Consider the following 72,089-nt stretch of genomic DNA (forward strand, 5'->3'; position numbering starts at 1 on the left):
AAATGTAACCAAGACTCCATCAGAACATATACCAGAGAGTGACCAGCAGAAAATGGAACCCAGATAGAACATTTGAGAACATGAGAATACAGAGAAATGAACCAATTAACTGATATGAGCGTTCATGAGAATACAGAAAGCCAGTTAGTAGAAGTAACATCAATCCAGAGTATCTAAGAATTGTAGAAAACAGGTGAATGAAGAACCAGAAATTGGTAGTATACCAGTCGTACATGAGATTCAGAAAATGGCGTCTCCCAGAAACATTAAAATGTCCTGATGATTAGTAGAACATGAGAAAATTAAAAAAGATATATACCATTACATGAATTAAATACAAACCCAGATAAAGTCATATAGGTCCATGCATGACTGTGACTTTGAAAGCAGACAAAGTTCATTCAAGTCAACAAACTTACGGGTTGATCCAGCGTGTTACAGACTCAATGTATAGCAAAGTACTACTTCAGGCAATTCAATTTTTCATAAGATTTCCACATATTTGACCTTGAAAACAAGATATCCGTCATCTTAGCATACTACAGGTCCGAAATCAGTTCTTTATGGCTACCAATTATTGACAAGAACTTGTTAAAAGATTTTTGCCTATTTGACCCAAGTATGGCCTTGACTGAAGGTCAATCTCATTCGTTTGAACAAACAAGTTAGTAACAAGCCCTTCATTCCAAGCTGCAGACATAATATCATGTCACTAAGCCTCTTAGTTATTGACAAGAACCCATTTAAGGATTTGAGCCAACTTAACCCATGTGGCCTTAAATGAAGGCCAAAGTAATTCATTTTAAAAACCTTGGTAACTCAACAATTTGCAACAGGCCCAATATCAGGTCTCTGGGCCTCTTAGTTACTGACAAGAAGCCATTTAATTTATTAACAAGAAGTTGTTTAAGGCTTTAAGTCTATTATTGACCCCTGTGACATTGAATGATGTTCAAGGCCATTTGTTTGATCAAAACTAGTAAGCCATTTATCCCATCATTCTACAGACCCAATATCACATCACTAGGCCTCAATCATTTTGATATTTTTTCTAGATAGCTCAAATGAAAAGTTTATGCACGATAGACAATGGACGGCCGGTATAGACAGCACATGGTGGTCGGCGTGTGATGACGGATGGAGCAATGATAATCCTTTGGTTCAGATGACCTTACAAATCACTAAGGCAACAGATTCTAAAAAGTAAAAACTATATTTTATTATTGAACACCAGAATGTATATACCCACGATAACAAAATGTAACCCAAGATAATATGTACCAGGTACATGAGAATACAGAAAATGTAACCCAAGATAACATATACCAGGTACATGAGAATACAGAAAATGTAACCTAAGATAACATATACCAGGTACATGAGAATACAGAAAATGTAACCCAAGATAACATATACCAGGTACATGAGAATACAGAAAATGTAACCCAAGATAACATATACCAGGTACATGAGAATACAGAAAATGTAACCCAAGATAACATATACCAGGTACATGAGAATACAGAAAATGTAACCCTTAGTACAGAGATATACCAGGTACACGAGAATACAGAAAATGTAACCTAAGATACATATACCAGGTACATGAGAATACAGAAAATGTAACCAAGATAGTATACCAGGTACAGAGAATACAGAAAATGTAACCAAGATACATATACCAGGTACATGAGAATACAGAAAATGTAACCTAAGATAACATATACCAGGTACAGAGAATACAGAAAATGTAACCCAAGATAACATATACCAGGTACATGAGAATACAGAAAATGTAACCCAAGATAACATATACCAGGTACATGAGAATACAGAAAATGTAACCCAAGATAACATATACCAGGTACATGAGAATACAGAAAATGTAACCCAAGATAACATATACCAGGTACATGAGAATACAGAAAATGTAACCCAAGATAACATATACCAGGTACATGAGAATACAGAGAATACAGAAAATGTAACCCAAGATAAATACATATACCAGGTACATGAGAATACAGAAAATGGAACCCAAGATAACATATACCAGGTACAGAAAATGGAACCCAAAATACATGATAATACAGATCTAAGTAAAATAGTACATTTATATAATACAATTTCCTTCGTAATAAACAGGACTTTAGACATTAACAATGTAATTTACAGTCAAACCTGTAGTAAGGCAAACAAAGTGTTTAATACTAAAATTTGTTTCCTTTTTATCACTTCCCTATATCATCTGGTGACTGACTAAGTGACTATATAACAAAGGGAGGTAACCCTCATAGACCAGATTTTGTGTACTTTGTTTTCATACATGATGGTTCTGTAAACAGAACATCAATTTATGATTTATCTTCACTTGGTTCACAGTTTCACAAAAATGCATCTTTATAAAAAAAATATATAATATTATACCTCATAAATGTGTTTGGCTAGAAATATCCTATGTGTATGGACATTCCTGGATGATGTAGATCTGACCTACAGGGAAATTCAGAACATATTCACACTTATTTGATGTTTTACAATTTTCATTATGATAAAACAGGATTTACTTTTTAAGACAAAAATTTACCATGTTAGCAGAATTATGTACTCCATTATGACAATTAGTTTCAAAATAGCAAAGAATCAAGTACTGTATAGAATATCCCTCAGATGCCTCTGACAGGTTAATATTACTAATTTATATGCATTACAATGTTTGATCTTAGCTACACTATGACAAAATCAACGTCATGATGACATTTTAAAGATGCACTTTATATAGATTGGTGATAATTAGGAAAGGAAACAGAAAATGGATGAAACAGAACAAAAAGACAGATAAGTAGAGCATTATTCAAACAGGATAAGGGGCCCATGGGGGTTTAACAGTCACCTGATATTTGATCCATATTTGTTATGCCATTTACTAGCCAACTGATGTCTTTTGTTCCTTTTCACAAAAAATTCACGAAATAGGAAAAAAAATTTTTGTGAACATAAAAATATTTACATAACATAGTAATCAACTCCATAAGTTACAGTCGAATCAAGCTGATTTTCAAACTTGTCAGAGATCTTTCCAATGTTAGTCTAAATCCAAAGTTTCATAACCCTGGTAATCTCTGTAAGTATTTACTTAAGTTATCGTTTTCACAAGGTCTAATAATAATTAATATTAATGCAAAGGGCAATAACTCTGTAAGTTACAGTAAAATCAAACTGATTTTTGACTCTAGTCCGAAATCTTTCCAATGTTATTCTACATAAAAAGTTTCATTAAAGATGCCCCACCGCTGACAAATGACATTTTTCTTTATAAAAAACAGGAGCAGACGATTTATTATTTTTCTTCAGTTACAATAGTTACTTACTTTATACCATTACCACCATTGAAAAGTTTGAGCTTCTAATTTTACTCCAAGATATAAATATTGAAAATATTTAATTGCATCCTGAAAAATTTCGCACATGCACCAACAGCAAAATAAATTACCTTATATTCTTTTTGTGTTAATAAGACATATATACGCGATTAAACACCAATTATTGTTCAGATGATGAGTATTGTTTATGCTCTGTCGGCAGTGGAGCATCTTTCAGCTCGGTGCATATTTACTCAAGTTATTGTGTTCACAAGGTCCAATAATAATTATTAGTGCAAAGAGCAATAACTCCGTAAATTACAGTCGTTCAAACTTGTCGTAGATATTTTTCAATGTTAGTCTACATACAAAGTTTCATTAAGATCATTTCATATTTACTCAAGTTATCATGTTCACAAGGAAATATCAACGGACAATGCAAAACGGATGACGCACGATGACAGACAATAGACTACCGCAAAAAAAATTTAAAATGATGAAGCTTATTGAAGCTGTGAGCAAATGACAAACATGTAGAAGTGGACATTTTGAGTGGATTATGGACAGTATCACTAGCAAAACGGTCAAACATCCCCTCACAACTCTTTATCAGATAAATACAGTCATTGGTAATAATATAAAATGTTATACATTCTGTGTAATATCTCTCAGATCAGTTGATATGGAATGACATTAAATGAACAAAATGATGAATTACCAAAATGGCTACATTTTGAAGGATACTATTATTGACACCTGTCTTAAATTTAATACATATCTACACATCATGGGAATAACAGATAATATCTGGTTAACATATTTCCATAGCAACACATTTCTATAATAATATCTATATTAGCATGTTTCCAAAGTAACAAAATAACACAGTAACAAATGCCCATACTAACATATTCCTCACCCACAATACTCCAAGGTTCATCGCAAAATGGAAGGCTATGTGTGCAAATATAGACAAGACAGATAGTTTGGTTCTATGATGTACATGAAAAACATAAAAATCTCTCTAGGCCTGTGATTGGTTAGGAGAGAAAAAACTGACCAATCACAGATCTAGAGAGACTTTAATGATCTAATGTACATCATAGGACCAACATACATACTTGTCTCATCTGTTCAATCTTCAATCTTCATCAAGAAGGTAAGGAAAAACAAAAACATATTACAACTGTAGAACTAACAGGTATATCATTCATACATCTTTCTTCTTATCTCTTTAACTGACTTTGTCAGAACATCACAGTTACAAAATAGGATAACATACTATTCTAGAGCACCTGGTCCAAGAGCTGGACAAGGTTAACCACAGTCAGTATCAGTAATTTAATAGTAAAACATATCGAAAAAGAGTCATTAACAGATCATTCAAAGTAATATGGCACTTATGTTAGCTTAGAGTCAAACTTCGACATATTTAACTCATTCATCCCTCAAAATTCATAATGGACTGTTCCAACCTTTGAATCAGAACAGCTCAAATGTGTCTTCAGGGGTGAATATGTTCAGGCACTTATGTTTTAGCACACGTTTTCCAGTCAAACTGCTCACATTTAAGGCATAATATAGGCACATGTTAAAAATGTCTCAAATCAGATCCTTTTCATCTGGGACTTTATACATATCACACAGTGGAAAGGTTTGTTTATAATAAAGTTACATGTCAACATAAGTACAGCTCTGCTGTTGATAGTATAAATTAAATAGGTTATGTCAAACACATACAGACTGGAACATATATCCCACTTCTACAGGAAAGTGAGAGAAAAAAACCATCTAATCATGCTTATAATATCTTGGTAAAAATTGAAATTGTTCATAAAAGATTTAAGTTCAAGTGTTTCAAGTGTCTCTCTTACAACTATTGAATGTGTTAATATTTTTTTTCTTATCTTTTTGTAAGTAGGAGAATTCAGCTTTTCAAAATTGTATTCTAATTAGAAATGTCTGTAAAATGTTAAAGCCCCCACTTCTATATGAAATCGTGAAAGGGACATGATGGAACACACATGGACACATCTAAATGTCTTAATGCACCCCCCCCCCCTTACATGCACACATTTCATGGCAGAATTGGTATTCCCTCAATATATTTCATTTATATAGAAAGTTGCAAGTTACACTTATTATCAAAGTTCATCCTTTTTATCCTTTTTGTCTTCAGTCTTTTCCTTTTCCTCTTTTCTCTTCTGTTGTCGTTTGAGCTCCCTTTCACATCGGCCATTAAGTATCTGTTCCGCGGCTCTGATCCCGGTATTGTACGATCCATGGGCCCCAACCATTCCGTCTAGACTGGTGTAATCTCCGGCGAAGTAAATGTACGGACACACAGGAGAGCTGAGTGTTTCCCATAGGTCCTCACCATTACCTTCAATAGTTACAGAGTATAAATTATTATACCCATAGGTCCTCATCATTACCTTCAATAGTTACAGAGTATAAATTATTATACCCATAGGCCCTCATCATTACCTTCAATAGTTACAGAGTATAAATTATTATACCCATAAGGTCCTCACCATTACCTTCAATAGTTACAGAGTATAAATTATTATGCTCATAGGTCCTCACCATTACCTTCAATAGTTAGAGTATAAATTATTATACCCATAGGCCCTCATCATTACCTTCAATAGTTACAGAGTATAAATTATTATACCCATAGGCCCTCATCATTACCTTCAATAGTTACAGAGTATAAATTATTATTATACCCATAGGCCCTCATCATTACCTTCAATAGTTACAGAGTATAAATTATTATACCCATAGGCCCTCATCATTACCTTCAATAGTTACAAAGTATAAATTATTATGCTCATAGGCCCTCATCATTACCTTCAATAGTTACAAAGTATAAATTAATATGTATGTATTAAGCATAACATAGAGGATCTTACATGCTTGGCAATGTGATACGAAATTTTCTATCACGAATTCATGAGTGTAAGATTTCTATTTATCATATAACTTTAAAATAGAAATATAAGTAAAGAAAGTAGAGAAGGGGTCACTTGTCCACTGGGATCTCACCATGTGACCTGTCCTGGGTACGCCCCAGACCCCATAGAGAAGGGGTCACTGGTCCACTGGGATCTCACCATGTGACCTACCTGTCCTAGGGTACGCCCCAGACCCCATAGAGAAGGGGTCACTGGTCCACTGGGATCTCACCATGTGACCTACCTGTCCTAGGGTACGCCCCAGACCCCATAGAGAAGGGGTCACTGGTCCACTGGGATCTCACCATGTGACCTACCTGTCCTAGGGTACGCCCCAGACCCCATAGAGAAGGGGTCACTGGTCCACTGGGATCTCACCATGTGACCTACCTGTCCTAGGGTACGCCCCAGACCCCATAGAGAAGGGGTCACTGGTCCACTGGGATCTCACCATGTGACCTACCTGTCCTAGGGTACGCCCCAGACCCCATAGAGAAGGGGTCACTGGTCCACTGGGATCTCACCATGTGACCTACCTGTCCTAGGGTACGCCCCAGACCCCATAGAGAAGGGGTCACTGTCTACTGTGATCTCACCATGTGACCTACCTGTCCTAGGGTACGCCCCAGACCCCATAGAGAAGGGGTCACTGGTCCACTGGGATCTCACCATGTGACCTACCTGTCCTAGGGTACGCCCCAGACCCCATAGAGAAGGGGTCACTGGTCCACTGGGATCTCACCATGTGACCTACCTGTCCTAGGGTACGCCCCAGACCCCATAGAGAAGGGGTCACTGGTCCACTGGGATCTCACCATGTGACCTACCTGTCCTAGGGTACGCCCCAGACCCCATAGAGAAGGGGTCACTGGTCCACTGGGATCTCACCATGTGACCTACCTGTCCTAGGGTACGCCCCAGACCCCATAGAGAAGGGGTCACTGGTCCACTGGGATCTCACCATGTGACCTACCTGTCCTAGGGTACGCCCCAGACCCCATAGAGAAGGGGTCACTGGTCCACTGGGATCTCACCATGTGACTTACCTGTCCTAGGGTACGCCCCAGACCCCATAGAGAAGGGGTCACTGGTCCACTGGGATCTCACCATGTGACCTGTCCTAGGGTACGCCCCAGACCCCATAGAGAAGGGGTCACTGGTCCACTGGGATCTCACCATGTGACCTACCTGTCCTAGGGTACGCCCCAGACCCCATAGAGAAGGGGTCACTGGTCCACTGGGATCTCACCATGTGACCTACCTGTCCTAGGGTACGCCCCAGACCCCATAGAGAAGGGGTCACTGGTCCACTGGGATCTCACCATGTGACCTACCTGTCCTAGGGTACGCCCCAGACCCCATAGAGAAGGGGTCACTGGTCCACTGGGATCTCACCATGTGACCTGTCCTAGGGTACGCCCCAGACCCCATAGAGAAGGGGTCACTGGTCCACTGGGATCTCACCATGTGACCTACCTGTCCTAGGGTACGCCCCAGACCCCATAGAGAAGGGGTCACTGGTCCACTGGGATCTCACCATGTGACCTACCTGTCCTAGGGTACGCCCCAGACCCCATAGAGAAGGGGTCACTGGTCCACTGGGATCTCACCATGTGACCTACCTGTCCTAGGGTACGCCCCAGACCCCATAGAGAAGGGGTCACTGGTCCACTGGGATCTCACCATGTGACCTACCTGTCCTAGGGTACGCCCCAGACCCCATAGAGAAGGGGTCACTGGTCCACTGGGATCTCACCATGTGACCTACCTGTCCTAGGGTACGCCCCAGACCCTATAGAGAAGGGGTCACTGGTCCACTGGGATCTCACCATGTGACCTACCTGTCCTAGGGTACGCCCCAGACCCTATAGAGAAGGGGTCACTGGTCCACTGGGATCTCACCATGTGACCTACCTGTCCTAGGGTACGCCCCAGACCCCATAGAGAAGGGGTCACTGGTCCACTGGGATCTCACCATGTGACTTACCTGCCCTAGGGTATGCCCCAGACCCCATAGAGAAGGGGTCACTGGTCCACTGGGATCTCACCTGACTATCTCACCATGTGACCTAGGGTACGCCCCAGACCCCATAGAGAAGGGGTCACTGGTCCACTGGGATCTCACCATGTGACTTACCTGACCTAGGGTACGCCCCAGACCCCATAGAGAAGGGGTCACTGGTCCACTGGGATCTCACCATGTGACCTACCTGTCCTAGGGTACGCCCCAGACCCCATAGAGAAGGGGTCACTGGTCCACTGGGATCTCACCATGTGACCTACCTGTCCTAGGGTACGCCCCAGACCCCATAGAGAAGGGGTCACTGGTCCACTGGGATCTCACCATGTGACTTACCTGTCCTAGGGTACGCCCCAGACCCCATAGAGAAGGGGTCACTGGTCCACTGGGATCTCACCATGTGACCTGTCCTAGGGTACGCCCCAGACCCTATAGAGAAGGGGTCACTGATCCACTGGGATCTCACCATGTGACTTACCTGCCCTAGGGTACGCCCCAGACCCCATAGAGAAGGGGTCACTGATCCACTGGGATCTCACCATGTGACTTACCTGCCCTAGGGTACGCCCCAGACCCCATAGAGAAGGGGTCACTGATCCACTGGGATCTCACCATGTGACCTACCTGTCCTAGGGTACGCCCCAGACCCCATAGAGAAGGGGTCACCAGTCCACTGAGATCTCACTATAGTTGTCAGATTATACTGCCTCACCAAATCTTCTCCACCAAACAACTTCCCCAAAGTTTTTATCACTGAAAATAATAGTAAGTAGAGTTAAAAAATATAAGAAAGAAGACAATAACTAATTATGTCCCATGGACATAAAATTATAAAGGGCAACAACTCTGTCAACAACATTTTAAATTTAATTGTTTAAAGACTTAATTTTAAATGTCCTGTATGTCTGATACAAAATATCAAACCATTTGAGTTTCTTTCTCTACTGTCCTCGTCATGTTCACAATATTCAACAGACATTATAGGTCACGGAATCAACCTCAATTTTGAACTGATCTATTATTGAACAGATAATCATTTTTTATGTATATATATATGTTTTGTTAAGTTATGAATCATGTTAGTACTGAAGAATACCGTTGAATCATTAGACATGAATTTGAAGTGTTTTTTGGTCCCAATAAAACGTCTTTGCATATTACAGAGTTATCTACCCTTGCAGGTAGGTATATCGATTGCGAATTCATTATTTCATGAGGAAAACTTGTGCCATTTGCTCTGAAAATAAAATATGATGTGTTCATAGACACATTGTATCACAATCAAAACCTACTTGCAAGGGTAGATAACTCTGTAATATGAAAATACCAAATACAGTAATCTTTACGGCCTACCTAGCTCTTTGAGTTCCTCTATCGGAGTCTGTTCCAGATCGATAGCTGCTCCATCGTATAACGAACCAACCAAAAATGGCCTATCAACCAGATTCTGCATGTTAAACCACGTCTGGATGAATGGCTCCTCCCCCTCTGGTGTTGTCATGGTAAACACGCCAATGTCACTCGGCCAGAACGCCTCAGAGAACCCGACGATTACTTTCTGTAAATCGTAGACACCTGTACGATACATTTGATCACATTACTGGTCAGTTAAAGATGCTCCACCACTGACAAATGGTATTTTTTTTACCACCATTGAAAAGTGTGGGCTTCTAATTTTACTTCAAGTTAAAAACATGAAAAATAATTAATTGCATCCCGAAAAAATTCAGTGGAACTATATCCTATATGGAATGAAGTACTGATTTTGCATGCACCAAAGGCGTAATAAATTATTTTATATCATTTTTTGTGTTACCAGGTAATTGGGCATATATATACACAATTAAACACAAATTATTGGTTAAATGATGAATATAATTTATGCTCTGTCGGCGGTGGAGCATCTTTAAGCAATGTCATAAATATTTTTTTTAAAAGACACTTTTATTTTGAGTCATAATATTCAGAAAAGTTAAATACTATGTAACCCATTTGTCTTCATAATGATGAAAACGCAATTAAGAAACCACATTTTGCCTGCCTCATAATGAAACAAATTTGAGTCTTTGTTTGTCAACAATCTCGTGAATACTTTAGCACAAAGAAATGTTTGATAAACTAAGTAGATGTATGCCATTTTGTCGTATGTTGAGAAAATCCAGCAGAGGCAGCCATTTTGTTTCAAATCCTGACAACACGTCATAGTGACATCATGGTTTATATAATGCTGTAAAAATTTATTTGTTGTTTAGATCCGCCCATAAAAATCGCTTACATACAATGAATGCAGTCACTAGATATCAGAAGAATTACGTGATAAAATCTATATAGTAGATGGTTACCTAGCTCCTTTACGGCCTTGTACCACTCTTTAGGAAGTACGGGTTCAAACAGTACAGCCTCACTCCTCAGTACTCCTACGGGGACGGCCACGATAACTAGGTCAGCACTGACCTGATTTAGGTCCTTCGTACGTACAATCACTTTCTTCTCCTTCAAGTCGATTTTGATCTGTCTGACAATTTGATTCAGACTGATAGACAGAGGTAGCTCACTCCCTAGTCCAGATACAATACTGGAAATAAAACAATCAACAAATCACTCCCTAGTCCAGATACAATACTGGAAATAAAACAATACACAATTTTGTTGTTGTAACTGAATAGTTTTCTGATGTCTTCTGAATAATGTGATGCATAGTACTAGTATTAGTTTACATACCTAATTCCAGCTGACTCTGTCTCCCCCCCCCCTCTCTTCCTCCCTAGTACATGTATCTAATAGAACATGATATTGTAATACGTGTTATTGTTAGCAAATAACTGAAAATTGATACTGCAAATTAACACAAATGCATGTTTGCACACAATAATTTATGTCTTACAACAAAGTATGTGGTTGTATGAAACAAAGACTCCACAAACATAAGAAAGAAAATCTCCTTTAACGAGTGAAAATCATCAAGATAGAAAGTATTAGAGGAGAAGATCTTAATGAAGATCTTACGCGTCTAGAACTTGGTCATATCCATCCACCACGATTGTATTCCAGCCGAACTGTTTTGCTGGATCAAAGTGCACAGTGGAGTAGTCCGGCTTGGAGACAGCGTTATGGTTACGTAGAATACTGGTGATGATGGCGCGGTCACCCTGGAATGTGTGACCTGAGATCTCGTCCTCGACGGCTTTCTGTAGTGGAATGTCGACACCAGTGGCCTTTACCTTGTCTACTGCTGACTGCATTATCTGGGCAATAAATTAAAAAATGTAAGACATCAAAACTCTGAGGTCATTGTACTACAACAGAGTAAATGTCATCACCATAGAAACAGGGGTTAAATGTGAGAAATGTTCATATTGCAACTCGATCTTTAACAATTAATTTTGGTAATCTCTATAGAAACAGAGGGGTGTTAGATGATGCTTTTCAGACCAAAACTCTGCTGGTCATTCTAGGTCATCACTATGGAAACGGATTATAAGCAAAGACAATTCTGATCAAAACTCTGTGGTCGATCAATCTATGTCATCACTATGGAAACACATGGGTTATAGGTGAGAACAACTCTGATTGGGTCACTATTACTAATCTCCATAGAAACAGAGGGGTTAGATGATGCTTTAAAAACTCTGGGGGTCATTCTAGGTCACCATGGAAACAGAGGATGCAGACAAGACATTCCAGACTTTCCCCGAAGGAAACTGTGGTGAAATGTCCATCAACAGTATATGAATGACTTTAGTTGGTTGAAATCAATCATAAAAACCAAATCTTACCGAGAAAACTTCGGTGAATATTTTGTTAGCCTCATCTCCCTTGAAGATCTTGTCAGCCTCAGGAACATGGAGTTGTATAGGTCCGGACACTTTGGTTTCTAACTCGCCTTTCCTGGTAATGGCCAGGACCGGATTGTCCTTCACCTTGGAGTTAATCCAGACAGCCCCCAGGTCTGTCTCTGCACCTGGAATAAAAACAACACTGAACAATTTTACAATACCTTACCAGTATTTCTGTACATGACCATGTGTGTGTGTGTGTGGTCTCTAAGGCAACCTTTTTTCCTTTTCATTTTTGAGGCCCCCATTCATGTTAAATCAAGAAAAATTTCATTTCCTAATATCACATCAGCATTTCTTGCTTGAGTGTCTACACTTTACCTGGTAATAATATGTGATCTATTTCCTTCAATGTTTTATTAATTAATAATATGGGACAAAGAAGTAATTCCAACCGTGTGGACAAAAAAAATGTCAAATTTTCGAGGCGATCTCACGGCGATCTGCCCCTTTATCAAGACACACAAAACGAACACGATTACACAATAAATAATATATATATATAATATTTTCATTCTTGTTATATAGCCTAAATCTCTGAATGCTGCGGACATATTCTGGATCATGAGATATGAAGTTCCTGTGTTAATCAAACAATGTGATAATTTTCATTTGAGTTGAAACAAAAGTAACAAATATTTTTTTGGCCTTTAAAAATTTTTGCTTTCAAGCTAAAAACGATTAGCGATATACCAATTTCTTCAAAGTTACATCTCCAAATTGTTCTTGACCCCATGGTAATTAATGAGTCCTCCACAAATGCTTGAAAATATCATCCCCACAAAAAACGATCTGCCAATATTTACCGAGAGGTTTCTTGAAAAGTTTCCTGTTTGTCCAGACACGTCCCCCATATCTTTCTTTTCTAGCCTCCAGCACGGTAACATCAAACATCTGTGAGGGATGGTTGACCAGTTTCCTGGCAGCAGCTAAACCAGAGATCCCTCCACCTATCACAAGTACTTCCTTTGGTTTGTGTGCTGTGTCTGCTTTACACACATCAGTTCTATACACAAGTAGCAGCAGGCACGTCCAAAACAGTATGTTCTCCATTTCTGAAAGTTAAAAAATAATGATTAAAATGGTTCATAAATCTACATGAAGAACTTTGTGTGCACTGAATGTGTGCGATAAATCCATCCTTGATATTCCAGAGGTTACTTTAATCACTATCGTCATTGCATTCAGTCTGACTATACATTGTACAGGGGTGGATAATATGACAGTGATAGTAACCCCTAGAATACAAACAAGAGGCCCAGAGGGCCTGTATTGCTCACCTGGTTTGTAATGCCAAGTTATGTTTTGAATACAAGTTCATTGTTTCTTTTCTAAAGGAATTTAAATATTTACCTCTATTTCCCCTATTTGGCCCCGCCCCTCCTGCCCCCGGGGGGTCAGAGCCAAAATTTATGCAAGTTCTGTTTCCCTTTCCCAAACAATGTTTGTGGCCAAATTTGGTTACATTCCATGCAGAACTCTAGGACAGTAGCAATTTATAGGATTTACCTCTATTTCCCCTATTGGGCCCCGCCCCTCCTGCTCCCGGGGGTTCAGAGCCAAAATTTATACACGTTCTGTTCCCCTTCCCCCAACGATATTTATGGCCAAATTTGGTCACAATCCATTCAGAACTCTAGGACAAGTAGCGATTTATAGGATTTACCTTTATTTCCCCTATTGGGCCCCGCCCCTCCTGCCCCAGGGGGGTCAGGGCCAAAATTTATACAAGTTCTGTTCTTCTTCCCCCAAGTTCTGTTTCCCTTTCCCAAACAATGTTTGTGGCCAAATTTGGTTACAATCCATGCAGAAATATAGGACAAGTAGCGATTTAAAGGAAATGTTGACGGACGGACGACGGACGGACGGCGGACGGACGGACGGACGACGGACGCCGCGCCTTCGGGCCAGGTGAGCTAATAAAAATGAATACAAATGACTGTATCCCCTTCTATAACTCTTCACTGAAAAAATGTGTTCCTTAATTTCTGTAATGTTTCCCTATGGTGAATTTTAAGTTATTGAATTCATTAAAGTAAGCCAGGAAATGTTACAAAATACAGAAACAGATACAGCCAGATATACACTCTATGTCTTATATTCTGGTCCTATCTGTTGTCATTTACTTAACCACAACAGATAGAACCAGATATATATATACACCACACCTAAACCACAACAGATACAACCAGATATACACCCAACACCTTGTATTCTGGTCCTATCTGTTGTCATTTACTAAACCACAACAGATACAACCAGATATACACTCTATGTCTTATATTCTGGTCCTATCTGTTGTCATTTACTAAACCACAACAGATACAACCAGATATATATATACACCACACCTAAACCACAACAGATACAACCAGATATACACCCAACACCTTGTATTCTGGTCCTATCTGTTGTCATTTACTAAACCACAACAGATACAACCAGATATACACTCTACACCTTGTATTCTGGTCCTATCTGTTGTCATTCACTAAACCACAACATATAAAACCAGATATACACCCAACACCTTGTATTCTGGTCCTATCTGTTGTCATTTACTAAACCACAACAGATACAACCAGATATACACTCTACACCTTGTATTCTGGTCTTATCTGTTGTCATTTACTAAACCACAACAGATACAACCAGATATACACTCTACACCTTGTATTCTGGTCTTATCTGTTGTCATTTACTTAACCACAACAGATACAACCAGATATACACTCTACACCTTGTATTCTGGTCCTATCTGTTGTCATTTACTAAACCACAACAGATACAACCAGATATACTCTCTACACCTTGTATTCTGGTCTTATCTGTTGTCATTTACTAAACCACAACAGATACAACCAGATATACACTCTACACCTTGTATTCTGGTCCTATCTGTTGTCATTTACTAAACCACAACAGATACAACCAGATATACACTCTATGTCTTATATTCTGGTCCTATCTGTTGTCATTTACTAAACCACAACAGATACAACCAGATATACACTCTACACCTTGTATTCTGGTCCTATCTATTGTCATTTACTAAACCACAACAGATACAACCAGATATACTCTCCACACCTTGTATTCTGGTCCTATCTGTTGTCGTTTACTAAACCACAACAGATACAACCAGATATACACTCTACACCTTGTATTCTGGTCCTATCTGTTGTCGTTTACTAAACCACAACAGATACAACCAGATATACTCTCTACACCTTGTATTCTGGTCCTATCTGTTGTCATTTACTAAACCACAACAGATACAACCAGATATACACTCTACACCTTGTATTCTGGTCCTATCTGTTGTCATTTACTAAACCACAACAGATACAACCAGATATACACCCAACACCTTGTATTCTGGTCTTATCTGTTGTCATTTACTAAACCACAACAGATACAACCAGATATACACCCAACACCTTGTATTCTGGTCCTATCTGTTGTCATTTACTTAACCACAACAGATACAACCAGATATACACCCAACACCTTGTATTCTGGTCCTATCTGTTGTCATTTACTAAACCACAACAGATACAACCAGATATACACTCTACACCTTGTATTCTGGTCCTATCTGTTGTCATTTACTTAACCACAACAGATACAACCAGATATACACCCAACACCTTGTATTCTGGTCCTATCTGTTGTCATTTACTAATAAACCTCAACAGATACAACCAGATATACACTCTACACCTTGTATTCTGGTCCTATCTGTTGTCGTTTACTAATAAACCTCAACAGATACAACCAGATATACACCCAACACCTTGTATTCTGGTCCTATCTGTTGTCGTTTACTAATAAACCTCAACAGATACAACCAGATATACACTCTACACCTTGTATTCTGGTCCTATCTGTTGTCATTTACTAAACCACAACAGATACAACCAGATATACTCTCTACACCTTGTATTCTGGTCCTATCTGTTGTCAATCACTAAACCACTCTAGCTTTTTGGACATTGATAATTTTAGTTTCCCTATCTGTGGTTCGCATCCTGTTCTGTAAATCACGTTATGTCATCTACCCCTACCCCTCTTTCTCTTTATAATCCCATCCCTGGTTTCATTCTGTACAAAATCAACATACACATATGTACAATCAACACTAATTTAAAAGTAATTTTCATTTTTATGGAAATATCATTACTATTGATAAACAACTGATCAAACAATTATATTTAAATATGAATTTATTGGACTTAAAAAAAAACCCTTTCAGATAGTATGGCTGCATTTGCATCATTTCAGTATTCACACCAGGCAATTTGCTAATCTTATGACATTCAATTACTCACACGAAATATGAAATTCATAGTGATACAACGTGGTGGCCAATACGAAATAGACCATTTTGTGTGTCCACATAGTGGAATTTTGCGAGTTTCTGAAAAATGTCTCGCATTCCTGGGCCAATGAAACACTTGACTATTTTTGGTTGTAAATTAATATTTTGTAATCCAGTTACAAAATGATAAAAAAAAAAATCATTCAGTTTTATTTTCACATGCTTTGGATGCCATATACCCCACTTACTGTACCTATAGTAAAGATACCTTCGGTAGGTATATATTTGCTTAAATGATATTGTACTCCAAAATCACCGACAAAATATCTATAAAGATCACATATAGATGAGTTTGAAAGGCTTTGCCTTGCATGGTCAAAAATTTGTGCCTTTACCATACATTTGTATATTGTTTTTCATCAGGTTTATCCAGAGAAAACCTATACCAAGACTAAAAGGTTTCTATTTCAGAAAGGCATCCCAATTAGATGGGCTAGTTGCCTTCCTCAATCATTTGGCACAACATTTCATAAGCAGTTTGTATAATACAATTATTAGATTTTTATATTGTGAACCAATATTATAATATTTGAATTAAAAGAAAAAAATCTTAATAATAGGACTACCAAGTTCATTATAGTAAATACGCATTGCAAGTTGAGCCTTTTACTTCATCAATATCCTACAAAAGTCGAGAAGGGGTTTTCCTATATTGTTACAGTTCTTTATATATTTTTCTGAGGCATATCAAAGGATTACTACTGATACTCATATAAGTATTAAAATACATTTTGAATTTAAAGGAAATAAGGCTTTTCTATCTTGATGACATAAATGCTTTAGAGCAAAGGTCAAATTAACATTTCTAGAATAGAGTTCATCTACTACTTCACTTGGGACGCGGTCGATGATTCAATGCATGAATTTATTTCTACCATCTTCTTTCCACTTGTGATGATTTATTGGAGTCATAAGTGTCAAACAGCTGTTTCCTCATTCCACAATTTGTCACTGATCATTTAGATAATATGCCTGGGTTTACAATCTTTTTATTGTGACAATCTATTGAAGTATGTCATCACGTGAGAAGACATTGTATTTAGGATGTTTATGCCACTTGACGAACAGGTGTTGTGTAACCTCTATATCTGCAGTTAGTATTCATTGGTACTGAGCAACACAGATTGTGCATATGTAATCATTCTTTGGCGCCTTAACTAGTCCAACACATTGCAAATGTGACCATCTACCACAAACATTGCACATGACCCAGGACATCAAACCTGTGAACTTAGAAGTATTTTTTGAAATTTTAATCATTTTGACCCTGTTTGGTCCTGCCCCTCTGGTCCCCAGGGGGTCATCAAGAACTGATATGGATGTTAAAATGCTATATCTTAGGCTAATAATTCTAACCAAGTTTGACTCATTTCCTATGAAAATTGATCAAAAAATGCTCATTAATGTGTTTTTCTTATATAAACTATAGTAAACTTGACCCCCTCCCAAAGGGGAAACATGAGACCCCAGGGTCATATAATTCACAATTTTTATAAAACACACTTTAAGACCTTTTCATCTATAGAGTGTATTTGATTATACCATTTCAGAATTTTAGAAGAATATTTTTGAAGTTTTAGCCTATTTGACACATTTTGGTCCCACCCCTCTGCCCCAAGGGGGCCGGCCTGGACCAATATGGATATGATGTTAAAATGCTATCTCAGGCTAATAATTCTAACCAAGTTTGACTCGTTTCCAATGAAAATTGAGCAAAAAATGCTCATAAATGTGTTTTCCCTATATAAACTATAGTAAACTTGACCCCCTCCCCAGGGGGAAAACGTGAGACCCCAGGGTCATATAATTCGCTATTTTTGTAAAGGACCTTAAGACCTTTCTATCTATGAAAAGAATTTGATTCTACCATTTCCAGAATTTCAGAAGAAGATTTTTGAAGTTTTAGCCTTTTTAACCCCTTTTCACCCCGCCCCTAAGGCCCCTGGGGGTCAGTCATAGAAAATTTGTTAATAGGATTTAATGGCCATCTCATACTGACAATTCTGACAACATTTGACTCATTTTCAATTACAAATGATCAAATAATGCTCCAAAAATGTGTTTCCCTATATAAATTATAGTAAACTTAACCCCCTCCCCAGGGGGAAACGTGAGACCCTAGGGTCATATAATTCACAAATTTTGTAAAGAACCTTAAGACCTTTCTATCTATGAAAAGAATTCGATTCTACTATTTCCAGAATTTCAGAAGAAGATTTTTGAAGTTTTAGCCTTTTTAACCCCTTTTGACCCCTCCCCTAAGGCCCCTGGGGGTCAGTCATAGAAAATTTGTTAATAGGATTTAATGGCCATCTCATACTGATAATTCTGACAACATTTGACTCATTTCCTATTACAAATGACCAAATAATGCTCAAAAATGTGTTTTCCCTATATAAACTATAGTAAACTTAACCCCCTCCCCAGGGGGAAACTAGAGACCCCAGGGTCATATAATTCACAATTTTTGTAAAGGACCTTAATACCTTCCTATCTATGAAAAGTATTTGATTCTACCACATCTGTGAGTAGAGAAGAAGATTTTTGAAATTTTACTCAATTTTACCCCTTTTGGCCCCTCCAGCAGCTCCCTGGGGGGTGGAGACCATATAATTCACAATTTTGATTGGCCTTATGCCTGAGAAGGTTTGTGCAAAATTTCATTGAAATTGCTTCAGCAGTTTTGGAGAAGAAGTCGAAAATGTAAATTGTTTACGGACATACGACGGACGACGCACGACGCACGACGACGGACAAAAGGCGATTAGAATAGGTCACTTGAGACTTCGTCTCAGGTGACCTAAAAAACAACTACAGTAAAACCCCTATTACTCGAGCAGGTGGGACCAGGTCAATAGTTCGAGGAATACGGGGTATTCGACTCATCCGAGGTTGATCATGATCAACAGTCAAAATGTCCGGTCTCAAACTATGACAAACAATGCACGACAATGACATTTTTATTACCCTATCTTTCAACATTCTTTGCATATATCGTTTGATATCGTTTACATCTTTCGATAAATAACATTGTGTTAGCCTGTCGAATGAAACCAACAAAGAAATTTAAAAAAAAAAATTATAATTAGGCGGACGTCAGCAATATCTTCCGCCTCTTTTGTCATTTCACAATGCATACTTTCTATTAACACGGATCAACAACTTCCGTATTTTCGTATTTACAGCGAAGATTATTACGAGAGAAACATCAATAACTTAATGCCTTTTCTGAAATATTCAAATAAAGTTAGCATCAAACTACTACTTGCAATCGTGTAGGTAGGTACTAATGACACCGTTAATCCCTTAATTACCTAAAGGCTCGACACGCAAACTATATAAACACAAGATCGTGAGCAATTATCCATGTCGGTCGGTGCAGTCAGGTGTGACACAGGTAAAAAAAATCTCAAGGGCTGAACACCTGTTCGACGAATACATGGGTAAATACTATGTATTTGATGAAACAGGGACATAATTCTGTTCGGGGAATAAGGGGTATTCGACGAATAGCTGTTCGAGCTATACAGGGTTTTGTTACATAGATTATATAGGGAGACGGTCGGGACCGTACAACCAGTTCGACGAATAGGGGGTATTTGAGGAATCCGGGTTCGAGTTAGAGGGGTTTTACTGTAATTTATTGTAATATATACGCAAGTCATGTTTGACTTTCTCCATGTGTGTAATATACCAAGTAATATTGAAGAATTACAGAAAACTTGTATTAAAAGTACTAGCTGACAGCTTAAAATTACATTAATTTGTCACAGTCCAGGGGTTCTGATCACTTATGATCTCTACACCCCTGAACTATCTCATAGTAAAATTTCAGCTCATCAGAAAACATCTCCACCAATCACAGGCCTGAAATGTTTTCCTTTGAAGACTACAGAGAGAGCACGCCCAACATCAAAGCCACACAGTCAACCACAGAGTACTGTTATATGGCTCTTTTGATGTACATCAAACAACTAAATTACCTGTTCTGTTGCCTCCAATTTTACTACGAGATAGTCCAGGAGTGTAGAGATCGTAAGTGCATTCTAGACATGGAGTAACAGGACTATATTCCTTTTTTTAATCTTGCATTGATGTAAAATATAACAATTTCTTTAATATTTATTCTTACCAACAACACAAATGCACCACAAGCATTTCCATCTCTCTGGATAGATGAAACCAATTGGCCTGAAATCCATATTGCATTTGCCAACTCGTCTGTTTTCTGTGACCTGATGGCCATATATTTCCTGTGTTAATTTAAAAACGAGAAACTGTACCCCTAAAAGATATCAAATGTCTGCGAAATAACTGTAAAATTGTTTTTTTTATTCTTTTACCTTTCTGTAACATTGCTAATTACTTTCTAGAGAAAAAGAGTACAGTCATACATGTTGTTGATGGTAAATATAAAATGATGTTATTTTCTATTTTCTTGATAGATGTACAATGACGTTTTTTTTTTCAATCATTAAAGCTAGTGGTATTACATATGACACTTACTTCCAGTTGTTTATAAGTGTCTGATTAGTTCCGCCCATGGAGTCAAGGACAGATACAGTTTTGGTGGTCATATTGGCTGCAAGGAGTACCCAATGATTTCCAACATTTGCAGGCAAAAACACCCATTTGTACATTGCAAATTTAACCTGAAAAAAAACCTCATTCATCAGTAGTTTTTCATGCCTCTTGGTTTTGGATTTTATTATAATGATCATCTCATTATTATTTTGTATAGAGTATGTTATTGAAATACTTTTTAAAATTTTAATTTCATGTTAAAACACTTCAAAAGTTCAAGACATATAAATATTCTTAAAATTCATCTCATATTTGCTTTCCTAATTGTCCACATATTGATTTATCTTACATCTGAATAAAGCCACTCTCATTCGGTTTAGTGAATTAATTTATACCTCCGTATCAAAGAATGGTTGCAGGATAAACAGAATACACGGTTAGTATCTTGCAATACAAGTTTTATTTTGGTGCTCGATATAGAAAGCCAAGATGACTTAGCAAAGCCTGGTCATCTCAGCTTTCCTACTTAAGTCTTGCACCAAAATAAACCTTGTATTGTAAGATACTAACCATGTATTCTCTATATCAATAAAGTCAGGATAATGAAAGACTTGAAAGTTTATTCATTTGCATTTGATTATTAATATTTCTTTCAATATGAAAAAGGGATGAAATTGAAAGTCATTCTGAAATCAAATAGGCAATAGCTTTATTAGCTGTGTATCATCATTACCTTATCATTTAACCACTTTGGATTTTTCAGCGTACTAAAGTCTTTTGTGTCCAGTACCTTGCCACATACATAGTAACGACAGTTTTTCTTGAGGGTCACAGATGGTGTCTGGGAGTGTCTCACACTAATCAGGTTCTTCAAATGGTCATGTTGGTGATCTTGATCTAAATTCAAAACGCTTTTATTCATCTTCAATATATCTTTTGGAATTTATATGTAACTACAATGTAACTATTGTAAATAAATGAGAGATTGAACAGTGCTGTAAAGGTATGAACGCAATAGGATACAGATATTTTCAATAGAGCACTGTTGAATCTATATGTAATGGTCTACTTTTGCATGTTTGACGTCAAATTAAAAACGGTGTTGGTTGCTAAGTTGGGTAACTACAATAGTTAGAAGATATGGCTCTGGTTATTGAATGTTTGATTAAAATATAACTATGTCAAGGTACTCTATAACCATTGGTAGGCAGTTTTTCTTCAAGTTTTCCAAGTTTTTGCCAACTTCAAACCTGGCATGACCTTTCATGACCATGGTTGTTAATAGGATGCAATCAAAATCAAATAAACATCTTCACTGTCAATAATCAATGTTATTAATCTGGTGGCATTAAAACTTTCATACAAAAGTATCTCACCTTTCTTATCCCCATCACTTGGTAGATTGAACCTGATCCTTTTTTCCTTCTTCAATTTCAGTTCTTCATGACATGACATGTAAAAGAGAAATTGTCATGCTATACTCCCAGATATGAGAAAAACACATTCTAATCGTTCAAACAAATACACATAAATTTTAACCTTTAATTTGTAATATAGCAGTAATTAGAGAATTCTCTCTATCTTCTAAAAATATCATTATGATTACCTCAGCAATAATTACTATATTCACCATAACATCATACCGCTTCTTGTAATCCTATATAAGTATATAAGTATATCTCAAGTCCTCCACCTGTGGGTCATGTTTTCAACACCCATGTGGGGCAGTTGCCAGGAGGTTGGAGGATTTTCTTTGAGACTTAGGCTTCCCTCCATATCAACCTTCCAAAATCTTAAATGACTGTGAAATGGATGCTCAAAAAACCAAACTTAATCATAACATTCTGATCTATTTTACATCATTTTTTTCACAGACAAATAGAATTTTAACATTTGAGCTCTCCTACCAGCCAAATACTATCTTACAATGAATGCTTCCAATAATTTATAGATACCCACTTGATGTACTCTTAAGGCTTGGAGAAACTGACAGCAATGGCTCTGGTAATGTGACATCTGATGGACTTTGCTCAGGGTCTGGAAAATGTAAATTGATTAATGATTAATTGACTAATTAATTATAATGTGCTAAGGCATGTTATTCAATTTGTCTGCAATCCAGGGAGAATTATAGGACCATAAATCCCCCAAGAAGGTAATTTAATGCTTAAATAAATCATGTGAAGGATTTAGTTTTATCAAAACAAACAAGGTATTCATAGAATCAGACTTTAAAGGGACAATTCAATCTAAGAGAACATTAAAATTTGTACATATATTGGGAAAAACCAGTTCTAATTGAAATTAGATCAGTCGGTTTTACTGTGATATGCTAGAAAAGTCCATGGTGGTGAAATGCGTGTGAAACTTTCAAACTCGCTTGCTGTCCTCCATTATACATTGTGGTCGAACATCTTGTATGCCGAACCCTGTCCCTTGCTCGTAGAGTAATGCAACTTTTGTCTAGAACTGCTCAAATCGCTCTGACAGTAGTGGTTTACCTTATTAGGTGAATTGTCTTGCCTAAAAATCATTTTATTACCTCCTCAGTGGTTATGTAGTTCATTTGTTTAACGTGCGTGACTTTGGCTCGGGTATGGGTACAGAGTACATACTGTACCTGCTTAATCGTATTGATCAACGATTTGTAATTACAACGGTATCAATTAAAATACTTAACAATGACGTGGAATTTGTCAATATATTGTGTTAAATGTTTCATAAGAAATGTAGAACAATACATTTATGCCATATTTTGCTTCTTGGTTATGTAAAAGAATTAGCCTGAGTGAATTGTCCCTTTAAAGTTGTATTTCTTGTAATTTTCACTGAAACGATATGTCGTTTTAACATTTGATATTTGAACATTGACATGTAACTTGATGATTAAGCTCCCCAAAACCATATGTCAGCCTATAAGAGAGCCGTAATCTAGGGATAATATATTCCTGGTTTTGAATAAATCACCGCCATGTTCAGTACCTTCGGGTTCTGTCGGAATTCCGAATCGTATCACGTGACTGACGTCCACACGTCCTGCATGTTTACGTTTTCCTTCTGACTAATATGAGCAAATCGTACTGGTATATGTCCACAGAGCGAGTATTTGAAACATCTAATTCACAAATGCCGTAATTTAATATTGTGTGTATCAAATATTGTAATGTGCGAGCATTATTTTCTTTATAGATATAGTCTGCTGAGGTCAACCACATGTTTTGTTTACGAAAAATAGTTGACATTTCTCTTGGTTTCATAACTCTCGTGTTACTTCGAGATTGTCGCGACGATGTTCGGAAGAGTTCGGAATGATTCGGCCTCTGTCGAGCCTATTTTTCACGTGTACACGTTAAAAAGATTTTTTTACTTTTATAATTAAAAATACTTCCAGTGCTGCAACTTTATAAAAAGTGATAAAATCAGAAAGTTTAAAACTCATACAAACGTAGAAAAATATGTGTAACACTTAAACAGTTTTTACTATGACAAAAAGAGCGAAAGGGATAGACCATACAACTTTAAGAGAATAAGATTTTTGTGGAATATTAATTAAAAAAGAATTTGAAATACCAGAGTGTAATCTCCTCATATCTCTCAAAGACTACATGTTAGATCATTAATTGCTAAATTTGTGAAATGATGGTCAAGACTATTGGGCCACTTGTCTTAAATTTCCAAATTTTATATCAGATCTTAACTGAATAACTGTTTAGTTGAATGATGCTAAGATATTGATTATTGATAACACTTACCAAGTAGACAGAGGAGTAGAAAGGAAAGTCTCAACCTTTCATGAATGTTGAAGGTTTCTGGAGCCAGCTCCGAAATTTCCTTGATGAAGTCATGGTGATCATCTTCATCACAACACTCATCCAAGACAGCTTGAGCTTTTCTAGTTTCAATATCGTAAGAATAACTGGCAGTACTTCTGGCTGTCTGGAGCAATGCCATCCAGGTTTCCTCCAACATGATACCAATAAATAAATACATTTGTATGTGCTTGGGTTGAGGTGATAGAGTGTGAAACAAGAGGCCCAGAGGGCCTGTATCGCTCACCTGGTTTGTAATGCCAAGTAATGTTCTGAATACAGGTTCATTGTTTTTTTTCTGAAGGAATTTTAATATTAATCTCTAAATCCCCTATTGGGCCCCACCCCTCCTGCCCCTGGGGGGTCAGGGCCAAAATTCATACAAGTTCTGTTCCCCTTCCCCAAGGATGTTTGTGGCCAAATTTGGTTACAATCCATGTAAAACTCTATGACTAGTAGCGATTTAAAGGATTTACCTCTATTTCCTCTATTGGGCCCTGCCCCTCCTGCCCCCGGGGGACCAGAGCCAAAATTTATACAAGTTCTGTTCCCCTTCCCCCAAGGATGTTTGTGGCCTAATTTGGTTTCATTCCGTTCAGAACTCTATGACTAGTAGCCATTTAAAGGATTTACCTCTATTTCCCCTATTGGGCCCCGCCCCTCATGCCCCCCGGGGACCAGAGCCAAAATTTATACAAGTTCTGTTCCCCTTCCAAAAAGGATGTTTGTGGCTAATTTTGGTTACAATCCATGCAGAACTCTAGGACAAGTAGCGATTTAAAGGATTTACCTCTATTTCCCCTATTGGGCCCCGCCCCTCCTGCCCCCGGGGGGGTCAGAGCCAAAATTTATACAAGTTCTGTTCCCCCTCCCCAAAGGATGTTTGTGGCCATATTTGGTTACAATCCATGCAGAACTCTAGGACAAGTAGCGATTTATAGGATTTACCTCTATTTCCCCTATTGGGCCCCGCCCCTCCTGCCCCCGGGGGGTCAGAGCCAAAATTTATACAAGTTCTGTTCCCCCTCCCCCAAGGATGTTTGTGGCCAAATTTGGTTACAATCCATGCAGAACTCTATGACTAGTAGCGATTTAAAGGAAATGTTGACGGACAGACGGACGACGGACGGACGGACGGACGGACGACGGACGACGGACGCCGCGCCATGACATAAGCTCACTGGCCCTTCGGGCCAGGTGAGCTAAAAACAGGAGTGCCCGGAAAAAAACCACATAATCGGGCAAATTAACGCCTGTCTGTCTGCCCATGACCGGCAACTTTACAGTAGGGTAGACATTTTTTGCCATGCAACTGGTCCTTTTAACGGTAACGTTTTTGGTCCAGTTCTGATAGACTACTAAAGATATACAAAACAAAAATAGCAGTAGCATTGTAGAAAGGTTAAAGATCAAATTGAGCAAAACAGATTTTCGTAATATTCTGGTTTTCAGTCAACTTTGTTGAGAGCGAATGATTCTAAAACAGATATGTGGATATCTTTTGTAAGTACAACTATGACTTTGCTAGTAAATAAACTACAAGGATGAATTGTAACTTTGTTAAAGGACCAGTAACTTTTAGGGTCAGTCGGTCCTTAGGACTAGCCGGAAAATATCCTGAAGGGAGAACACTGGTACCAGGGATTGAATCCTGGCCGTCTAGGTTAAGGCAAGTAGCATAATCACTAAACCACATTAGCTATAATAAAATGGAAGCTATAAATGCATAGTATTACAGTAAGCAAAAAACACAACCAAAGGAAATATTAAAAATAAAACATTCATTTCTCTTTACCTTTTATTCTTTTCAGAACTTCACTCCTGGAGGATTTAGGTGATTCTATAACAGATAAGAGTAACTTTTATCATGAATACATTCATATTAAAATGATAGATAATGTCAGTTTCTGAGTGTGTTATGGATTCAGTTCATATACTGTATTAAAGAAAAACATAGAAGTGTCCTTACTTCTAAGTATAACTGAAACAAGCTTATTCGACAAATTCAAGTCACCCACCAGTGTCTCATAAAGCTTCTTTAATAAGAGGCCTGGTCTTTGACTTTAATAGTCACCTCAGATCAGGGCATATTATACATTTTGTACTGTTTCATTCACTTTTCATAATTTACCAAGAAACAGTTTCCATTTCCAAAATATTCTAAGATCTTTTAGATTTTAAGGAAGCATTCAAATTATGATAAGTACACATTTATCTTGGTACTCAGTTAAATTATCATTATAAAGGGTATTAACTCTGTATGTTACTGTCAGGCAATTTCCATGTTGAAAATTTTTCAAGATGTAACAGCTTCTTAACTTTCTTTAAGATCACTGAATAAGTATGATGGGAACTATATAATAATTGATGTGATAACAATTCATGTATACATACCAGAATTATTACTCTTGTCATTGTTCTTTTCCATCTCCTGTCTAACTTCTATGACAGTCATCTTTTCTAAAAATTGAAAAAAAAAGAATCTGAATGACCATTAATGAACTTTTTGCTGCATTTTTAAATGTTAACTGTTTTTCCTGAAATTGAAGGTTTTTTCCTCTCAACATCATATGGAATAAAAAGTTCTTAAATATTTTGAGAATTCTTGCTGGTTAGATACTATCATACAGTATATAGATAATTGATGTGATAACAATTCATGTATACATACCAGAATTATTACTCTTGTACTTCTTCTTTTCCATCTCCTGTCTGACTTCTATGACAGTCATCTTTTCTAAAAATTGAAAAAAAAAAAGAATCTGAATGACCATTAATGAACTTTTTGCTGCATTTTTAAATGTTAATTGTTTTTCCTGAAATTAAAAGTTTTTTTCTCTCAACATTATATGGAGTAAAAAGTTATTAAATATTTTGAGAATTCTTGCTGGTTAGATAATATCATACAGTATATAGATAATATGTGTACCTGACAGTATATTGGTCCTTTTCCTCTTGTTGCTTTTCTTACATGATGGCCTAGTTGCTTCTGTAATACAAAAATGCAGTCAAAATCAATTATCATGGCCGAATAATGCGCATGACAACTGTTTAACACTAAAGATATATATTTAAGTACAAGGTCAAAGTGTGTCACAAATACAAACCAATACATTTTACAGTATTAATGCTTCATATGCAGATAACATTTTGTTTACTTGAGCCTATGTCACAGTATTGAAAGCAGTTTCCAAAATGTAATGTTAAATACTCACCGTCATTTACAGAAATTCTCTGGAATTGGTCTGAAAATAGATTAATTCCCATTCATTAATTAACAAATTGCAATAAAACTGGTACTGTTTGCAAATGCGCCAATATATTTCCCACGTTAGTAGAAAGGAGTATATTTTCTCGTTAATGGTTGGATTTTTACCAGATCCTAATCCTACTGTTAATGGCTGGCATTTTTATGTTATACAAAACATATCATATATGTGTATGTTGTCTTGAAAATATACTTTTAATGACTCCTTACGTTTGATTGTACGTTTCCTCTTGGCTCTTGTTGGCAGTTTTTTAAGAAGAGGTCCAGGGGACAATTTTCGTTTTTTGGATGGTCTCTTTGGAGGAATATTCACCAACAGCAATGAACCATTAATTGGCAGGGCAACCTTCTCGGAGTTGCTTTGCTGCAGAGGACAGATGTTTTCTTGCCTCTTCCATAGCCTGCACGGAATCAGCAATGTACGTGAGATTGTATAAATCTTTCAAGATTTGCCTGACCTTCCTGGCAGAGTCAGAAAGAGAAGGACCTTGCGGCTGCTGTGGCTCTGTGATGGTGTTATCTAGGTCTTTACAAGGTGCACATGCTGTTGTAGAATGCTCCACTTCTTGTATGTTAAAAAGTTGATCTTTCGGCAGCTTGACACAATCCTCATCAATGATAAAATGAGGATTGTTCATGTAGAAGTTTGGCAAAGAGTTCCATGTGATGTTATTGATGTGGCATATCAAAGCACAGAAATGCTTACAGGGGAAATGTGTTTTCTTGAATGCCCTACAGTCACAAGATGGCATGGTGTGACTGGATTCATCACCTAGGTTAATACGATAGAAGTGAGACTGGCGGTTAGATGACTGCACTAGAAACTCTTTCTCAGTTACCATTGTGACCATGTCTGAAGTGATGTCCGAACATCTAACCGTTGCTTCACGAATATGTTGTACAAGGTATTATGGGCCGGTTATGAAGCTCTTTTGGAACAGAGCCTGATGGTTCCCTCCAACCAGCTCACATTGTGACATTGCTCTCCAGGTACCTGGGGAAAATGTAATTATTTACCAGTAAAAATTTGTTAAATTTGAAAATAAAGTGGATTGCATCACTGATTGAATCGAAATATCTCCCTTATATACAATAGAATGTAAACATCAAGTATGATATATAAATCATTTAAGTATTGGTTGTCATATTTCGACATGCATTGGGTGTTCTAGCATAGCCAATGCTAGTAACATTGGTATGTTACACACCAATGCATGTCAAAAGTATGACAACCAATGCTTATATTTACATTTAAATACTCATTCCCACTATAAAAAAGGGTGAAAAATAAATTGTGAAAATAAAAGTTATACGTTTGTTTAGTGAAAAATATAATTTGATGAAACAGCCAATTATTGTATGTATTTATCTATATGTATGATAGAAAAATGTACTGAAAATATTACCAAAATTATAGTAAATTTAACCAATTCTTGTCGAATGACATTGTCACAATCATGCCTACAGGATACGAAATTGCTAAAAATCAACCCAGCCCTGTTAGAGAAAAATACATAGATATACATAATAATATGTTTGAAAATTAAGAAAAAAGAAATGATTTTAGGTGTGGGATCTAATCTAAATAGTTAGTGAGTTTCTATGACAGTGCAGAGGATAGATCTAGAGTGCTGCAAGTTGGAGAAGAACATATTAGAAATCATTAGTTGGATTTTATATTCATACACAATATGTCAATTACCATGCATTGTGCTGACATAATGGAATTGGGATATGCAGAGGAGAAATGGTATTTACAATCATGCAATGGATATTAGTGTAATATTGTACCAGACACCAAAGCAAAGCTGACACCAACACCAAGCCACACAAAATACTTATACTTACATACCAATAAAATCAATAATTTTTGAGCCTGAATGTGAAGAAAGCAGTTTTGAAATTATTTCATATTCTTATAAAATGATGAAAAACCACAGTTTACCAATCAATAACAAAATAACTAAATTTTTTTTAGAAATATATGCAATGTTTTAAAGTTGATTTACATCTTGGAAAATATTAAACCATATTTCAGTTATGTTCACTTAAAGATGCTCCACCGCCGACAGAGCATAAATGATATCCATCACTTGAACAATAATTGGTGTTTAATCGTGTATATATATGTCTAATTAACACAAAAATATATATAAAATAAATTATTTTGCCTTTGGTCCATGCGCAATCAGTAACTTATTCCATATAGGATATAGTTCCACGGAATTTTTTCGGGATGCAATTAATGATTTTTTGTAATTTTAACTTGAAGTAAAATGAGAAGCTCAAACTTTTCAATGGTGGTAATGGTGTAAAGTAAGTAACTTTTGTAACTGATGAAAAGTACTAAATCGTCTGCTCATGTTTTTGATAGTGAAAAAATACCATTTGTCAGCGGTGGAGCATCTTTAATGAATCAAATGTGTGAAATTTTATACTCATATCATAACATACTTGCGATAGGAATCCACAAAGAAGTCCTCCACGAGCAGAGTCATGAGACTTGATACAGTCTTCATAGGGAGAGATGACAGGTATTCATATTTAAAAACCTCGTTCTGTGCCTCCACACCATTGTTGCTATTGACAACCAGAGTAAGTTCATCCCGTCGGTATGTCCAGACCCACATCTTCAAATTGATATCAACCGGAATAAATTGTTAAACAAGAAATGTTTGTAAAACCATCATATGAAATGCAAGTAGAATTCTACAAGACGCAACAGGACATCATTTCATATGTTTCATTTCATTTATATTGAATACTATTGCCTTTATATAACCTGGTCATAGATCAAACAACTGCATTCCTTAATGTAATGTCTTGCAGAATGGAATGGCATTGCATGTCATTGTCTAGTGTTACAAATAAAGGATATTACATGAGTGGTTATTAATAGAAATGATAACTGAATTTTCGAAATTTTGTCTATATTTAAAAAAGACAGTAGAAATCTGATGTGACTTTTCCATTTGCTGTCAGACAATCATGCAAAGTCATATAAAGATTATGACATTAAAACTTCCTATGATGTCATAATAGTGTCATTACAGATGTGTCTTACGATACTTATGACATGGTCGTATAACATGGCTATAGAAGGGCCAGTTATACATTAAATAACAAATTAAATGTAATATGATTTGTAGATTTTTACTTTACCTTGTGTTTGTCATTTGCAAGCCACGTACTGTCCATTGATGTAATTTTGTAGCTTTGCTTGGGTTTTCCAAACCTGGCTTTCATGAAGACGTGTCAAATTTTGTTGAAATTCATCTTCAGTGAAAGACTCTGCAACAGCCTGCAAAATAGCAAGGTCATTCGTTTAAACAAACTTTGTAGTCCTTCATGCCGACACATGACTGGCCCAATATCAGGACTCTGAACCTCGTAGTTATTCACAAGCTCAAAAGATTTTAGCCATATTAAACATAGCTGCAATATTGTAGCTCAAAAGACTTTTAGACAGAAAATGGTGTCGTCTTTAGAGCTACAATTGGTGCCTATTACTTCTAATGGAGCAAAGTAATGATTATACAAACCATTATAAAACTTGCATTTTATCATACTTTTTTGATATCGCTTACCTACTAGGGAATAAAACTGAACTATATAAATATCAAATTCTCATCGATCATTATTTTTTTTATATAATACATGTGAAGGTCTTTCTGAAGGGAATTTATACGGCAAGTCCACAAGCTGTCAATTTTATGTCTTGTGAGCGGTACTGTATATATTAAGAATGGTAGTTATGTTTGTTTTAGACAAAAATAATATGTAAATGCATGTATACTCTTAAAATAATTAGAAACCTACAAAAAAGTATAGAAAATTGTGCCCGAGTGATTTTCGAAGGCAGTGCTCCACTACGACACATAGGGACCAATTCGTACCCGGCCGAAAGGTATAGTAGGCCGGGTACGTATATTCGTTCTATATTAAACCATGTGAACTTGAATGGGGGTCAAGGTCATTCCGTTCAGCAATTTTGGTAGCCCTTCATCCCTGCATGCTACAGGTCAAATATCAGTACCCTAGACCTTTCGGTTATTGAGAAGAAGTCTCTTATGCAAGGTGTACGGTGCATGACGACTGACGATGTATGATGAAGATAGGTCATTCTGAAGTCACATATGTAGATTTTTGTCTCTGCAAAATTATAGTATGAGTACAATGAGGGGGAAATATCATCATGACCAGGCCCCAGGATCATGAAACAGTCTTAGACTTAAGATTTTGCTTAGCCAATCAAGAATGATGTAACCTTTCATATATTTTTACGTATTATTGCTAAAATAAAGTTTGATGTGGTATAAAATGTACTTTTGATTATTTTATTTATGATAACATGAGGAACTATATTACATTTGGAAAATATCCGCTGTTCCGGTAATTGTACCTGCTGACGTCAGCTATGTGACTAGTGGCAAATTTAAACGCATTATTAGCGACGTTTCTTCAAAAAATAGTTGAATGTAAATATAAGCAATAAACAGTTGCTAACGGGCGACATTCAATTTATCTGTCACCCAAATTGTATTCATATTGACTATATACTACCATTTGGTAACTGTTCTTCGGAACACTTCTCGAGTTTACCCACAAGCACAACATTACATAATTTGCATAATGTAGTCACGATATGTAAAGTCGAGAAGCGTTCCGAGAGAAAAATGAACATGGCGGTGACGGTTAAAGTAAGTGAGCTACACGATGTTTAAATGCAGTTTCTACAAAGTACGGGTCATGCCATCTCCAAAGGAGATTGTGGATGAACACAGTTATGGGTACTGTTTACCACCACAAGCGTAGATTTTGTGATTTTGGCTTGGTTTTTGAGGTGCCCAATAGAGCCGAGACAACATTTCGACCGGACAGGGAATTGTCTACCTAGCATATTTTTCGTAAATTTCCCAATTCATCAAGCCATAACTTCGTCAATACTTGGCCAATTTTGTTCATCAAGCACTCAATGGAAAGATAAATTATTTCCCTTTAAGGTAAGATATCCGTCAATGTTGTATAGAACCCATTTATTAAAATAATCACGGTTTTAAAAAAATAGGTCTGTTTTTCTCGACCGCCGAGTTCATACCCTTGATACTATAATATATATATGTATACTCTTGGTTAAAAATTTTCGTGCCAGGTCCCTGTGCTTAAGATTGTTTCATGATCTTGGAGCCTGATGACCTAAAAACTTACTTTTAGAAGATTGGATGTCTGCTCCTGGCTTAGTAACACCATGCTTTGATGCAATCAACCACCTGTGCCAAGCTTGTTTCCGATGGAAGTCACATATGTAGATTTTTGACTCTGCAAATTTATAGTACAATGAATGGGAAATATCAGATACATTTCAGGTATACACGTATCAGGTACATGTATGATTTCAGCAATTCACTAATTCAGCTATATTGTACAGTTAAAGAATGGGTGTGAGGGATATAGCAAGTATATATATATATTTGTATGGTCAATGTACATAGCCTTTATTAAAACACACATTTGGAATAAAAACAAATTCAACATCAACTGCTTTGCAGATAATTCAATTTGTTTCAAGAGCAACTCAATTCATCACCCCATGAAATCGACCAAAGCAAGATTCAATTCCTATATTTCAATTCAATACTAGCGCATTATGAAGATTGTCTGCAAAAGCTCTGGCATCTATATAGACCCTAGATGCCATAGGAAGATAGATTTTAATGCTTAAATAAGATATCACTTACCAGGGAACACACTGTGAATAGCATTGGCTTCTACCTCTGAGGAGTCTATCATAAATCCTTTACAGGTCCATGCTGAGTTGTTATCTTTGATGACTTGCAAAGCTTCAGCAACAGAGCTGGAGTCCTCCCTCTCGGTGATAAAAGCTCCCACAACACAAAACCCACCATTGGTCTGCACACAAAGGAAAAACAAAGGCAAAGCATACTTAGTTGTTCTGTATGTGGCATCCAGATACACCAGCTCGTTTCCATATCTAGCAAGTAAATTTCTCTGCCATTTAGACTGGTAAATAACCAGGAGAGACTCTTCCTCATTGACCATAAGGCAACCATCATCGTCTTCAGAGTCGTCATCTATGACAGGGCGCTTTACAATGGAAGATTTACGAAAAGTCTACGAGTCATCAGGGTGGTCTTCTTGCCAGACATGTATTTTCTTTGCCAAGTCCTCCTGGTCTATCAGACTGTGTAGTGTTTTACGCCTCTGACGGTACATTATCTTCCTCAGATCCTCCCTGCTTGGATAAAACCTTCGGTTGATGGCTCTGGGCATCTCCCGCTCCCTGAACAGATCTTTGACGAATATCTTCAGGTGTCGGTGCATTTCTTTTGGGCTATAAACACCCTCATTGACAAGCGTCCGGATTTTCCTGAGAACTCGTTCATCAATAGGAGACTTCAGATCAGCAGCCTGCAATACAGTGTATATCAGAGATAAAAAAAGCAATATGATGGGACAGATAAATATATTTGGTGATTTTACATTTACTGTACTATAGCATTTAGAGTAGTTTTTTAAATGACAGAACCAGAATACATGTACATAATGTAGAGTGTCTATCTGGTTTTATATGTTGTGGTTTAGTGATTGACAACAGATAGGACCAGAATACAAGGTGTTGGGTGTATATCTGGTTGTATCTGTTGTGGTTTAGTAAATGACAACAGATAGGACCAGAATACAAGGTGTAGAGTGTATATCTGGTTGTATCTGTTGTGGTTTAGTAAATGAAAACAGATAAGACCAGAATACAAGGTGTTGGGTGTATATCTGGTTGTATCTGTTGTGGTTTAGTAAATGACAACAGATAGGACCAGAATACAAGGTGTAGAGTGTATATCTGGTTGTATCTGTTGTGGTTTAGTAAATGACAACAGATAAGACCAGAATACAAGGTGTTGGGTGTATATCTGGTTGTATCTGTTGTGGTTTAGTAAATGACAACAGATAGGACCAGAATACAAGGTGTAGAGTGTATATCTGGTTGTATCTGTTGTGGTTTAGTAAATGAAAACTGATAAGACCAGAATACAAGGTGTTGGGTGTATATCTGGTTGTATCTGTTGTGGTTTAGTAAATGACAACAGATAGGACCAGAATACAAGGTGTAGAGTGTATATCTGGTTGTATCTGTTGTGGTTTAGTAAATGACAACAGATAAGACCAGAATACAAGGTGTTGAGTGTATATCTGGTTGTATCTGTTGTGGTTTAGTAAATGACAACAGATAGGACCAGAATACAAGGTGTAGAGTGTATATCTGGTTGTATCTGTTGTGGTTTAGTAAATGACAACAGATAGGACCAGAATACAAGGTGTAGAGTGTATATCTGGTTGTATCTGTTGTGGTTTAGTAAACGACAACAGATAGGACCAGAATACAAGGTGTAGAGTGTATATCTGGTTGTATCTGTTGTGGTTTAGTAAATGACAACAGATAGGACCAGAATACAAGGTGTTGGGTGTATATCTGGTTGTATCTGTTGTGGTTTAGTAAATGACAACAGATAGGACCAGAATACAAGGTGTAGAGTGTATATCTGGTTGTATCTGTTGTGGTTTAGTAAATGACAACAGATAGGACCAGAATACAAGGTGTTGGGTGTATATCTGGTTGTATCTGTTGTGGTTTAGTAAATGACAACAGATAGGACCAGAATACAAGGTGTAGAGTGTATATCTGGTTGTATCTGTTGTGGTTTAGTAAATGACAACAGATAGGACCAGAATACAAGGTGTGGAGTGTATATCTGGTTGTATCTGTTGTGGTTTAGTAAACGACAACAGATAGGACCAGAATACAAGGTGTAGAGTGTATATCTGGTTGTATCTGTTGTGGTTTAGTAAATGACAACAGATAGGACCAGAATACAAGGTGTAGAGTGTATATCTGGTTGTATCTGTTGTGGTTTAGTAAATGACAACAGATAAGACCAGAATACAGGTGTGTAGAGTGTATATCTGGTTGTATCTGTTGTGGTTTAGTAAATGACAACAGATAGGACCAGAATACAAGGTGTAGAGTGTATATCTGGTTGTATCTGTTGTGGTTTAGTAAATGACAACAGATAGGACCAGAATACAAGGTGTTGGGTGTATATCTGGTTGTATCTGTTGTGGTTTAGTAAATGACAACAGATAGGACCAGAATACAAGGTGTTGGGTGTATATCTGGTTGTATCTGTTGTGGTTTAGTAAATGACAACAGATAGGACCAGAATACAAGGTGTAGAGTGTATATCTGGTTGTATCTGTTGTGGTTTAGTAAATGACAACAGATAGGACCAGAATACAAGGTGTAGAGTGTATATCTGGTTGTATCTGTTGTGGTTTAGTAAACGACAACAGATAGGACCAGAATACAAGGTGTAGAGTGTATATCTGGTTGTATCTGTTGTGGTTTAGTAAATGACAACAGATAGGACCAGAATACAAGGTGTTGGGTGTATATCTGGTTGTATCTGTTGTGGTTTAGTAAATGACAACAGATAGGACCAGAATACAAGGTGTTGGGTGTATATCTGGTTGTATCTGTTGTGGTTTAGTAAATGACAACAGATAGGACCAGAATACAAGGTGTAGAGTGTATATCTGGTTGTATCTGTTGTGGTTTAGTAAATGACAACAGATAAGACCAGAATACAAGGTGTTGGGTGTATATCTGGTTGTATCTGTTGTGGTTTAGTAAATGACAACAGATAGGACCAGAATACAAGGTGTAGAGAGTATATCTGGTTGTATCTGTTGTGGTTTAGTAAATGACAACAGATAGGACCAGAATACAAGGTGTAGAGTGTATATCTGGTTGTATCTGTTGTGGTTTAGTAAATGACAACAGATAGGACCAGAATACAAGGTGTAGAGTGTATATCTGGTTGTATCTGTTGTGGTTTAGTAAATGACAACAGATAGGACCAGAAATACAAGGTGTAGAGTGTATATCTGGTTGTATCTGTTGTGGTTTAGTAAATGACAACAGATAGGACCAGAATACAAGGTGTTGGGTGTATATCTGGTTGTATCTGTTGTGGTTTAGTAAATGACAACAGATAGGACCAGAATACAAGGTGTAGAGTGTATATCTGGTTGTATCTGTTGTGGTTTAGTAAATGACAACAGATAGGACCAGAATACAAGGTGTAGAGTGTATATCTGGTTGTATCTGTTGTGGTTTAGTAAATGACAACAGATAAGACCAGAATACAAGGTGTAGAGTGTATATCTGGTTGTATCTGTTGTGGTTTAGTAAATGACAACAGATAAGACCAGAATACAAGGTGTGTAGAGTGTATATCTGGTTGTATCTGTTGTGGTTTAGTAAATGACAACAGATAGGACCAGAATACAAGGTGTAGAGTGTATATCTGGTTGTATCTGTTGTGGTTTAGTAAATGACAACAGATAGGACCAGAATACAAGGTGTTGGGTGTATATCTGGTTGTATCTGTTGTGGTTTAGTAAATGACAACAGATAGGACCAGAATACAAGGTGTAGAGTGTATATCTGGTTGTATCTGTTTGTGGTTTAGTAAATGACAAACAGATAGGACCAGAATACAAGGTGTAGAGTGTATATCTGGTTGTATCTGTTGTGGTTTAGTAAATGACAACAGATAGGACCAGAATACAAGGTGTAGAGTGTATATCTGGTTGTATCTGTTGTGGTTTAGTAAATGACAACAGATAGGACCAGAATACAAGGTGTAGAGTGTATATCTGGTTGTATCTGTTGTGGTTTAGTAAATGACAACAGATAGGACCAGAATACAAGGTGTTGGGTGTATATCTGGTTGTATCTGTTGTGGTTTAGTAAATGACAACAGATAGGACCAGAATACAAGGTGTTGGGTGTATATCTGGTTGTATCTGTTGTGGTTTAGTAAATGACAACAGATAGGACCAGAATACAAGGTGTAGAGTGTATATCTGGTTGTATCTGTTGTGGTTTAGTAAATGACAACAGATAGGACCAGAATACAAGGTGTAGAGTGTATATCTGGTTGTATCTGTTGTGGTTTAGTAAATGACAACAGATAGGACCAGAATACAAGGTGTTGGGTGTATATCTGGTTGTATCTGTTGTGGTTTAGTAAATGACAACAGATAGGACCAGAATACAAGGTGTTGGGTGTATATCTGGTTGTATCTGTTGTGGTTTAGTAAATGACAACAGATAGGACCAGAATACAAGGTGTTGGGTGTATATCTGGTTGTATCTGTTGTGGTTTAGTAAATGACAACAGATAGGACCAGAATACAAGGTGTAGAGTGTATATCTGGTTGTATCTGTTGTGGTTTAGTAAATGACAACAGATAAGACCAGAATACAAGGTGTAGAGAGTATATCTGGTTGTATCTGTTGTGGTTTAGTAAACGACAACAGATAGGACCAGAATACAAGGTGTAGAGTGTATATCTGGTTGTATCTGTTGTGGTTTAGTAAATGACAACAGATAGGACCAGAATACAAGGTGTAGAGTGTATATCTGGTTGTATCTGTTGTGGTTTAGTAAATGACAACAGATAGGACCAGAATACAAGGTGTAGAGTGTATATCTGGTTGTATCTGTTGTGGTTTAGTAAATGACAACAGATAAGACCAGAATACAAGGTGTAGAGTGTATATCTGGTTGTATCTGTTGTGGTTTAGTAAATGACAACAGATAAGACCAGAATACAAGGTGTAGAGTGTATATCTGGTTGTATCTGTTGTGGTTTAGTAAATGACAACAGATAGGACCAGAATACAAGGTGTAGAGTGTATATCTGGTTGTATCTGTTGTGGTTTAGTAAATGACAACAGATAGGACCAGAATACAAGGTGTAGAGTGTATATCTGGTTGTATCTGTTGTGGTTTAGTAAATGACAACAGATAGGACCAGAATACAAGGTGTTGGGTGTATATCTGGTTGTATCTGTTGTGGTTTAGTAAATGAAAACTGATAAGACCAGAATACAAGGTGTTGGGTGTATATCTGGTTGTATCTGTTGTGGTTTAGTAAATGACAACAGATAGGACCAGAATACAAGGTGTAGAGTGTATATCTGGTTGTATCTGTTGTGGTTTAGTAAATGACAACAGATAGGACCAGAATACAAGGTGTTGGGTGTATATCTGGTTGTATCTGTTGTGGTTTAGTAAATGACAACAGATAGGACCAGAATACAAGGTGTAGAGTGTATATCTGGTTGTATCTGTTGTGGTTTAGTAAATGACAACAGATAGGACCAGAATACAAGGTGTAGAGAGTATATCTGGTTGTATCTGTTGTGGTTTAGTAAATGACAACAGATAGGACCAGAATACAAGGTGTAGAGTGTATATCTGGTTGTATCTGTTGTGGTTTAGTAAATGACAACAGATAGGACCAGAATACAAGGTGTTGGGTGTATATCTGGTTGTATCTGTTGTGGTTTAGTAAATGACAACAGATAGGACCAGAATACAAGGTGTAGAGTGTATATCTGGTTGGACATAAACATCTTCTGTATAATCACTTTCTAAGATATTGGTTCAAGTGCTAAGCTATATTAACAACATATGTGTTATGTGATTTTTTTAACAAAATCCTCCAATTTACAGCGTTGTTATCAAGACAGGTAGGCCTCCGTATTAAAAATAACTACCAAATATGTATAAAGTACAAGCAAAATACCTTCAACATTCGATTTCCAGTCAAAAACATGCAGATTGGGTTCAGTCAAATGGTGTCCAGGGACGCTGAATGATGAAAACGTCATATCCGGTTGTCATCCTATAGCATTTTACATATTTTTCAAAATTACCATTTTTCGAAAGCTACATGTCCATAAGGTCTGATTCCAAAATGGGAGTTTGCTCTCTGCATGGGTTGGTCTGGTAGTGCAAGCTATGTACTCGTATCGACGATGGGGATTCCTGTAAGAAAAAATTATGAGAATTGAAACAGTTTAGATATAAAAATTTAAATATTTCAATGAAATTTGAACCTAGACTTTTGACTTTTACTTATAACTATAGTATAGTTAGTGTACTACAGGATAATATGAACAACTGAATTAAACTTGAAGATCAGGGGGAGATAACTCATATTTCTTTACCCCCACCCCCCATTTTTGCAATATCTAGCAAAAAATATCCAGAACTGAAAATTTAAGCAAAGCAAAGTTCCAGAACTGGCCCAATACTATAGATATATAACTTAGTAATCAAAACAATATCATAAAGAAATGATTATAACATATTATGTCATAATACATCTGATATAACACAGAGAAAGTATGGTGCAGCTTATAAAATATGGATACAAAACAGCCCCAAAAATTTCAAATTTGCCCTGATTTTCTGAATGAGATGATTCTAAAATTACAAATGTATACCAATTGAAGTGAAAAAGGGAATTATCAACCTCTGAAAGATTCCAAGGACAGATAAAATCAAATCTAGAGCAACATTTGAACCCGAAAAACTGGTCAGAACTTAAGAATCCTGGCTATTAGAAAGAAAATAATTTTGAAAAATAGAATAAAGCTTATCCTTCACTCACACCATGATGTAAACTAGTCAGTTACAAGATCTGGAAGTGAAAGTTACACAATTCACCGCTAAAATTGCACCATCTCACTGTTAAATAACTCCGTTTACCAGAGACCTACAGACAATGGAAGGGAGGATAACTCGAATTTCACTCGACTATCCATCTCGAAGAAATTAATAACACTGATAATTGAACCAAAGAGGTATATAAGAGAAATATATAGAGAAAAAAGACAAATTATACTCACAAATAAATACTCAGGTCATTTATGGAAAGGTAACTCTGTCTAGTATTTTCGTGAAATGAGTTAACTCCTCTTGGCGCTGTCTTCAAGTCAGGAATAAGCTGTTAAACTTGTCGGCCCAAAAGGTACCATGTTCAAAGCTCGGCTGAAACAGAAGAAATGAATAAATAAATGATTAAATAACTAAAATGAATGAGTGAAAGTAGCTGATTAATGAACACAAAAACAGAAAGTGTTTTTATATAGATCGATTAGGTTTCATGGCCATTTAAGGATGAGTCAATTGTACTTAGAGGAACCCAGAGTACCCAAATGAAAACCACCGACCTACAGCCTGAATATGTTACCTATTCCTGACCAGTCTTAAACACTTAATATTAAAAAAGAAGGCTATACTGTATATTTTACAGTACCAAACAACATTATATCCATATGATGAATAAATACATAAAATATTTGAGTTACATGTACAGATAAATAGATTAGTGATTATGATAAATAGATAAATACAGGGAAAGAGATAATGCCTAAAGCCTAATATTATGCTTGAATAACTCCTAATCACAGTGTATCATGCCGATTCATAGAAGTTTACTAAATATCATTGAAATACACATCATATTCTAAGTCAGCTGACTTCTTACATGTACCCCCCCCCCCGCCAGGACCCTAGCCCCTGTGTCATACTGCCCCAAACCCCTGTGTCATAATCGTGACAAAAACATCTTCTGTATAATCACTTTCTGAGATATTGGTTCAAGTGCTAAGCTATATTAACAACATATGTGTAATGTGATTTTTTTAACAAAATCCTCCAATTTACAGTGTTGTTATCAAGACAGGTAGGCCTCCGTATTAAAAATAACTACCAAATATGTATAAAGTACAAGCAAAATACCTTCAACATTCGATTTCCAGTCAAAAACATGCAGATTGGGTTCAGTCAAATGGTGTCCAGGGACGCTGAATGATGAAAACGTCATATCCGGTTGTCATCCTATAGCATTTTACATATTTTTCAAAATTACCATTTTTCGAAAGCTACATGTCCATAAGGTCTGATTCCAAAATGGGAGTTTGCTCTCTGCATGGGTTGGTCTGGTAGTGCAAGCTATGTACTCGTATCGACGATGGGGATTCCTGTAAGAAAAATTATGAGAATTGAAACAGTTTAGATATAAAAATTTAAATATTTCAATGAAATTTGAACCTAGACTTTTGACTTTTACTTATAACTATAGTATAGTTAGTGTACTACAGGATAATATGAACAACTGAATTAAACTTGAAGATCAGGGGGAGATAACTCATATTCTTTACCCCCACCCCCCATTTTTGCAATATCTAGCAAAAAAATATCCAGAACTGAAAATTTAAGCAAAGCAAAGTTCCAGAACTGGCCCAATACTATAGATATATAACTTAGTAATCAAAACAATATCATAAAGAAATGATTATAACATATTATGTCATAATACATCTGATATAACACAGAGAAAGTATGGTGCAGCTTATAAAATATGGATACAAAACAGCCCCAAAAATTTCAAATTTGCCCTGATTTTCTGAATGAGATGATTCTAAAATTACAAATGTATACCAATTGAAGTGAAAAAGGGAATTATCAACCTCTGAAAGATTCCAAGGACAGATAAAATCAAATCTAGAGCAACATTTGAACCCGAAAAACTGGTCAGAACTTAAGAATCCTGGCTATTAGAAAGAAAATAATTTTGAAAAATAGAATAAAGCTTATCCTTCACTCACACCATGATGTAAACTAGTCAGTTACAAGATCTGGAAGTGAAAGTTACACAATTCACCGCTAAAATTGCACCATCTCACTGTTAAATAACTCCGTTTACCAGATACCTACAGACAATGGAAGGGAGAATAACTCGAATTTCACTCGACTAACTATTCTCGAAGATTAATTAAGTGCACTGGATAAGATGTAAACCGCGGGATATGGTATATCATGATAAATTGTGATATATAAAAAAAAGAGTACAAATGTTAATAACTCACGAAAATAGAATAGCTCAGGTCATTTAAGTGGAAAAGGTTATACCTCTGGTCTAGTATTTTCGTGAAATGGATATAACTCGCGCTTGGAGGCTTGTCTTGCAAATGTCATGTAATATTAATGCTGTTAAAGGCTTGTCGGCCCAAAAGGGTTGACCATTTTCAGCGCAGCAGCTCAGAAAACAGAAGAAAAGTAATAATGGCATATATAAATGATTAAATAACTAAAATGAATGAGTTGAAATTATCTGAATAATGAACCAAAAACACAGAAAGTGTAGTTTATATATCGATCGATTAGGTTTCATGGGCCATTATAGGGATGAGTCAATTATGTACTTAGAGGAACCCAGAGTACCCAGAATGAAAACCACCGACCTACAGTGCCTGAATATGTTACCTAATCCTGGACCAGGGGTCCGCAATAAACACTTAAAATTAAAAAAAGAAGGCTATACTGTAGTATATTTACAGTACCAAACAACACTATAGGTGCCATATTATGAATAAATACATAAAATATTTGAGTTACATGTACAGATAAATAGATTAGTGATTATGATAAATAGATAAATACAGGGAAAGAGATAATGCCTAAAGCCTAATATTATGCTTGAATAACTCCTAATCACAGTGTATCACGCCGATTCATAGAAGTTTACTAAATATCATTGAAATACACATCATATTCTAAGTCAGCTGACTTCTTACATGTACCCCCCCCCCCGGCCAGGACCCTAGCCCCTGTGTCATACTGCCCCAAACCCCTGTGTCATAATTGTGACATAAACATCTTCTGTATAATCACTTTCTAAGATATTGGTTCAAGTGCTAAGCTATATTAACAACATATGTGTAATGTGATTTTTTTAACAAAATCCTCCAATTTACAGTGTTGTTATCAAGACAGGTAGGCCTCCGTATTAAAAATAACTACCAAATATGTATAAAGTACAAGCAAAATACCTTCAACATTCGATTTCCAGTCAAAAACATGCAGATTGGGTTCAGTCAAATGGTGTCCAGGGACGCTGAATGATGAAAACGTCATATCCGGTTGTCATCCTATAGCATTTTACATATTTTTCAAAATTACCATTTTTGGAAAGCTACATGTCCATAAGGTCTGATTCCAAAATGGGAGTTTGCTCTCTGCATGGGTTGGTCTGGTAGTGCAAGCTATGTACTCGTATCGACGATGGGGATTCCTGTAAGAAAAATTATGAGAATTGAAACAGTTTAGAAATAAAAATTCCCCCCTCTATTATAGGGGGGAAACTATTGGCTAGCTGATTCTTTCCCCCCTCTCGATTATATTCTAGGGGGAAACTATTGGCTAGCTGATTCTTTCCCCCCTCTTGATTATATCTAGGGGGGAAACTATTGGCTAGCTGATTCTTTCCCCCCTCTCGATTAATTCTAGGGGGAAACTATTGGCTAGCTGATTCTTTTTACCCCTCTTGATTATATCTATATAGGGGGAAACTATTTGGCTAGCTATGCTGATTCATTCCCCCCCCCTCTTATTCTAGGGGGAAACTATTGGGGGATTCTTTCCCCCTTCTAACTATTCTAGGGGGGAAACTATTGGCTAGCTGATTCTTTCCCCCCTCTCGATTAATTCTAGGGGGAAAACTATTGGCTAGCTGATTCTTTCCCCCCCTCTTGATTATATCTAGGGGGGAAACTATTGGCTAGCTGATTCTTTCCCCCCTCTCGATTAATTCTAGGGGGAAACTATTGGCTAGCTGATTCATTCCCCCCTCTTGATTATATCTAGGGGGGAAACTATTGGCTAGCTGATTCTTTCCCCCCTCTCGATTAATTCTAGGGGGAAACTATTGGCTAGCTGATTCTTTCCCCCCTCTTGATTATATCTAGGGGGAAACTATTGGCTAGCTGATTCATTCCCCCCTCTTGATTATATCTAGGGGGGAAACTATTGGCTAGCTGATTCTTTCCCCCCTCTTGATTAATTCTAGGGGGAAACTATTGGCTAGCTGATTCTTTCCCCCCTCTCGATTAATTCTAGGGGGAAACTATTGGCTAGCTGATTCTTTCCCCCCTCTTGATTAATTCTAGGGGGAAACTATTGGCTAGCTGATTTCATCTCCCCCCTCTCGATAAAATCTAGGGGGAAACAATTGACGAGCTGATATTCCCCGAACCTTCCCCCCCCATCTATATTATAATCTAGAGGGAAAAACTAATCTCACTTGATTCTTACCCCCCCCTATTTAATATATCTAGAGGGGGTGAAACTATTAGCTAGCTGATTCGTACTTCATTCTCCCCCTCCGTTGATTAATTCAAGGGGTAACTATTGTGCTAGCTGATTTCGTTTCATTTCTATTCTTGATTTCCTTCCCTCATTCCTTTTCCCTCCCTCCTCTCGGATTAAATATCTAAGGGGGAAACTATTGACGAGTGCAGAATCTTCTCTTCCCCTCTCTTGATATATAATGCTACGGGTTGGAAAAAACTATTGGCTAGCTGAAATCTTTCTTTCCCACCACTTCTTGATTATATCTAGTACTAGGAGGGTAAAACTATTTGGCTAGCTGATTTTCTTTCCCCCCCTCACTCTAATTATATCTAGGGGAGAAAACTATTGGCTAGCTGATTCTTTCCCCCCTCTTGATTATATCTAGGGGGAAAACTATTGGCTAGCTGATTCTTTCCCCCCCTCTCGATTAATTCTAGAGGGATAAACTATTGGCTAGTTGATTCATTCCCCCCTCTCGATTATATCTAGGGGGGAAACTATTGGCTAGCTGATTCTTTTCCCCAATCTCGATATATTTTTAAGTGGGAAACTATTGGCTAACTGATTCTTTCCCAGTCTTGATTTAATTTGAGAAGGGAAAACTACTAGGTAGCTTATTCTTTCCTCCCACTCCATATATTTTGAGAGGGGTGATATAGCTAGGTGATACCCCCTCCCCTCTCGACTATTGGCTAGCTGAAGGGGGGCGGTCATCTTTCCCTCTTTTCTACTTACTTCTGGGGTGAACATGTAGGTGTGAGAATAACATGTAGTATTGCATGACTATACTTGATTCTTGCACCAAACCCTTTTTTCTCAGGAATAAATTATTGGCTTTCTCATCTGTTCTTGCTGCCCCCCGCCCCCCATACTAAAGGAAATTAAAACAAAATTAAGCCCCTTCATATTTCTAAAATTGCGTAAATGTTCAAAATATACAGATCTGTATATACAATGTATTTTTTTATTCTTAATTCTTTATATTCTTTATATAGTTATACCACTGGTAATGGAACATTGCTACATTTCAGCAAAAATATGAAATTATTGAGTTATTTGAGTCTTTATATCAATAATTCCTATTTTGATATATCAAGTAATATAGAAATTAACGAAATAATGGAACCATGATGTACTAAATTTGTTAAAAGATATAATCAAATACATATTGGAAGTTTTTCCTTAAGTTTAAAAAGTTCATTGCATTTTTACATTAATTGTCTTTGTGTAAAAAATGTTTATATTAATTTTAATTTTAACATTGAAGTGACACCTGTACACCATTGAAATAACAACATCTATATGTTGGAATAGCTCTAAGGGATGGTAATTACAAGACAATTAAATAGGTGTTGATGATTGTACTAATTAATGACTGTCACCTGATCTAACATCGGTTCACCCTAACATATCACACCTGGCTGAAGACTCTTTTGTTTAAAGCATTGTAGTCTTTAGTCACCATGTCTGAACTATATAGCTAATAGTTGCTGTTTATTGGGTATGGCTTCACACCTTGACATCAGTAAGGTCCATATTTGGTAATATTATATATACATTTGTCTGCTTTTGTGACCACTATACATTGTATACTTTTCATTGATGCAATCAGCATCATCCCACCTTGAAAAACCATGGAAGATAATTCCTACAATGAACTTGTTATATACCTCAGTAAATCAGAGTACCCTGCATATGTAACAAACATTAAAGATGCAAATAAGAAGAAATCTGAAAAAAGAAGAATTCGCATCAAAGCTAAGGGGTTCCAGTGCAAAGATGGCACCTTATACAAAGATGACAAGAAGGTACTGAGACACAATGAAGTACAAGCTGTCTTGACCAGCCTTCACTCAGGTAATTATATATTCATGTATATATATATATCTTCAAAATTATTATATTTAAAGATGCTCCACTGTCGACAAATGGTATCTTTCTCCGTCAAAAACATGAGCAGACAATTCAGTATTTTTCTTCAGTTACACCATTACCATCATTTTGAAAAGTTTGAACTTCTAATTTTACTTCAAGATAAAAATATTTACATTAATCAATGCATCCAGAAAAAATTCCGTTCTATATGGAATGGAATACTGATCTCACACACACCAAAAACAAAATAAATCATTTTATATTATTTTTTGTGTTAATTAGACATATACATTCCACACATGATTATTAACACCAATTATTGTTCAAATGACTAGTATCATTAATGCTGTCAGCTATGGAGCTTAATTTTTGAAAGCAGATGATCATTTAAAATTTATTATCTAATTTAAATTTTACTTCTGTCCGATTTTTATGTTTTTATTCAAATAGTTTCAACAAGTATGCAATTTTTGAATATATAAATTAGAACATGTTAAATTAATGTGCATATACAATGTATATCGATGTGATATACATGTACACATGCAGATGGTAATTAGCATTTGAGGTTTTGCCAGGTAAATCTGGGTATATTTAAACAGATTCTGTTTTCAAAATCAAAAAACATTAAACTTGCATGTATTTAAGTTTAATTACACAATTCAGAGGAATGTACATGCCGTAGGTGGCTTTTCATGTGCAAATGCTGCTATTTCCAAATTTTAAAGCATTTAAAAACATTTAGTATGATTGTTTTTGTGTGTGTGTTTCATTTTTACAGTATAATGATATTGATCAATCTTCTTCAAAATTCTTTTACATATTTCTTTTCTGAATAACAATAAGAAGCTCAAATTTTTCAATGATGCTTATAGTGTAGAGGAGTGTAAATTTTAAGTAAGTAACTTTTGTCTATGAAAACAAAATACTAGTTTGTACTTCACCCTTCGATATGTGTGTTTTTCTCTGGCCTATTCTACACCAACTCATGGTTTATCCTATACTTAGTTGTTGCTGGGCCCATCTCTGATAAATGTTAGAGATGTCATCCTCCCAATTCTGATACTAATGTAAGAGATGTCATCCTCCCAATTCTGATACTAATGTAAGAGATGTCACCCTCCCATCTCTAATACTTATGTTAGAGATGTCACCCTCCCATCTCTGATACTAATGTTAGAGACGTCGCCCTTCCATCTCTGATACTAATGTTAGAGATGTCACCCTCCCATCTCTGATACTAATGTTAGAGATGTCACCCTTCCATCTCTGATACTAATGTTAGAGATTTTACACTCCCATTTCTGATACTAATGTTAGGGATTTTACACTCCCATCTCTGATAACTAATGTTAGAGATTTTTACACTCCCATCTCTGATTCTAATGTTAGGGATGTCATGTTTCTGTTTGATTATTTGTTTCATAACAATTTTTTAAACATATTTGCAATTCACAGGAAAATATGCTGGTGGTCATCTAGGAAGAGACAAAACATACAAAAAGTGTCTGCAAGGATATTACTGGAAAGGCATGAAAGAGGATGTAACTTCGTTTGTTAGAGACTGTGATCAGTGTTGTAGAGTCAATCTTGGACCAGTAAAAAATGCTCCTCCACTTAATTCTATATCAGTGCCTTCCAAAGTTTGGAGCCTTGTTGGAATTGACATTGTTGGACCTTTACCAATAACGGATACTGGCAATAAATACATCGTGGCTGCAACAGACCATTTCTCAAAGTGGTCAGAAGCACGTGCCATTGGCGAGAAAACTGCTGAAATGTGGGAAAGTTCATATTGGACTGTGTCTGTAGACTAGGACCAATGGATTCTATAATCACAGACCAAGGAAAGGAGTTCACCAACAAAGTTGTAGACTTTTTAAAACAGATGAACTTCAAATTGACCACAGAATTTCCTCTGCCTACCATCCACAGACAAATGGACAGCGAGAACGTGACAACAGAACTTTGAAAGAAATGTTAAGTAAAGTAACAAATGAAAATGCGTCCGATTGGGATGTGTTGCTTCAGAGCGCATTGTTTGCCTACAGAACAAGTGTTCATTCATCTACAAAGTGTACACCATTTGAGGTGATGTATGGACGAAAGGCAAGGATTGTTCCAAACTCTGGGAAGAAGCCAACACTAGAATCATGTAAATTTGCAGATAGTGTCTTAACTAATATTGCAGATCAAAGAAAAGAGATCAACGAATGTGTCAAAAACAATATTGAGACAGCACAAGAACGACAGAAGAAAAATTATGATCGACGTCACCAATCACACAGCTCTTATCCAGTAGGATCTTCTGTTCTGATGAAAAACACGAGCAAAATTAGGAGGTTTGGATGCAAGCTTGCACCAAGGTGGGTAGGACCATACAGAGTCATTGAAACTTTAGACAAAGGACGGGTTAGACTACAGAATGCCAAAAGTAAGAAGACACTTTTCAAACATCTACCATAGCACCCACCTCAAGCTGTATACACCTGATACACAGACATCACATTGCCAGACTCCCACCAGTACTCCAAAGCGCACATTAAAGACAACAAAGAGAGCACCTCTAACTCCAAAACAAACAAGAAAGCAGACCAAGACAACATCACAAAGGCAATCACAACAGCATCATGTGAACATCACAAAGGAAACACCTGCAAAATGTATATTCAAAACACTTCCAGCTTCAGCCCTCCCTAAATTGTGCAATAGGATGAACATTAAGTTTCTCAAGAGCCCAAATTATGGAAATGACAAGGAATCAGCAGGAAAGCCATCAGAAATACACAGCATCAGAGGAGACGGCAACTGCTTGTTTCGTGCGATTAGTTTTGCACTCTCTGGGACAGAAAATGGACATAAATCATGCAGAGACAGTATTGTTGCCCATATGAGGAATTCTAGTGTGACCACAAAACTAAGCAAATATTTGGACACAAATGTAAATGAATATTTAGAGGAGAGCAATATGGATTGCAACTCAGTGTGGGCAACAGATGCAGAAATTTTGGGTGCAGCGTCTCTACTAGATACAGATATTTGTGTGTTTTTCTAAATGTGGAACAGACAGTAGGGGGTGTGACCAAATTTAACTGGCTTAGGTACCCAGCTTCTCTCTCACTGGACAAAAAATCAAAGTATGCTATTTATTTGAACAATCTTACAAATGAACATTTCAATGTTGTATTGAGGTGTTAGACAAGACACTTGTTTCTACCTAAGCTGTAGTAGATGAAGAACTGTTTAATTAATGTTTTCAACCCGTTAAGCATCCTGGAGCCATTAAATATCAGTAATAGTTAACGGTGCTTACTAATAGGACCTCCTTTTATTTCCGCAAGGCATTTGAAAAGACTGTGCATTTATACCCCTTTGCATCATAAACTGGTAGCAAGTTTATTTATTTAACCAGAAGGGAGTTGTAATGAATATGATGTATCTACATATATGTGTAAACTTGCTAAAAACAACATTTGCACCCATACACAAAAGTTTAAAAACTTTTATTTTGTTTTAAATGTATGAGTTGGTAACTGGGTCAATTGTCTGCAAGAGATCATGGAGGATAGCAAGGAAGGGGACATAACTCTTTTTTTTTTTTGCTTCATCCAATCATACTTTGAGGGAAATTCGTTAATTAATGCCAAACTTGGGTTTTAACCATGTTCTTTCTCTCTTGGAAATACTGGGGGAAAATTCATATACAAACATTTTTGTTTAGCAATACAAACTGAATTTTTTTTAAAATACATTTATAACACATGAAAAAAATTGGTTCCATGAATTTGAGAAAAATGAGAAGCAGCAAAAAAAGCTTTTAGTGGTACATCTTTTTAAATCATCTTTTCTATGGTTTGATATTTTAGTGGAACTGGTTGATGATTTTTTTTGATAATAATGAAGAAAAGTACTTTAAACACTTCAAGCACAGACTTTAAAGAAGTCATTGGTACTTATTTGTTTATTTCAAATGCTTATGGGAACTTTGAGTGGAGATGATTAATTCACAAGTTTTTTTTTTTCATTTATTTCGGGGGGTTAAATTTAGTAAATTCATTTACTTTTATTTTTTTTCACCAATTTTTATTTTATGAATATGAAATTTTTTACAATATGTGGGGTAATTTTGATGAATTAAATCCCAGTGTATTTCAGGCAATATTTATTTTTAAAAACTTAAATTTGTTAATTCTTTATAATATTATTTTATTTGGGGGGCACAGCATTTTTATTTATTTGTCGTATTTGTGGTGTTTTAAATCATCGTATTTATCCGATTTTTTTTTTTTTTTTGAAAATACAAACTTTGAAATTAACTTATTTTTGTGAAAAGTTGTAAATAAATTTAATTTTTGATGATATTTTTTTTTTTAATGATTTTGTGATGACCTTAAAAAAATTTGAATTTGTTGTATTAACTTTATTGACATTTTTTTTTTTAAAATGACATTGTTGTGATGGAAATAAAATTTCCAATATGAAAATAACTTTGTTTTTTTTAATTATTTGTTTTAAGTTGTTTTTTTTTAATATATTTTTATCATTGGCCTGGTTAAAAGGGCACTATTTTTTGGAATTCTATGAGGCAATGGGGGTAATATGAAACAGTGGTAATGGGGGTGTAATGGATGCCTTTGAAATTTTTTCCCATTTTAACCATTTTTTAATGAATAATGAAATTATATTGAGAAATGCTAAAAATAGATATTCCTTTTTGAAAAAGTGCAAAAAATTTTTTTTAAACAGATTTTTTAAAAAATAAAACATGGTTTCACCCCATCGTTACATTAATTTAATGTTTGGATTTTGAAAATTTAAAAAAAAAATTGACCGATTTTGTTTTTAATTGTTTTGTGATTCACATTTGTTTTCAACGATAGTGATCGCTTCCTGTTTAAAAAAGGTTTGGAGGTAAATAATCACTTGTATTAGTTTTCACATGAAAAATGTTACCATGAGAAATTTTTAATCAATGGGAAATCTTTTAAGTACATATTGAAAAGTTAAAGAAGTTTTTTACAAGATAAATGTTTGAATAACTAATGTTTTAATGTGTCAAATGTTGGCTTAACCATTTTTCCATAATTCTGAAAAAAATTAAATTTAATAGTCCCCTTTATTTTTTTGAATCAATTATTTGATTGGGATTATTGACCTTGGGGGATTTGTATAAATAATACATTTTCATGATGGAAATTTTAAAACCTAGCCTTGAAAAATTTGGAACAAATTTTTAGGTTTATACTTTTTGGGTAATCAATAAAATAGTGGGGGGGGGGGGCAAGGGGATTTTTTTAAGGTATAGGGGGGGGGTATTGAATAAATTTTTGGGGGGGGGATAAAAAATCCATACAACTATGGTTTTGTTTTAAACCGGATAGATAGTGGGGTATAAAAGTAGGGGGGGGGGGGGGGGGGGGAAATATTGATTAGTTTAATTTTTTTTTTATCAATTGGAAGGGGGAAAAATGGTTATTAGGGGGGGGGTTTTTTGGGGGGGGGCGTATAATAATGGTTAAAAAGTTTGGGGGGTTTTACAAAAATTTGGGGGGGGGGGGGTGGGATTGGGGGGTTTTTTTTTGTTGGGGGTGAAATTTTTAATTTGGGGGGGGGGGGAAACCTTGGGGGGGGGGTTTAGGGGGTTTTTTTTTTTTAGTATTTAATTTTTGAATTTTAACTTTTGTAAAATATTGGAAAAAATGGGGGGGGGGTATGGTTTTTGGAAAATTATGAAGTGGGAAAGGGGGGGTGGCCGAATTTTGCCCCCCATTAAATTTGGGGGGGATTTGGGTTTTAAAATTGTTAGGGGGGACAAATTTGAGGGGGGGGTTGTGGGTTTTTGAGGGGGGTTTGTAAAAGGGGGGATTGGGGGGGGGGGGGGGTTAGTAACATTTGCGGGGGGGGGGGGAATTGGCCGGGGGGTTTGGATGGGAATTATTTTTTTGGGGGGGGGGGGGGGGGGGGGCTAGGGCGATAGGGGGGAAAATTTTTACAATAAAGGGGGGTTAGGGGGGGGGGGGTGGGGGGGGGGGGGGGGGGGGGGGGGGGGACAAATTTGGGGGGGGGGGGGGGGGGGGGTTGGGGGTGGGGGGAAGGGTTTTCCTTTATTGGGGGAAAATTGTAGGGGGGGGGGGGGGGGGGGTTTTTAAAAACAATGGGGGGGGGGGAAAATTTGGGGGGTTTTTAAAAACTGGGGGATTGTATAAGGAGTGGGGGGGGGGGGGGGGGAATATTCGGTCATATGGGGGGGGGGGGGGGATTGTGAAAAAAAGGGCATATCTTTCAAAATTTAATTTTAAAAGGGGTTTTATTTTTGTGAAAAATGCTTTTGTGAGCTAGAGCGCTAATTTTTTGTACAACGATAGATGGTAAAAAATGATGACAATTCCACAAAGTCCGGGTTGCATAACTTTAAAAATGGCCAAAATATGGCTCCTCTAAAGTTCGTCACGTATGAGACGCGTCTCTGCACATCACTTTGCCGGCTTCCTGTTTCAAGGGGTTTTAATATATCACTCTGATGTTTTGCATATTTGTAGTCGGTATAAAAGTCTACAACACTGCCAATTTTCAGGGGCATATCTTTCAAAATGGCTGAGTATTTTCCCGCCAAAAATGACAGAATCTTAATAAGTCGGTTTTGCCGCTTAAAAAGGTTTCCGACTTCCGGTACAAAGCGGTTTAAAGTTATGGTTATAATTTTTTGTACATTTATTGTCCGTAATATGATCTACAAAATGGCGGATTTTCAGGTGCGAAGTATTCAAAATGGCAAAGTAAATGCCCGCGAAAGTTTAAAACGATTTAATTTACAACACAACTTTGACCGTCTAATTTCAGACGATTTATCCATGTTGTTTTGAAACACACGGTAAGATTTGAACATTTTTTGCGTTCAACTTTGGCCACTTCCGGTACAAAGTGGTTTTTATATATCGCTTTGATTTTTCAATCGCGAAAAGTCTGGAAAATGCCTGACAATATGGCGTTTTTATGAAGTGGGAACCTCCCATAATGGCCGAGATTTTGCCCGCCAAATTTGACACGATTTATCAAGTTCCGTGTTAGGGCTATTTTTTCGGTAAATCTTGTTGTGAGCTAGAGCGCTAATTTTTTGTACAAAGATAGACAATTGCAAGCTGCACCACGAATCCTAGTCACATTTGCGAAAATTTCAAAAATGGCCGATATTTTGACCGACAAAGATTTTTGTGAAAAATGCTTTTGTGAGCTAGAGCGCTAATTTTTTGTACAACGATAGATGGTAAAAAATGATGACAATTCCACAAAGTCCGGGTTGCATAACTTTAAAAATGGCCAAAATATGGCTCCTTAAAGTTCGTCACGTATGAGACGCGTCTCTGCACATCACTTTGCCGGCTTCCTGTTTCAAGGGGTTTTAATATATCACTCTGATGTTTTGCATATTTGTAGTCGGTATAAAAGTCTACAACACTGCCAATTTTCAGGGGCATATCTTTCAAAATGGCTGAGTATTTTTCCGCCAAAAATGACAGAATCTTAATAAGTCGGTTTTGCCGCTTAAAAAGGTTTCCGACTTCCGGTACAAAGCGGTTTAAAGTTATGGTTATAATTTTTTGTACATTTATTGTCCGTAATATGATCTACAAAATGGCGGATTTTCAGGTGCGAAGTATTCAAAATGGCAAAGTAAATGCCCGCGAAAGTTTAAAACGATTTAATTTACAACACAACTTTGACCGTCTAATTTCAGACGATTTATCCATGTTGTTTTGAAATATTGATACGATTTTTTGCACAACCGTACACACGTGCATGTACTACATAATGGTGGTTTTATAGATGCACATAACTGTAAATTAACCTAAGTTTTTACCCGCCAAAAGTTTGACACGGTAAGATTTGAACATTTTTTTGCGTTCAACTTTGGCCACTTCCGGTACAAAGTGGTTTTTATATATCGCTTTGATTTTTCAATCGCGAAAAGTCTGGAAAATGCCTGACAATATGGCGTTTTTATGAAGTGGGAACCTCCCATAATGGCCGAGATTTTGCCCGCCAAATTTGACACGATTTATCAAGTTCCGTGTTAGGGCTATTTTTTCGGTAAATCTTGTTGTGAGCTAGAGCGCTAATTTTTTGTACAAAGATAGACAATTGCAAGCTGCACCACGAATCCTAGTCACATTTGCGAAAATTTCAAAAATGGCCGATATTTTGACCGACAAAGATTTTTGTGAAAAATGCTTTTGTGAGCTAGAGCGCTAATTTTTTGTACAACGATAGATGGTAAAAAATGATGACAATTCCACAAAGTCCGGGTTGCATAACTTTAAAAATGGCCAAAATATGGCTCCGTAAAGTTCGTCACGTATGAGACGCGTCTCTGCACATCACTTTGCCGGCTTCCTGTTTCAAGGGGTTTTAATATATCACTCTGATGTTTTGCATATTTGTAGTCGGTATAAAAGTCTACAACACTGCCAATTTTCAGGGGCATATCTTTCAAAATGGCTGAGTATTTTCCCGCCAAAAATGACAGAATCTTAATAAGTCGGTTTTGCCGCTTAAAAAGGTTTCCGACTTCCGGTACAAAGCGGTTTAAAGTTATGGTTATAATTTTTTGTACATTTATTGTCCGTAATATGATCTACAAAATGGCGGATTTTCAGGTGCGAAGTATTCAAAATGGCAAAGTAAATGCCCGCGAAAGTTTAAAACGATTTAATTTACAACACAACTTTGACCGTCTAATTTCAGACGATTTATCCATGTTGTTTTGAAATATTGATACGATTTTTTGCACAACCGTACACACGTGCATGTACTACATAATGGTGGTTTTATAGATGCACATAACTGTAAATTAACCTAAGTTTTTACCCGCCAAAAGTTTGACACGGTAAGATTTGAACATTTTTTGCGTTCAACTTTGGCCACTTCCGGTACAAAGTGGTTTTTATATATCGCTTTGATTTTTCAATCGCGAAAAGTCTGGAAAATGCCTGACAATATGGCGTTTTTATGAAGTGGGAACCTCCCATAATGGCCGAGATTTTGCCCGCCAAATTTGACACGATTTATCAAGTTCCGTGTTAGGGCTATTTTTTCGGTAAATCTTGTTGTGAGCTAGAGCGCTAATTTTTTTGTACAAAGATAGACAATTGCAAGCTGCACCACGAATCCTAGTCACATTTGCGAAAATTTCAAAAATGGCCGATATTTTGACCGACAAAGATTTTTGTGAAAAATGCTTTTGTGAGCTAGAGCGCTAATTTTTTTGTACAACGATAGATGGTAAAAAATGATGACAATTCCACAAAGTCCGGGTTGCATAACTTTAAAAATGGCCAAAATATGGCTCCTTAAAGTTCGTCACGTATGAGACGCGTCTCTGCACATCACTTTGCCGGCTTCCTGTTTCAAGGGGTTTTAATATATCACTCTGATGTTTTGCATATTTGTAGTCGGTATAAAAGTCTACAACACTGCCAATTTTCAGGGGCATATCTTTCAAAATGGCTGAGTATTTTCCCGCAAAAAAATGACAGAATCTTAATAAGTCGGTTTTGCCGCTTAAAAAGGTTTCCGACTTCCGGTACAAAGCGGTTTAAAGTTATGGTTATAATTTTTTGTACATTTATTGTCCGTAATATGATCTACAAAATGGCGGATTTTCAGGTGCGAAGTATTCAAAATGGCAAAGTAAATGCCCGCGAAAGTTTAAAACGATTTAATTTACAACACAACTTTGACCGTCTAATTTCAGACGATTTATCCATGTTGTTTTGAAATATTGATACGATTTTTTGCACAACCGTACACACGTGCATGTACTACATAATGGTGGTTTTTAGATCGGCACATATTTGACACGGTGATTTAAATTAACCTAAGTTTTTTACCCGCCAAAAGTTTGACACGGTAAGATTTGAACATTTTTTGCGTTCAACTTTGGCCACTTCCGGTACAAAGTGGTTTTTTATATATCGCTTTGATTTTTCAATCGCGAAAAGTCTGGAAAATGCCTGACAATATGGCGTTTTTATGAAGTGGGAACCTCCCATAATGGCCGAGATTTTGCCCGCCAAATTTGACACGATTTATCAAGTTCCGTGTTAGGGCTATTTTTTCGGTAAATCTTGTTGTGAGCTAGAGCGCTAATTTTTTTGTACAAAGATAGACAATTGCAAGCTGCACCACGAATCCTAGTCACATTTGCGAAAATTTCAAAAATGGCCGATATTTTGACCGACAAAGATTTTTGTGAAAAATGCTTTTGTGAGCTAGAGCGCTAATTTTTTGTACAACGATAGATGGTAAAAAATGATGACAATTCCACAAAGTCCGGGTTGCATAACTTTAAAAATGGCCAAAATATGGCTCCTTAAAGTTCGTCACGTATGAGACGCGTCTCTGCACATCACTTTGCCGGCTTCCTGTTTCAAGGGGTTTTAATATATCACTCTGATGTTTTGCATATTTGTAGTCGGTATAAAAGTCTACAACACTGCCAATTTTCAGGGGCATATCTTTCAAAATGGCTGAGTATTTTCCCGCCAAAAATGACAGAATCTTAATAAGTCGGTTTTGCCGCTTAAAAAGGTTTCCGACTTCCGGTACAAAGCGGTTTAAAGTTATGGTTATATTTTTTGTACATTTATTGTCCGTAATATGATCTACAAAATGGCGGATTTTCAGGTGCGAAGTATTCAAAATGGCAAAGTAAATGCCCGCGAAAGTTTAAAACGATTTAATTTACAACACAACTTTGACCGTCTAATTTCAGACGATTTATCCATGTTGTTTTGAAATATTGATACGATTTTTTGCACAACCGTACACACGTGCATGTACTACATAATGGTGGTTTTATAGATGCACATAACTGTAAATTAACCTAAGTTTTTACCCGCCAAAAGTTTGACACGGTAAGATTTGAACATTTTTTGCGTTCAACTTTGGCCACTTCCGGTTTTTATTTTTGTGGTTTTTATATATCGCTTTGATTTTTCAATCGCGAAAAGTCTGGAAAATGCCTGACAATATGGCGTTTTTATGAAGTGGGAACCTCCCATAATGGCCGAGATTTTGCCCGCCAAATTTGACACGATTTATCAAGTTCCGTGTTAGGGCTATTTTTTCGGTAAATCTTGTTGTGAGCTAGAGCGCTAATTTTTTGTACAAAGATAGACAATTGCAAGCTGCACCACGAATCCTAGTCACATTTGCGAAAATTTCAAAAATGGCCGATATTTTGACCGACAAAGATTTTTGTGAAAAATGCTTTTGTGAGCTAGAGCGCTAATTTTTTGTACAACGATAGATGGTAAAAAATGATGACAATTCCACAAAGTCCGGGTTGCATAACTTTAAAAATGGCCAAAATATGGCTCCTTAAAGTTCGTCACGTATGAGACGCGTCTCTGCACATCACTTTGCCGGCTTCCTGTTTCAAGGGGTTTTAATATATCACTCTGATGTTTTGCATATTTGTAGTCGGTATAAAAGTCTACAACACTGCCAATTTTCAGGGGCATATCTTTCAAAATGGCTGAGTATTTTCCCGCCAAAAATGACAGAATCTTTATAAGTCGGTTTTGCCGCTTAAAAAAAGGTTTCCGACTTCCGGTACAAAGCGGTTTAAAGTTATGGTTATAATTTTTTGTACATTTATTGTCCGTAATATGATCTACAAAATGGCGGATTTTCAGGTGCGAAGTATTCAAAATGGCAAAGTAAATGCCCGCGAAAGTTTAAAACGATTTAATTTACAACACAACTTTGACCGTCTAATTTCAGACGATTTATCCATGTTGTTTTGAAATATTGATACGATTTTTTGATTTTTTGCACAACCGTACACACGTGCATGTACTACATAATGGTGGTTTTATAGATGCACATAACTGTAAATTAACCTAAGTTTTTACCCGCCAAAAGTTTGACACGGTAAGATTTGAACATTTTTTGCGTTCAACTTTGGCCACTTCCGGTACAAAGTGGTTTTTATATATCGCTTTGATTTTTCAATCGCGAAAAGTCTGGAAAATGCCTGACAATATGGCGTTTTTATGAAGTGGGAACCTCCCATAATGGCCGAGATTTTGCCCGCCAAATTTGACACGATTTATCAAGTTCCGTGTTAGGGCTATTTTTTCGGTAAATCTTGTTGTGAGCTAGAGCGCTAATTTTTTGTACAAAGATAGACAATTGCAAGCTGCACCACGAATCCTAGTCACATTTGCGAAAATTTCAAAAATGGCCGATATTTTGACCGACAAAGATTTTTGTGAAAAATGCTTTTGTGAGCTAGAGCGCTAATTTTTTGTACAACGATAGATGGTAAAAAATGATGACAATTCCACAAAGTCCGGGTTGCATAACTTTAAAAATGGCCAAAATATGGCTCCTTAAAGTTCGTCACGTATGAGACGCGTCTCTGCACATCACTTTGCCGGCTTCCTGTTTCAAGGGGTTTTAATATATCACTCTGATGTTTTGCATATTTGTAGTCGGTATAAAAGTCTACAACACTGCCAATTTTCAGGGGCATATCTTTCAAAATGGCTGAGTATTTTCCCGCCAAAAATGACAGAATCTTAATAAGTCGGTTTTGCCGCTTAAAAAGTTTTCCGACTTCCGGTACAAAGCGGTTTAAAGTTATGGTTATAATTTTTTGTACATTTATTGTCCGTAATATGATCTACAAAATGGCGGATTTTCAGGTGCGAAGTATTCAAAATGGCAAAGTAAATGCCCGCGAAAGTTTAAAACGATTTAATTTACAACACAACTTTGACCGTCTAATTTCAGACGATTTATCCATGTTGTTTTGAAATATTGATACGATTTTTTGCACAACCGTACACACGTGCATGTACTACATAATGGTGGTTTTATAGATGCACATAACTGTAAATTAACCTAAGTTTTTACCCGCCAAAAGTTTGACACGGTAAGATTTGAACATTTTTTGCGTTCAACTTTGGCCACTTCCGGTACAAAGTGGTTTTTATATATCGCTTTGATTTTTCAATCGCGAAAAGTCTGGAAAATGCCTGACAATATGGCGTTTTTATGAAGTGGGAACCTCCCATAATGGCCGAGATTTTGCCCGCCAAATTTGACACGATTTATCAAGTTCCGTGTTAGGGCTATTTTTTCGGTAAATCTTGTTGTGAGCTAGAGCGCTAATTTTTTGTACAAAGATAGACAATTGCAAGCTGCACCACGAATCCTAGTCACATTTGCGAAAATTTCAAAAATGGCCGATATTTTGACCGACAAAGATTTTTGTGAAAAATGCTTTTGTGAGCTAGAGCGCTAATTTTTTGTACAACGATAGATGGTAAAAAATGATGACAATTCCACAAAGTCCGGGTTGCATAACTTTAAAAATGGCCAAAATATGGCTCCGTAAAGTTCGTCACGTATGAGACGCGTCTCTGCACATCACTTTGCCGGCTTCCTGTTTCAAGGGGTTTTAATATATCACTCTGATGTTTTGCATATTTGTAGTCGGTATAAAAGTCTACAACACTGCCAATTTTCAGGGGCATATCTTTCAAAATGGCTGAGTATTTTCCCGCCAAAAATGACAGAATCTTAATAAGTCGGTTTTGCCGCTTAAAAAGGTTTCCGACTTCCGGTACAAAGCGGTTTAAAGTTATGGTTATAATTTTTTGTACATTTATTGTCCGTAATATGATCTACAAAATGGCGGATTTTCAGGTGCGAAGTATTCAAAATGGCAAAGTAAATGCCCGCGAAAGTTTAAAACGATTTAATTTACAACACAACTTTGACCGTCTAATTTCAGACGATTTATCCATGTTGTTTTGAAATATTGATACGATTTTTTGCACAACCGTACACACGTGCATGTACTACATAATGGTGGTTTTATAGATGCACATAACTGTAAATTAACCTAAGTTTTTACCCGCCAAAAGTTTGACACGGTAAGATTTGAACATTTTTTGCGTTCAACTTTGGCCACTTCCGGTACAAAGTGGTTTTTATATATCGCTTTGATTTTTCAATCGCGAAAAGTCTGGAAAATGCCTGACAATATGGCGTTTTTATGAAGTGGGAACCTCCCATAATGGCCGAGATTTTGCCCGCCAAATTTGACATCTATTTATCAAGTTCCGTGTTAGGGCTATTTTTTCGGTAAATCTTGTTGTGAGCTAGAGCGCTAATTTTTTGTACAAAGATAGACAATTGCAAGCTGCACCACGAATCCTAGTCACATTTGCGAAAATTTCAAAAATGGCCGATATTTTGACCGACAAAGATTTTTGTGAAAAATGCTTTTGTGAGCTAGAGCGCTAATTTTTTGTACAACGATAGATGGTAAAAAATGATGACAATTCCACAAAGTCCGGGTTGCATAACTTTAAAAATGGCCAAAATATGGCTCCGTAAAGTTCGTCACGTATGAGACGCGTCTCTGCACATCACTTTGCCGGCTTCCTGTTTCAAGGGGTTTTAATATATCACTCTGATGTTTTGCATATTTGTAGTCGGTATAAAAGTCTACAACACTGCCAATTTTCAGGGGCATATCTTTCAAAATGGCTGAGTATTTTCCCGCCAAAAATGACAGAATCTTAATAAGTCGGTTTTGCCGCTTAAAAAAGGTTTCCGACTTCCGGTACAAAGCGGTTTAAAGTTATGGTTATAATTTTTTGTACATTTATTGTCCGTAATATGATCTACAAAATGGCGGATTTTCAGGTGCGAAGTATTCAAAATGGCAAAGTAAATGCCCGCGAAAGTTTAAAACGATTTAATTTACAACACAACTTTGACCGTCTAATTTCAGACGATTTATCCATGTTGTTTTGAAATATTGATACGATTTTTTGCACAACCGTACACACGTGCATGTACTACATAATGGTGGTTTTATAGATGCACATAACTGTAAATTAACCTAAGTTTTTACCCGCCAAAAGTTTGACACGGTAAGATTTGAACATTTTTTGCGTTCAACTTTGGCCACTTCCGGTACAAAGTGGTTTTTATATATCGCTTTGATTTTTCAATCGCGAAAAGTCTGGAAAATGCCTGACAATATGGCGTTTTTATGAAGTGGGAACCTCCCATAATGGCCGAGATTTTGCCCGCCAAATTTGACACGATTTATCAAGTTCCGTGTTAGGGCTATTTTTTCGGTAAATCTTGTTGTGAGCTAGAGCGCTAATTTTTTGTACAAAGATAGACAATTGCAAGCTGCACCACGAATCCTAGTCACATTTGCGAAAATTTCAAAAATGGCCGATATTTTGACCGACAAAGATTTTTGTGAAAAATGCTTTTTTTTTGTGAGCTAGAGCGCTAATTTTTTGTACAACGATAGATGGTAAAAAATGATGACAATTCCACAAAGTCCGGGTTGCATAACTTTAAAAATGGCCAAAATATGGCTCCGTAAAGTTCGTCACGTATGAGACGCGTCTCTGCACATCACTTTGCCGGCTTCCTGTTTCAAGGGGTTTTAATATATCACTCTGATGTTTTGCATATTTGTAGTCGGTATAAAAGTCTACAACACTGCCAATTTTCAGGGGCATATCTTTCAAAATGGCTGAGTATTTTCCCGCCAAAAATGACAGAATCTTAATAAGTCGGTTTTGCCGCTTAAAAAGGTTTCCGACTTCCGGTACAAAGCGGTTTAAAGTTATGGTTATAATTTTTGTACATTTATTGTCCGTAATATGATCTACAAAATGGCGGATTTTCAGGTGCGAAGTATTCAAAATGGCAAAGTAAATGCCCGCGAAAGTTTAAAACGATTTAATTTACAACACAACTTTGACCGTCTAATTTCAGACGATTTATCCATGTTGTTTTGAAATATTGATACGATTTTTTGCACAACCGTACACACGTGCATGTACTACATAATGGTGGTTTTATAGATGCACATAACTGTAAATTAACCTAAGTTTTTACCCGCCAAAAGTTTGACACGGTAAGATTTGAACATTTTTTTGCGTTCAACTTTGGCCACTTCCGGTACAAAGTGGTTTTTATATATCGCTTTGATTTTTCAATCGCAAAAAGTCTGGAAAATGCCTGACAATATGGCGTTTTTATGAAGTGGGAACCTCCCATAATGGCCGAGATTTTGCCCGCCAAATTTGACACGATTTATCAAGTTCCGTGTTAGGGCTATTTTTTCGGTAAATCTTGTTGTGAGCTAGAGCGCTAATTTTTTGTACAAAGATAGACAATTTGCAAGCTGCACCACGAATCCTAGTCACATTTGCGAAAATTTCAAAAATGGCCGATATTTTGACCGACAAAGATTTTTGTGAACAAGTATTTTATTTTCCGATTCCGAAAAGCGGTTTAGCTGATTTATGAAATGTTAGATACAAAAATCATTTTCAAAATAAAGATGTAATGGCAAGATTTTACAATAACGAAAATCCAAAAATGACCGTCTTTTCCAAAGTGTCTTGATGGGTAAAGCTAAAGATTTTTTACATTTATTTTTCTTTATCTGTACACTGATTGACATACCAAATTTTAAGTAAAAAGAAAAAGCTATTTTGAAAAAAGTTTGAGTTATAATTCCTGATTTTTACCGCCCAAAAATTTGAAATTTTTAAAAAAGAGATGAAAAAAAATTTTCATGTGAATTTTTTAAATAAGAGAAAAATCGAACAAATTATTTAAGGTGTTTTGATTTATAAAAAATTTGAGGATTTCGGTAAATTGACAAGGCATTTATTGTTGATAGAGGATTTTAAACGTTAAACAAAATCCACGTAAACATAAACTACTCATTTGCAATGAAGAAAAACTTTGAAAACACTTAGTTTGAGCAGCTACAATTTTAAAATTAATGGTTGTTTAACAAAGGCTGATTAATTGCACATTGCCAAGTTCTTAAAATTAACCTAAAAATGGTTGACAAAAATCTCGTACCACAGGTACTAGTAAAATTTGGTCAGCCTAGGAACTTTGGCCTTTTAGTGGCCCTTCTAACGACAAAAAAATTTGGTGAATTCTTGATAAGTTATTTTTCTTTACTGAAAACAGAAAAATCAAATAAATTTGCATTTGTTTTTAAACTGGTTAAACCAATGTCTCAAAATTTGTAATTAGTTTTGTTTTGTACTACTACTGCAACTATGTTTGAGTCCTTAAATTTTCTAAAGCGCCATTCCTTTTCCATTTAAATTTTTGCAAAAAAGTAAAGGAATTACTGTTAATTAATTTAGGCTAGCTTGTCAACTAATTTAGTCAAAAATTTAGAAATATTGTGGAAGATTCTAAAGATTTGTTGAGATTAAAGCAAATTTGAGAGTCTAATAGTGTCTTGGAGAAGTACTAGAGAAACCCTTCATTTCTGAAAAATTTGTTTTTATCTTAAATAGTGAACTTTTACCAAAAAAAAAATTTGTGAAGATTTTTTGAGAGATAATGGGGCTTTCATTCTTTAAAATATATGGCAAAAAAATTAGTGCCTTTGTCTGTTTAAAGACCTCATTCAAAAAAGTAGTGTTTTGCTTCAAGGTGTAGAGTTAGGTTTTGTTAATTTTTTCTCCATTGTGTTTATTTAAAATTTGTCAGACTTAAACAAACTGGGAATGTCAATTATTGGTGTTAGACCGGAACTTAACCGGTTCCCAAAATTGGCGTGTCGCTCATTTTAAGCAATTTGACAAGGCTCATTTGGAGAGAAAGTTTTGGTTAGATTCCAACTTTTGTCCAGTATCCCTGATAAAAACAATGATGCTGAGACTATTCAACTAATTTCCTGGTATTTTCCATTTTAAATGCTGTAAAAATCGTTCAATGAAAAAAAGGATTTTTCTGAAGATTGCTAACACAATGCCATTTAGTCCAGGGTTTAGGTGACACTTTCTTAAAAATCATGAAAATTGAAAAATAAGAAACCGCAACATTTGTGATCTTTTGAAATATTAAAAAAAATTGTTGAAGAAAAGTGTTGAGAAATCCTCTTTGATAGTGATGGAGTTGTTAATAACAAGTGGTAATTTCTTTGTTTTTTGAAAATGATGATGAAAAAAAATCATCTAGTTTTTAGAATAAAAAGCTTATTTTAGAAAAAAAAAATCCTGAAATCTCCTTACTGTGTGTAATCGGGCTTTGAGTGAAATGAATTCCCAAAAGTATCCGAAGCTTTTAAGCTTACTGCAATCCGAAAAGTTTTTTGTCAGGTGTCAATGTGATGCCAAAAGAAAGTTTTTGATAATCAAGATTGATGTTTAAAATTGAGGGCGATATCCTTAAAAAGGAGTTTAAAAATGTGTTATTAAACATAAAAACTATTTAATTTTTTTCAAGAAAAAGTTTGAACACCAAATTGCCAATGGCTGAAAAAAATATTTCCCAATAAATTTTAAATTTTTAATTATAAATTAACACAAAAAAAATAAACAAAAACAGTAAAAAAAAAAGTAAAATAACAATTACTTAGGAACTTAACTAAAAAATTACTATAAATCATTTTAAAAAGTAAAAAAATAAAAAAACCAAGAAAAAAAAAATGCAAACATGTATAACAGGTGTATAACATAAATGTGAGACAGTAACCATAGTATACAGTATAGTATAGGTACCTGAAGTTTACCCCCCTCAAGCAAAGGCGTATACAAGTTTGAAGTGTGAACACAAAGCCTGTGATTTACAACTCACAAAAAAAAGGTCTTGCTATTATATATAACACCTGTTGATCACCTAATTAGCAAATATAATGAAGGCAAAAATATAGATGATAGTTCAGATTTGTCTTTCACTGCCCCTGCCAAGAAAAATTATAATTAACAGAAGACTTTTTTTCAGTTTTCTTCAAAGAACCACTATATAATAACACTGTTACGAAAGAGACACCAACTGAGGTCTTAAATTCCAATGAATTGTTAGGCAACAAAGGCTTCTACATTAGTGAAGTTTGCACAGAGAAATATTGTGACCCATTAAAGTTCTGGAAAGTTTATTCTTGCAGATTTCTAAATTCGTCTTTTTTAGCTAGCAGTACTTTAGTTATACCAGCCCACTTCAGCTCCAGTTAGAGAGATTGTTTAGTGTTAATTTCTGGCAAAGTATTCCGACCAGACAGTACAGACTGTCTGTTGATGATTTTGAGATGCTAATGATGATAAAATGCAATAAAAAATATGAATACCTTGTACATAAAGCTGACGCATTTGACAATATTACTGCTAGGTCCAATAAAAAATGTACACATGTAAAACAAAATACACCCTACCGATACTCAACTTGATAAAACAAGATGATGCTGAGACTATTCAACAGGAATTTCCTGGTATTTTCCTTCTTGTGCTGTAACTCGTTCAATGAGTAAGAAGGTTTCTGATGTTGCAGTATAGTTGAGGATCATTATAGTCCAGGGTTAGGTGACACTTTCTTGGCTCATGATATAGAGGATATCGGGGCAAGTGTGATCTTTTGAGAAATCCTGTAGACTTTGATAGTGATGGAGTTGTTCCTAACAAGGGAAACTTCTTTGTCTGACATGATGAGCAAATCATCTTTGTCTAGAGAGGAGCTTATAGTAGAACAGGAAAAAGATCCCTGAAATCTCCTTACTGTGTAATCGGGCCTTTGAGTGAGGAAGAGGCGGAGAAAGTCCCGGTTTGTTACTTCCGTCCGTAGGTCAGGTGTGTTGATGCGCAAGTGGCGCCCCCCTGATGTGTCTCCCGAGGAAGACTGGAAAGTTGTCAATCAAATAGTTGTCCCACCGAGGTATAGGCAAGATATTCTGAGTTTGTCTCATGACGTACCTATGGCAGGGCATTTAGGTGTGACCAAGACTTATAACAGGATCTTAGATCACTTCTTTTGGCCCAAGTTGAAACGGGATGTGGCTGATTTTTGTAGGTCTTGTCATACTTGTCAGGTGGTAGGGAAACCTAATCAGAAAATCCCTGTTGCACCTTTGCACCCCATTCCAGCATTTGAGGAACCATTTAGTAGAGTCATTATAGACTGTGTAGGTCCTCTACCCAAAACTAAGTCTGGGAATGAGTATCTTTTAACTATTATGTGTGCTTCCACACGCTTTCCTGAAGCCATTCCACTCAGAAATATTAAGGCCCCTAACATAGTCAAGGCTTTGGTTAAATTCTTTACATTGGTTGGTCTTCCAAAAGCTGTCCAATCGGACCAAGGTTCGAATTTCATGTCTGGTATTTTTCAACAAGTCATGTACCAGCTCCAGATCAAGCAGTATAAGTCTAGTGCTTATCATCCAGAGTCTCAGGGTGCGTTAGAACGTTTTCATCAGACATTGAAGAATATGATGAGATCTTATTGTTTTGAAAACAAAAGAGATTGGGACGAAGGCATACACATGTTGTTGTTTGGCGTTAGAGAATCTGTACAAGAATCTCTTGGTTTCAGTCCATTTGAACTTGTGTTTGGACATACTGTACGTGGTCCTTTGAAAATTTTGAAAGACAAAATTTTGGACGAAGATTCTAAAGTGAATCTCTTAGAGTATGTGTCTAACTTTAAGCAAAGGTTGACAAGGGCATGTGAACTGGCAAAAGAAAATTTGGCCGTTACTCAAACCAAAATGAAAACATGGTATGATAAAGATGCCCGTGCAAGAAGTTTTGATCCAGGTGACAAAATTTTGGCTCTATTACCAATACCGGGTCAGCCTTTGCAAGCTAGATATTTTGGACCTTATATTGTTGAGAAAAAGGTTGATGGTGTTAACTACATTGTACAAACTCCAGGGAGGCGCAAGAAAACTCAATTATGTCATGTTAATATGCTTAAGAAATATGTAGATAGAGAAGAGAGCAAGACCTCTCAACCTATTGCTACTTTGGCCTCTGTACCATCACAAAGTGAAAGTACAGCTGATATTTGTAAATTAGACTTAGATGGTGGTGTACAAGATGTAGGTTTAGACTGTGGTGTTAAGTTACGGAATTCAGATGTGCTCGCGAACTTGGACAAGAAACTGTGTCATCTATCAGAAAAGGAACGCAATGAACTGAAAGATTTGATACTTGAGTTTAAACATTTGTTTCCGGATACACCAGGCAAAACAGATGCTATCTATCACGACGTGGATGTAGGCGATGCGCCACCTGTCAAGCAACATCCTTACCGTGTCAATCCTTTGAAAGAAGAACACTTAAAGAAAGAAATTCAATACATGTTGGACAATGATATTATTGAACCAAGCAAAAGTGAATGGAGCTCTCCATGTGTTCTGGTGCCAAAGCCAGACAAGACATACCGGTTCTGTACTGACTTCAGAAAAGTAAACTCTGTCAGTAAAACAGACTCTTATCCAATTCCAAGGATTGACTCGTGTATTGACAAAGTTGGCAAAGCCAAGTACGTACGCAAGTTTGACCTGTTGAAAGGGTATTGGCAGGTGCCATTAACAGAAAGAGCTAAAGAAGTGTCGGCATTTGTAACCTCACAAGGTTTGTACCAGTACAAAGTTATGCCGTTTGGTATGAAGAATGCCCCGGCAACATTTCAACGTCTTCTTAACAGCGTGATATCAGACCTGGAAGGCTGTGGTGGATACATCGATGACGTCATCAACTACCACGACACGTGGGAAGACCATCTACGCGGGATTCGTGAATTCTTCGAAAAAGACTCACTACCATGAAATTGACTGTAAACTTATTGAAATGTGAATTTTGTCATGCAACTGTTGAATTTTTAGGCCATGTTGTAGGACAGGGGCAGGTTAAACCTGTTCAGGCCAAAGTAGAATCAATTATAGATTTTCCAACTCCTGGAGGCAAGAGAGAGCTGATGAGATTTCTTGGTATGGCTGGATACTACAGAAAATTTTTGTCAAAATTTCTCTGTTATAGCAGCTCCACTTACTGCTTTGTTAAAGAAAAAATGTCAAATTTGTTTGGTCAGACGAATGTAAGTCTGCATTTGAGAAATTGAAAGCCATACTATCAAACTCACCAGTTCTGACTGCTCCAGATTTTAATAAACAGTTTAAACTGTTTGTTGACGCCAGTGATGTAGGTGTTGGTGCTGTTTTGATGCAAGAAGGTACTGAACAAATTGACCATCCAATTTGTTATTTCTCGAAAAAGTTTGACAAACACCAGAGAAATTATTCCACCATTGAGAAAGAATGTTTAGCGTTGATTTTGGCCTTGAACCAATTTGATGTGTATCTCTGCACTACAGTTGTGCCTGTGTTGGTCTTCACCGACCACAACCCTTTGACATTCATTGGGAAAATGAAAAACAAAAACCAAAGAATTCTCAGGTGGAGTTTGACTTTGCAAGAAACACAATCTTGACATCAAACATATCAAAGGGAAAGACAATATTCTAGCAGATGCTTTATCAAGGATTTAAATATGACTTAATATTTGAAGAAAGTTTCCTTTTCAAGAAAACTTTTCAAGAAGGGGTTTATTGCATTTTCTTTAAGGAGGGGTGTGTTATGTATGACACTAAATACATGTAGTTATGAGATAAGGGAGATAACTCCTATAGCTTTTTTTTTATCAATACATCCTATGAAGGTCATATCATTGATTTAGGTTATAGAACTTTCTAGAATATAATCATGTATAAACAAATATGTTTGTAAACATGTTGATTTTAAGTAGAGATCTAGAATGATCTATTTCCAGAAAGTTATGTGTGTTTACTTGTTTACTGTTTTTAGTTAGATATTTCTAGAAGTAGGAGGTTCTCCAATATTCTTGAATTACGGTTTAGCTATATATACTCCAGCTGCCCAAGGCTAATCAGAACTGTAATGAGACCTGTAATAAGACATACCAAGAATTGTACAGCGCCATATAAGATTCTATTGGGAGAGCTATTGTGACTTTATCTGTGGATTATTACAACACTTTGTGTGGATTTATTCATATTGCCTGGAACTTTACAAATCATCGGTGGACATTCAATTTCCTTGTGGATTTGTGATTATTGTGAATTTGAAACCTGGAAGGATCAAGGATTATACCAGGACATTCGCATACAGATAAGTTACACTTTAAATCATCGTACTACTCTTGTACCACCACCAATTACTTTAGACATTGTAAACCATCTCTGTATAATATTGTACATATAATTAAACTGTGTTTTGAATTTAGCTGCTGGTTTCTCCTTTCTGTTATTCGTTAATGTAACATATGTGATAAAGATTTGTGAGGGGAAGTTTGAAAGATGAAATATCAGGTGACTGTTAAACCCCCATGGGCCTCTTGTCCTGTTTGGTTTTTACATCCATCATCAATCCTTTACTGATCTTACTTTTTGTTCTGTTTCATCCATTTTCTGTTTTCTTTCCTAATTATCACCAATCTATATAAAGTGCATCTTTAAATGTCATTATGACATTGACTTTGTCATTTTGTAGCTTAGATAATCAAACATCGTCATGCATATTAATTAGTAATTAACCTGTCAGGGGCATCTGAGGGATATTCTATACTTGATTCTTTGCTATTTTGAAATTAATTGTTATAATGGAGTACATAATTCTGCTAACATGGTACATTTTTATCTTAAAAAGTAAATCCTGTATTATAAGAATGAAAATTGTAAAACATCAAATAACTGTGTATGTTGTAAATTTCCCCCTGCTGTCGGTCAGATCTACATCATCCAGGAATGCCCATACACATAGGATATTTTTAGCCAAACACGTTTATGAGGTATAATATTATATATTTTTTAATACAACGCGACTAGCGTTTGTATTAATGCTATCCGGTTTACTATTGATGTGTAGGACTTTGTAGGACTTGCCCTACAATGACATCTAGTGGTGACCTCTTGAACTATTTCATTCATAAACTTCCATTCATAATTTCCCTATTCATTGAATAATATTCCTTTGGACCAATCATGATCAGTAGTCATGGGAAGACTGCCTTCTGATTGGTAAAATACACAGAGCCCATCTAGGTCAACTGTTGCCTGCTTGTAACTCCTCTGTCCAACTTACATATTCTCTGTTAATGATTGGACTTACTATCTAAGGCTTATAGACATAAGAGTTTTAAAGTAAACTAATCATATGCCCTTTTTGTGTACTTTAAAATAATGTTTTTAAATGAATGTTAAACACAGATCTGAGGTAAAGGCAAAATAACTTAGAAGGCTGCCCTCATATGTGCATGGTTTTACCAAAATAAGTGTATGTGCAACATAAGAAACAAGAGTATATTAAGGATAAAAACTCATTTTAATGAAGACTTGTTTTCTTTGTAATTTTCATGCAGGAACTTTAGTTAAGAAAAATGTCAAACAAAACATATGTATATGTGATCAGTTGAATGTTCTTGAAATAATTGATATTAAAGTCTTTATAATATGGTTTATATATTTTGATTTTGGAAATTCATTTGATTTCATTCTATTTTTCTGTTTTTGCTGCGTTGTATTTGCAGTACTTTGAGTACTTTGATTTATGAATATGCATTTATGTGAAACTGTGAACCTAGTGAAGATAAATCATATATTGATGTTCTGTTTACAGAACCATCGTTTATGAAAACAAAGCACACAAAATATGGTCTATGGGGTTACCTCCCTTTGTTATATATTAGTCACTTATATAGAAACAAGTTTTATTATTAAACACCTTGTCGGCCTTTTCTACAGGTCTTGAATGTAAATTACATTGTTAATGTCGAAAGTCCTGTTTATTGTGAAGGAAATTGTATTGTATAAATGTACTATTTTACTTAGATCTGTATTGTCATGTATTTTGGGTTACATTTTCTGTATTCTCGTGTACCTGGTACATATTATCTTAGGTTACATTTTGTTATCTTGGGTATATACATTTTGGTGTTCAATAATAAAATATAGTTTTTACTTTTTAGAATCTGTTGCCTTAGTGATTTGTAAGGTCATCTGAACCAAAGGATCCTCATTGCTCCATCCATCATCATACGCCGACCACCATGTGCTGTCTATACCGGCCGTGCATTGTCTATCGTGCATAAACTTTTCATTTGAGCTA

The 72,089-nt window shown here is 36.4% G+C and overlaps 2 protein-coding genes and 1 long non-coding RNA gene across 5 annotated transcripts; all 3 read right to left on the reverse strand.

The window, feature by feature from the left end:
- Window positions 1–2,063: 2,063 nt before the first annotated feature.
- On the reverse strand, window positions 2,064–25,043 carry LOC138311295 (uncharacterized). Of its 3 annotated transcripts, none has more exons than XM_069252725.1 (9): window positions 24,833–25,043; window positions 23,040–23,117; window positions 12,982–13,230; window positions 12,116–12,300; window positions 11,346–11,584; window positions 10,682–10,914; window positions 9,693–9,914; window positions 8,964–9,092; window positions 2,064–5,745 (listed from the first exon to the last, which is right to left on the reverse strand). In XM_069252725.1, exons 1-9 carry the CDS (start codon window positions 25,029–25,031, stop codon window positions 5,507–5,509), a joined length of 1,773 nt encoding a protein of 590 aa, XP_069108826.1. In that variant the 5' UTR covers window positions 25,032–25,043; the 3' UTR covers window positions 2,064–5,506. The 3 variants fall into 3 exon arrangements, with proteins under 3 accessions (XP_069108826.1, XP_069108827.1, XP_069108828.1); XM_069252726.1 differs by lacking the exons at window positions 23,040–23,117; window positions 24,833–25,043 and adding exons at window positions 20,689–20,809; window positions 21,063–21,200; XM_069252727.1 differs by lacking the exons at window positions 23,040–23,117; window positions 24,833–25,043 and adding an exon at window positions 17,432–17,764.
- Window positions 25,044–27,283: 2,240 nt separating this feature from the next.
- Window positions 27,284–29,061, reverse strand: LOC138311306 (uncharacterized). The gene is made up of 5 exons (XR_011206560.1): window positions 28,368–29,061; window positions 28,105–28,134; window positions 27,819–27,878; window positions 27,561–27,626; window positions 27,284–27,349 (listed from the first exon to the last, which is right to left on the reverse strand). It is a non-coding gene; the product is annotated as an uncharacterized lncRNA (long non-coding RNA).
- A 946-nt stretch (window positions 29,062–30,007) lies between these two features.
- On the reverse strand, window positions 30,008–42,088 carry LOC138311305 (uncharacterized). Its single transcript, XM_069252738.1, has 8 exons — window positions 41,837–42,088; window positions 40,942–41,083; window positions 39,834–40,075; window positions 33,896–34,586; window positions 33,366–33,476; window positions 31,320–31,458; window positions 30,612–30,787; window positions 30,008–30,033 (listed from the first exon to the last, which is right to left on the reverse strand). Exons 4-6 carry the CDS (start codon window positions 34,215–34,217, stop codon window positions 31,436–31,438), a joined length of 456 nt encoding a protein of 151 aa, XP_069108839.1. The 5' UTR covers window positions 34,218–34,586; window positions 39,834–40,075; window positions 40,942–41,083; window positions 41,837–42,088; the 3' UTR covers window positions 30,008–30,033; window positions 30,612–30,787; window positions 31,320–31,435.
- Between the last annotated feature and the right edge of the window lie 30,001 nt (window positions 42,089–72,089).

The sequence above is a fragment of the Argopecten irradians genome, unplaced genomic scaffold (assembly GCF_041381155.1).
Source record: "Argopecten irradians isolate NY unplaced genomic scaffold, Ai_NY scaffold_0017, whole genome shotgun sequence".
NCBI classification, from domain to species: Eukaryota; Metazoa; Mollusca; class Bivalvia; order Pectinida; family Pectinidae; genus Argopecten; species Argopecten irradians.

Coding starts and splice junctions, on each gene's coding strand:
- LOC138311295 (XM_069252725.1), bottom strand. CDS start 25,031: ATGGCATTGCTCCAGACAGCCAGAAGTACTGCCAGTTATTCTTACGAT. Junction 23,118..24,832: donor TCTACTCCTCTGTCTACTTG/GTAAGTGTTATC, acceptor TACATTTTCCAG/ACCCTGAGCAAAGTCCATCA. Junction 13,231..23,039: donor AAGCCTTAAGAGTACATCAA/GTGGGTATCTAT, acceptor TTTAACTTTCAG/AAATGGAGAACATACTGTTT.
- LOC138311305 (XM_069252738.1), bottom strand. CDS start 34,217: ATGGTCAATGAGGAAGAGTCTCTCCTGGTTATTTACCAGTCTAAATGG. Junction 33,477..33,895: donor TATTCACAGTGTGTTCCCTG/GTAAGTGATATC, acceptor ATAAATTTGCAG/AGTCAAAAATCTACATATGT. Junction 31,459..33,365: donor AGACATCCAATCTTCTAAAA/GTAAGTTTTTAG, acceptor GCTATTTTGCAG/GCTGTTGCAGAGTCTTTCAC.